General features: G+C 45.4%; 1 protein-coding gene across 1 annotated transcript; it reads left to right on the top strand.

Annotated features, from left to right (window-relative positions):
• Nucleotides 1-21,663: 21,663 nt before the first annotated feature.
• On the top strand, nucleotides 21,664-47,506 carry LOC311122834 (dynein axonemal assembly factor 5-like; the record flags this gene model as incomplete). Its single annotated transcript, XM_084197149.1, has 9 exons — nucleotides 21,664-22,207; nucleotides 22,638-22,822; nucleotides 25,332-25,456; nucleotides 25,992-26,110; nucleotides 30,553-30,785; nucleotides 31,758-31,976; nucleotides 38,009-38,152; nucleotides 39,854-40,022; nucleotides 47,359-47,506. Coding segments are annotated over exons 1-9 (1,883 nt in total), but the record flags the coding sequence as incomplete, so codon positions are not given.
• Nucleotides 47,507-53,058: the final 5,552 nt, after the last annotated feature.

Raw genomic sequence — 53,058 nt, 5'->3', positions numbered from 1 at the left:
TCCTAGGGTCAGCTAGTACTGTATTGTGTCTGCTAACTATTATACACCATTACAGACTGCCATGCCGTGACGTACAGCCCTAAAAGTGTGTGAGGGAACCAAAGCAGTCTTTGGCCCTAAACACAGCCAGCGATGCATGGCCCAACCAAGAGACAGCCGGCTCAACTCTGCTCATCACTTACACACCATTACAGAGCCACAATGGACGCCTAGTGTCAGCTAACACTGTGTTGTGTCTGGTAACTATTAAACACACTTACAGAGCCACAATGGACACCTAGTGTCAGCTAGCACTGTGTTGTGTCTGGTAACTATTACACACCATTAGAGAGCCACAATGGACGCCTATTGTCAGCTAGCACTGTGTTGTGTTAGTGTCTGTCTGGTAACTGCCTGTCCAGTGGGCTCTGATGTGGGGGGCTGGGGAGTGTGTTAGGGTTGGCGAGGGGTGTGGGTGTTGATAGGACCTGTCATTGGGGTGATGTTCAAAGAGTAGGTGCTCAACTGCAGCCACACCCTGAAACACAGAATCACACACGCTAGGGAGGGCGCACGCATGCACTGGCATTTACACACACACCTCTCCTCATCCCTGACCTTGCCACTCCCTTTCCTTAGCATGAGATGGGAGACACACACACAGGCACAACATGATTGCTGATTTCAGGGACTGAGAGTTTTGGTGTTAGCACTTGCCCAAGTCACTCGCACACACACACACATACACACACACACACACACACACACACACACACACACACACACACACACACACACACACACACCTGTTTGCTTCTCTGTAAAGCAAACAAGTGCAGTAAATCATACTTAGCCAATGTGGCTATGCCGTTGGTCGATGAGAGAGAGACAGATAACACAATAGCTGTCACACCAGCCACAGAGAGCCAGCATGCTTAAAGAGCACCCACAGAGAGCTAGCATGCTTACAGAGCACCCACAGAGAGCTAGCATGCTTACAGAGCACCCACAGAGAGCTAGCATGCTAACAGAGCACCCACAGAGAGCTAGCATGCTAACAGAGCACCCACAGAGAGCTAGCATGCTTAAAGAGCACCCACAGAGAGCCAGCATGCTTAAAGAGCACCCACAGAGAGCTAGCATGCTTACAGAGCACCCACAGAGAGCTAGCATGCTAACAGAGCACCCACAGAGAGCTAGCATGCTTAAAGAGCACCCACAGAGAGCTAGCATGCTTAAAGAGCACCCACAGAGAGCCAGCATGCTTAAAGAGCACCCACAGAGAGCTAGCATGCTTAAAGAGCACCCACAGAGAGCTAGCATGCTTACAGAGCACCCACAGAGAGCTAGCATGCTAACAGAGCACCCACAGAGAGCTAGCATGCTAACAGAGCACCCACAGAGAGCTAGCATGTTAACAGAGCACCCACAGAGAGCTAGCATGCTAACAGAGCACCCACAGAGAGCTAGCATGCTTACAGAGCACCCACAGAGAGCTAGCATGCTTACAGAGCACCCACAGAGAGCTAGCATGCTTAAAGAGCACCAACAGAGAGCTAGAATGCTTACAGAGAACCCACAGAGAGCTAGCATGCTTACAGAGCACCCACAGAGAGCTAGCATGCTAACAGAGCACCCACAGAGAGCTAGCATGCTTAAAGAGCACCCACAGAGAGCTAGCATGCTTACAGAGCACCCACAGAGAGCTAGCATGCTTACAGAGAACCCACAGAGAGCAGGCATGCTAACAGAGCACCACAGAGAGCTAGCATGCTAACAGAGCACCCACAGAGAGCTAGCATGCTAACCACGCAAAACACACTTCTATAGCTGTTGTTTAAAGCTGTGGGGCAGCCCAGTCCAGCCCAGTCCAGCCCAGGACAGGACATGAGGGGATAAAGGAGAGAGAAATGAGAGTAGACAAAGAGGACCCACTATGGTGACAGACAGCCAGGGGGAACCAGGGGGGTTCGCTCTCTCTCTCCTGTCAGAGGGGGGTGAGGCCGGGGGGCGAGGGCTTTCCTGGAGGGACTACAAGGGCTGTCCCCGCCTGACCCCTACCCTCTAAAGGGCTGTCCCTGCCTGACCCCTACCCTCTAAAGGACTGTCCCCACCTGACCCCTACCCTCTAAAGGACTGTCCCCACCTGACCCCTACCCTCTAAAGGGCTGTCCCCACCTGACCCCTACCCTCTAAAGGACTGTCCCCACCTGACCCCTACCCTCTAAAGGACTGTCCCCACCTGACCCCTACCCTCTAAAGGGCTGTCCCCACCTGACCCCTACCCTCTAAAGGACTGTCCCCACCTGACCACTACCCTCTAAAGGGCTGTCCCCACCTGACCCCTACCCTATAAAGGGCTGTCCCCACCTGACCCCTACCCTATAAAGGGCTGTCCCCACCTGACCCCTACCCTATAAAGGGCTGTCCCCACCTGACCCCTACCCTATAAAGGACTGTCCCCACCTGACCCCTACCCTCTAAAGGGCTGTCCCCACCTGACCCCTACCCTATAAAGGGCTGTCCCCACCTGACCCCTACCCTATAAAGGGCTGTCCCCACCTGACCCCTACCCTATAAAGGGCTGTCCCTACCTGACCCCTACCCTATAAAGGGCTGTCCCCACCTGACCCCTACCCTATAAAGGGCTGTCCCGGCCTGTCCCCTACCCTCTAAAAAGGATGGTCATGGCGATCAGGTAAGACAATGACCATGACACATCACAAGGATTGTTCCCTCACTCTCCTCTCCCAGACATATGCCTGAAGTGTGTGTGTGTCTGCTGCAAATACTATACAGATGTAAGATCTTAATTTGAGCCAGTTTGCTAGAGCAGAAAAAATATCCTGCAGCAACAGGAAATGTGGATTATAATTAAAGGTCATTTTTTTAGGGATTGATAACATTTTTCGTTTGGGTAAATCAAGTATGACATTTTAAAAGTGGAAATTACTAGAAGCCTTTTTCGGGTCGAGAGGGTAATCCTGTTTTATGGCACATTCCCCTCTAAACCCTCTCAATGGACTGGTCCGCTTTACCAGAGACCCAACTGACAAACTGTCAATCCAGAGTGTTTGAAGGCCCTCCACCTCCCTGCCTTGTGATGTTGTTATGATAAGAGTTAGTGAAGAGAGACAGCTTCAGAACAGTGAAAAGAGTCTAATATTTCAGAGGAGTGAGAGAGAGACGGAGGAATGCTAAGATATTGCAGTCTGATGGGAGTGATTTTAGGAGTTCAAAAGGGGGAGTGGTGTTTAGGACAGAATTGATGACTCACACAATCATACCCCTACATAAACCACACAGGCCCTGTGTGAATGATTTAAAAGCGCATCCATCCTCCTTCCTCGAAATATTCACTGATTAGAAATGCAGTCATTGGAACAGAGCCATAGGCTTCAATATCTCCATCTGAACTTTCCCTTCGTCCACTCAAAGCCCAGGCACAGCTAATAGAGACAGTATGGCCTCCCTCGTTGTCTCTTGTGACCCGTTGAGGATGATGCCACCTATTGGAATACAGTTCTCTTGCTCTCTCTTTATCCCTCCCGCTCCCACCGCACAGAGCCTGGGACCTCCACAAAAGTCGAACACACACAGACCGTCCGCCCTCCTTCCTAACTACTAATTACTGACCGTGGATGATTCAACCGAGAGTCAACAACAACTGCCCCACCAGCCCCAGAGGGAACCCATATGCAGCTGCTTCAAAGGCCAGCAGGCTGGCCCAGCAGCCTCAGCCTGTTTCATCTCTCTGGGTAGAAATCAGAAAGCCACCAGGAATTCTTGTGGGCAGAGAAAGACTTAGACTGTGACTGTGTCTAGTACAGCTTCAAACATTTAAACAGAGGAATGGGAAGTCTGGCAGAAGTGGTATGTGTGTGAGAGAGAGAGAGAGAGAGAGAGAGAGAGAGAGAGAGAGAGAGAGAGAGAGAGAGAGAGAGAGAGAGAGAGAGAGAGAGAGAGAGAGGAGAGAGAAAATAGGTTTGAGTGAAAAGATGGAAAATAAAAGAGGGCAGAAGAAACCATCACACCATCTAAGGAAGGAATGGTGGAGGGATGAATGCATGGAGAAAGAGAGGGAGGGAAGGATGGATAAGAGGAAGGAGAGAGAAAGAGATGGAGGGAGGTAATGGAGAGAAGGAGGGAGGAAGAGAGAGGGAGCGTGAGAGAGAGAGAGAGAGAAAGAACGTGAGAGAGAGAGAGAGAGAGAGAGAGAGAGAGAGAGAGAGAGAGAGAGAGAGAGAGAGAGAGAGAGAGAGAGAGAGAGAGAGAGAGAGAGAGAGAGAGAGAGAGAGAGAGAAGTGAGGTGATAAGTGCATTAGGAGACATTATCCCAGTGAAGGCTGCAGGTGGTTGTGACCAGGCAGGAGGAGAGCATGAGACCAGGACTCATGACAACAGCACATAGAACCCAGTGAACACTTCACAAATCAATCTCTTATTGGCTGCCTAAAATCTCCATAATGAGTGGGTGTGCACTGCCTGTGTGTGTCTCGCATGTGTGTGTGTGTGTGTGTGCGTGTGTGTGTATGCGTGTGTGTGTGCCAGAATGAGTATGTGTTTGTGTGTGTTAGGGTTCGTTTTTTGTTTAGTTTTTTACAGCATTGAAAATCATACTATCGGTATTTCGAAATACCAGCCCACAGCCTCTTATCACAAGGGACAGAACCACTGACTGACTGTCCTCCAATTCCTCTCCTCTCCTACTGCTCTTCCCAAGGTTGATTTAACCCAACAACTCATACACACAGTGGAGGCGGAGGTGGTGAATGGAAGAGTAGTGGGGTCGTTCCACGAAATGAGTCCCTTTTGCATCCCTTTGATATTTTAAGTAGAAATTCTGCACCAATATTGAATTTGAAAAGCCTGTTATATTAAATTAAGTGCCCTTTAATATAGACCACATGGACAATTCAATAACTCACTCTAAAGTGCCAAAATTCAGCATTTTGACATGTCCCTCTGTGCACCTTCCGTGACTTCTTGGAAGATTTTAACTCACTTTTTCACCATCATTGTAAAGCCCTAGTCATTTCTGAAGATTTTCTGAAGAACTCTCATTTTACTGTTGATGAAACTATTCCTTAAAAAACAAAAAATCTAAAGAAACATTGAACATCTAATAGTCAAATCAAAGTGTAAAACCAAGTGAGCTGCTTCTACTCTTTTCGGCCATTTTCTGGTGGAAAACTGAGCAGGTCGTGCATAAAACGTCAATCCTGTTACCGATAGATACACAGGCTAGAAATGTTCAAACAATTTTTTTAAATGTTGCATTCAATTGCTCCTCACTGTTGCACACAACACACTTCCATTCCCCCCGTCATAAGGGGATTTACGGCAGATTTAAGAAATCGTCAACCCTGTTACGTTCGTTCAAGCCTGTTACGGTCAACCCTGTTACGGTCAACCCTGTTACGGTCAACCCCGTTACATTATTTGGCACTTAATAGGCACTCACTATAGTCAAGTTTTTATTTAACCTCTTGAGACGGGAAACATGTTTTTTATTAAGTTGAACATGTGCTCTTTATGACAGAATATTAAAATTAGGTGAAATCAAATGTGTTTTTTTTACCTAGTTACACTACCCAAAAGGGACTCATTTCGTGGTACGACCCAGTACCACATTGTTAATATAATCACCCACCTTTACCTGCTTGCCTCTGATCCTCCTGGTGCTTCATTGCCCTTACGACTGCTACAATGTCCCTTCCTTACTGCCTTTATGTTAGAATAGTATGCCAGAGGTTCACAGAGCTATTAGCCCTGTACTGTTGATGTGAACAACGTGCTCCAGGACTCATGATGGGCCAGGTGATCATCTGATTCTCCCCTGCAGGGCCAGCCTGATCCAATCACTGGGTCTCTCCAGAACATAAGGAGGGACAAGGGGAGAGATAGAGAGAGAGTCGAGAAAGAGAGAGTCGAGAGAGAAACAGAGAGAGAAACAGAGAGAGAGAGAGAAACAGAGAGAGCGCGCGCGAGAGAGAGAGAGAGAGAGAGAGACAGAGAGAGCAGCTGCTCTCAAGGAGGCTCACACTCTCTGACGCACATTAGGGACCTGAGGCCGGAAGGCAGGCCTGATGTGTGTGTGTGGTTAGATGTTTCAGCAGATACACACGGCACCCTCAGAGGTCTGCAGCATTCCCTGCATGGTGTTCTGAGCAAACACAGAGAGGGTAAAGGCCTCAACCTTATCCACTCTACAATCAATGGATCAGCCTCCACTCTACAATCAATGGATCAGCCTCCACTCTACAATCAATGGATCAGCCTCCACACTGCAATCAATGGATCAGCCTCTACTCTACAATCAATGGATCAGCCTCCACTCTATTTGACTGGAGTGTTCCAAAATGGCTGACCCGCTGTTAGCTGCCACTGAACCAGAACTGTCTCTGGGCCTGCCGCTACAAGACAACACTCCACTCACTCAGAGGAGAGCAGAGGAGATGGAGCCATAGAGAGCCTGAGAGGTGCCACACGCAGATACAGGGAAATTGATTCACATTACACAAACATGCAGGGAGGGAAACATACACGTGCAGGAAAGCACGCATGCACGCACGCACACACACACACACAAACACACGCATGCACTAGCTCAAACCAAGCCCACACCAGCCCAACACAGGCTAGCCTACACCAAGCCCAGCTACATCATAATGTAGAGGCAGGTCTCATTAGAATATTTGCAGGCGTGGTTTGAAAATACCCCAATTCATGTTGTTAAGTTAAAAAGAATACAAGATAAAAATAACTGACAACATTAAAACCAATGAGGGTTCAGAAATGTAAAGCCAATTATCTTGGAATCATCTTTTTTTTCTCAGATAGAACCTTATAGCTCTGAATTTATTGTGAAACCGTTACTGAGAGCGTCATTCCAATTTAATTGTTGTGTACTGTGAACTCAACAGAAAATGTATATTGTACACTGCCAATGATATGATAGTAATAACGTTATTGTCTTTCTGATACAATGTAACGGGCAGCTGATCCAAAAGGGTGGGCTTATTTCAGGTGAAGTGAGGGCTGCCCTTGGGGCCAATGTGGAGCCGATGAGCAAATGTGCAACGGCCCAATGTGGGCAGAATACATGGGTCCAATGTTTTAACCCGCATTGGGCCGACATCATGCCAATGTGGATATGTTTGCTGGGAAAAGATGGGCTTATTTTAAGCAAAGTGAGGGCTGCCCTCACCAGATATGGGCTGCCTACACTTTGCCACACTGGACCAATGCCTTGGGGGCCAATGTGGGGCCGATGAGCAACCGTGCATCGGCCCACTGTGGGAAGCCTACGTGAGGCAAATACTTTAGCCCGCATTGGGCCAATATGAAAATGTTTGCTGGGTGACATCCAGCCAAACCTAGACGGTCAGAGCCACACCCTCTGGTCAAGAGTAATGCACTATATAGGGAATAGGATGCCATTTGGGACGGGCTCCTTGACTTCCTCTCAATGGAGTTATCTATAGCTTAGTTATCTAAATCCATAGCCTTCGCTCTCTCTCTGTAAAAACAAGACTGTTAAAAACTGTGTTTTTCCTAGTTATAAGCAATAAATGGTCAGCATCTCAAATGGCAGCCTATTCACCATATAGTTCATTGCTTTTGTATTTGTATTTGTATTTATTAGGGATCCCCATTAGTTCCTGCCAAGGCAGCAGCTACTCTTCCTGGGGTCCAAACACATTAAGGCACTTACATTACATATAAAACAAAAGATAAAACAGTACATCATATAACATTATTACACCACTACATATCTACAATACAAAATGTATAACACCACCATACAACAATATTACAATGTACGTGTGTGTAGAGTGCGTGTGCTAGCGCTTGTGTGCGTATGCATGTGTCTGTACCTTCGTGTGTGTCTCCCATATTCAAAAGTAGTCCAAATTTGTGCACTATATAGGGAATAGTGTGCCATTTGGGACGCAGTCCTGGCCCTACACATGGGTCATTAATAATATTGGGGATGCTTCTTGGCTAGGGCTAGGGCTAGGGCTGGAACTGGGGCTGCTGCACAGACCATCAAAGAACATCATTAAAAAGCATGAATGGATGAAAGGGAATGAATGGCCCTAAACTGTTATTTTACACAAAGCCTTCCTACTGTAACTTCTGCCAGGAAGCAGACACACAGACATCACATTAGCCCAGGGGTTCCCAAACATTTTTGGTCCACGACAGCATTTTGATATCCATATGTAATCAACGGCCGATGTTAACTTTTTTAATTGGAGCTATGACAGTCTGGCAGTACTATTGACAGTATTTCAATCTGAAAGAAGGATGGTTTGAAGTGACTGAAATGCATCAGAAAGGTATTGGGAAGTTCCGAAGATCATCAGCCAATCATTTAGTATATTCTTTGTAGAAAAGAACATCATCATTGATGATGGTCTTTTTCCCCCAGTCTGATTTAGTGCCTGGTCTTGTCCACTCTGTTCTAATGAGTCCTGTGCGGCTTGTGGGTATTGTAGAGGGGAACAGAGGACACCCTGCGTGGCTTGTGGGCATTGTAGAGGGGAACAGAGGACACCCTGCGTGGCTTGTGGGCATTGTAGAGGGGAACAGAGGACACCCTGCGTGGCTTGTGGGCATTGTAGAGGGGAACAGAGGACACCCTGCGTGGCTTGTGGGCATTGTAGAGGGAAACAGAGGACACCCTGCGTGGCTTGTGGGCATTGTAGAGGGAAACAGAGGACACCCTGCGTGGCTTGTGGGCATTGTAGAGGGAAACAGAGGACACCCTGCGTGGCTTGTGGGCATTGTAGAGGGGAACAGAGGACACCCTGCGTGGCTTGTGGGCATTGTAGAGGGAAACAGAGGACACCCTGCGTGGCTTGTGGGCATTGTAGAGGGAAACAGAGGACACCCTGCGTGGCTTGTGGGCATTGTAGAGGGAAACAGAGGACACCCTGCGTGGCTTGTGGGCATTGTAGAGGGAAACAGAGGACATATACAGTGAAAGTATTCTCACCCCTTGACTTTTTCCACATGTTGTTGTGTTACAGCCTGAATTTAAAATGGATTACATTTAGATTGTGTGTCACTGATGTACACACAATACCCCATCATGTCAAAGTGGAATTATGTTTATAGAAATGTTTACAACTTAAGAAAAAATTAAAAAGCTGAAATGTCTTGAGTCAATAAGTATTCAATCCTTTTGTTATGGCAAGCCTCAATAAGTTCAGGAGTAAAAATGTGCTTAACAAGTCGCATAATAAGTTGCATGGACTAACTAGTAATAATGTAATAGTGTTTAAGATTATTTTTAAATGACTACCTCATCTCTGTACCCCACACATACAATTATCTGTAATTTCCCTCAGTCGAACAGTGAATTTCAAACACAGATTCAACCACAAAAACAAGGGAGGTTTTCCCATGCCTAGCAAAGAAGGGCACCTATTGAATATCCCTTTGAGCATGATGGAGTTATTAATTACACTTTGGATGGTGTATCAATACACTCACATACAGTGAGGGAAAAAAGTATTTGATCCCCTGCTGACTTTGTACGTTTGCCCACTGACAAAGAAATGATCAGTCTATAATTTTAATGGTAGGTTTATTTGAACAGTGAGAGACAGAATAACAACCAAAAAATCCTGAAAAACGCATGTCAAAAATGTTATAAATTGATTTGCATTTTAATGAGGGAAATAAGTATTTCTCAATCAGAAAGATTTCTAGCTCCCAGGTGTCTTTTATACAGGTAACGAGCTGAGATTAGGAGCACACTCTTAAAGGGAGTGCTCCTAATCTCAGTTTGTTACCTGTATAAAAGACACCTGTCCACAGAAGCAATCAATCAGATTCCAAACTCTCCACCATGGCCAAGACCAGAGAGCTCTCCAAGGATGTCAGGGACAAGATTGTAGACCTACACAAGGCTGGAATGGGCTACAATACCATCGCCAAGCAGCTTGGTGAGAAGGTGACAACAGTTGGTGCGATTATTTGCAAATGGAAGAAACACAAAATAACTGTCAATCTCCCTCGGCCTGGGGCTCCATGCAAGTTCTCACCTCGTGGAGTTGCAATGATCATGAGAACGGTTAGGAATCAGCCCAGAACTACACGAGAGGATCTTGTCAATGATCTCAAGGCAGCTGGGACCATAGTCACCAAGAAAACAATTGGTAACACACTACGTCGTGAAGGACTGAAATCCTGCAGCGCCCGCAAGGTCCCCCTGCTCAAGAAAGCACATATACATGCCCGTCTGAAGTTTGCCTATGAACATCTGAATGATTCAGAGGAGAACTGGGTGAAAGTGTTGTGGTCAGATGAGACCAAAATGGAGCTCTTTGGCATCAACTCAACTCGCCGTGTTTGGAGGAGGAGGAATGCTGCCTATAACCCCAAGAACACCATCCCCACCGTCAAACATGGAGGTGGAAACATTATGCTTTGGGGGTATTTTTATGCTAAGGGAACAGGACAACTTCATCGCATCAAAGGGACGATGGACGGGGCCATGTACCGTCAAATCTTGGGTGAGAACCTCCTTCCCTCAGCCAGGGCATTGAAAATGGTCGTGGATGGGTATTCCAGCATGACAATGACCCAAAACACACGGCCAAGGCAACAAAGGAGTGGCTCAAGAAGAAGCACATTAAGGTCCTGGAGTGGCCTAGCCAGTCTCCAGACCTTAATCCCATAGAAAATCTGTGGAGGGAGCTGAAGGTTTGAGTTGCCAAACGTCAGCCTCGAAACCTTAATGACTTGGAGAAGATCTGCAAAGAGGAGTGGGACAAAATCCCTCCTGAGATGTGTGCAAACCTGGTGGCCAACTACAAGAAATGTCTGACCTCTGTGATTACCAACAAGGGTTTTGCCACCAAGTACTAAGTCATGTTTTGCAGAGAGGTCAAATACTTAATTCCCTCATTAAAATGCAAATCAATTTATAACATTTTTGACATGCGTTTTTCTGGAATTTTTGTTGTTATTCTGTCTCTCACTGTTCAAAAAAACCTACCATTAAAATTATAGACTGATCATTTCTTTGTCAGTAGGCAAACGTACAAAATCAGCAGGGGATCAAATACTTTTTTCCCTCACTGTACAGGTGCCCTTCCTAACTTAGTTGCCGGAAAGGAAAAAAAACGCTCAGGGATTTCACCATGAGGCCAATGGGGATTTTAAAACAGTTACAGAGTTGAATGGCTGTGATAGGAGAAAACGGAGGCTGAATCAACAACAATGTAATTACTCCACAATACTAACATAAATGACAGAGTGAAAAGAAGAAAGCCTGTACAAAATAAAAAATATTCCAAAACATGCATCCTGTTTGAAATAAACTTTTTGTCCTGAATACAAAGTGTTATGTTTGGGGAAAAATCCAACACAACACATCACTGAGTACCACTCTTCATATTTTCAAGCATGGTGGTGCTTCATCATGTTATGGGTATGCTTGTCATCAGCAAGGACTAGGGAGTTTTTTGGTGTAACAATAAATGGAATAGAGCTAAGCACAGGCAAAATCCTAGAGGAAAACTTGGTTCTATCTGCTTTCCAACAGACATTGGAAGACAAATTGACCTTTCAGCAGGACAATTACCTAAAACACAAGGCCAAATATACACTGGAGTTGCTTACCAAGATGACATTGAATGTTTCTGAGTGGCCTAGTTACAGTTTTGACTTAAATCGGCATGAACATCTATGGCATGAGTTGAAAATGGCTGTTTATCAATGCTTGAAGATTTTTTTGAAAGAATAATGGGCAAATATTGTACAATCCAGGTGTGCATAGCTTTTAGAGACTTACCCAGAAAGACACACAGCTGTAATCCCTGCCAAGGCGATTCTAACATGGGGTTGAATACTTATCTAATCAAGATCTATTAGTGTTTTATTTTCCTTCTTTTCTTTTCACTTTGACATTACAGAGTATTTTGTGTAGAACGTTGACAAAAAAAATGACACTTACATCCATTTTAATCCCACTTTGTAACACAACACAATGTGGAAAAAGTCAAGGGGGGTGAAAACTTTCTGAAGGCGCTGTACTTGTTCCTGAGAGTCTTCAGTGATGGGGTCATCATATTTTGTAGCTTAAACCGTTCAAAAGATAGAGCTACATTTGTAGGAAAACCTCTCTGTTTATTACAACCACATCTAGCGGAGGTTACTGACGGAGGTCAAATCAGGAGACACCACATGGGGTCGCGACCTTTAGTTTGGGAAACGCTGCATTAGCCTGAAAAACAGTGTTAAAAAGTCACACAGATCTGATGAGTCCCCCTAGGAGTGTGGGGTGTGTGTCTCGCGAGAGAGGTGTGAAAGATACTGTATGAGGGATGAATCATGCATGAAATTATCCCAAGGTATATTTGAAAGGTTAGGCAGCCTATACCTATTTAGTGCACTACTTTTGACCAGGGCCCATATAGGGAATAGGGTGCCATTTGGGACTAGCTTTAGAGTCTGTGGGCAGAGGGAGAATACTTAAAGGAAAAGTATCTATTTGGGTCAGAAGTGCATAAGGGGAGAAAAGTTTAGAAGAAAGGCTCTTCTATTAAATACAGAGCTGGAGGCTATCTGTTCTCTGGTTGCCTAGGTTACCACCCTCAGATGGGTGACAGGGGAGAAAGTTGAATAACACCCGTACAGAATAGAACAGAACCCACGGCATCAACTACTGATGAAGGAGAGCCTGACAAAGCGAGAAAAAGAGGCAGGAGATAGAGATAAATAGAAGAGAAGTGAGAGAGAGAGAGAAGAGAGAGAGGAAAGAGAAAAGAGAGAGGAGAGAGAGGAAAGAGAAGAGAGAAGAGAGAGAGAGAGAGAGAGAGAATGGATTGAGAGAAAGAGAGAGAGAGAGGGAGAAGAAAGAGAAGAGAAAACGAGAGAGAGAGAGAGAGGAGAGAGAGAGGAGAGAGAGGAGAGAGAGAGGAGAGAGAGAGAGAGAGGAGAGAGAGAGAGAGAGGAGAGAGAGAGAGAGAGACGGATGGTGATGAAAATGATTTAAAAGCCTATTTTCAACCCACTCCCTAGATCATCTGTCAACAGCTCCTCTGTAGGGCACATAACATTCTCTCCCAAACGAGGAGAGAGAGTGAGTAACTGAATGAGGGACTGAGTGTCTGTGTGTGTGTTTGAGAGAAAGAGAGTGTGAGAGAGAGCGAGAGTGAGAGAGAAGGGAATCACATAGTTCTGAGAGATTAGTGCTTTTTGAGGTCAGTTCGGTTTCGGTTTGATTATTACAAAATAATCACGGTTTTCTATTTCTATTTCGATTAGTTGGGTTGAATGCTGTAACAACACAGAATTAAACAATTAAGTCCCATGATGGTAGTGACTGCTTATTTCTGCTTATCACTTAGAAACCATCAGTTATTCACATTACTTGACTTTAATAAAATATTTCAGTTGTTGTGTATATTACATTTGTTTTATTTGATGACTTTATTATTTCATTCCAAGTCATCATCTCATCTCCATAGAGCTGCTGCCTATGCTGTCTGACAAAATCACTATTTTGTAGTTCTTCAAAGTAAATAAGGCATGCTTTTATGACTGCTGAATACCAACTATCAATCGCTTAGATCATGTATTTTCAGGTAGAGATACCTCGCGAAGCAACAGCTGCTCTCTATATCACCTCATGACCGTGCATTCTTCTGTCTCTTCCATAGCAGGCGTAAAAGAAACACAGACTGGACAAGTAGATGCGCAATGGATTACGGTCATTGTAATTAATTACCACGTTTTATGCACTAAACTATGTAGAATATTGGCCTGTTGGAAACTACAACTCCCTGTGTCTTTAGTGTCAGTTTTTAATTGTGTTCTGATTAAATTCAGCAGTCTAACCAATATTGCACTGAAATATTGGTAAGGCTGCTTAATTTCACACACACACACACACACACACACACACACACACACACACACTTCACAACATGGTTGGAGACATTTGTTCAATCAGAAGCGTTAGTCCCAGTCCCAGTCTCAGTGGCTCTACTGTCTGTGTGTAAACAGCGTGACTGATCATGGTCTGCTGTCTCCAAGCTGCAGCAGGGAGTCCCTCTCCTACTCTCCAGGCTCCAGACTGCAGTAGGCAGACACAGTCAATCATCCTCTCTCCTACTCTCCAGGCTCCAGACTACAGTAGGCAGACACAGTCAATCATCCTCTCTCCTACTCTCCAGGCTCCAGACTACAGTAGGCAGACACAGTCAGTCTATGCTCCTCTGTCCTCCTCCTCCCCACTGAGAATAGAGACCCCATGGGGAGCCTGCCCGGCTCTATGGGGAAGTCAACCCTCAGACACTGCACAATATACTGTCAAAACAAAGAGACTAGGAGGACTAGCTAGCTAAGTAGTATGATACAACACTGTTCTAGTGGGGTTGATTATTAGGTCTGTGGTGTTTGAAATGAAGTGAGCTTCAGCAACAACATGACATATTGAGGATTCATATTGAATGCTACACATTCTTAAAGGATTTGGACAGCATTTTGAACAACTTAATTCAACAAAGACAAAGATCCTTCATAATCATAAACCGTCTCATAAAGAAGCATCTAAGCCAGATAATATCATATAGGCTAATGTCAGATTATCTGTAAGGATCATGTAAACATGATTGATTGCATTAGAAAATGGACAGGCATTCGATATCATTTGACAGCATCTCCAATATACATGTCATGGTAAAGCCTAAGTGATCCGATTAGCATTTTAACTTTACACTCTCTCTGCAGCATTTTGTCTCCCTCTATATTCAGCCCTACTAGACTAGCAACACTCTCTTTCACACTATGCTCCACGGTCTCCTTGACAACAGAGACCTGCTGGGGCTAGCACCGCAGCTAGGACAGGGGCACCATCACACACACACTCATACGGAGACACATACACACGTGCACACACTCACACTCATACAGAGACACCTACACACGCATCAAAACCCAGCACAAAGTACTGTGGGTAGGCCAACCATAATAATCTGGAAAAAACGGGATTATAATCCCTGTGACCCATGCTGTGTGCTGCACGCTCCCTGGCCTGGGTAATCCTCTATAATATCATAACACAGGGGGGATGGAGGATACACAGGATTAGTTACAGCTACTGCACATGTAGAGCAAAAACCTATGTTGATTTCTGGACCGGAATGAGGCCTTCTTTTAAAGCCATTGCGTAATTGAACTCTGAGTTCCATTGACCATTCTATTCCAACATAGTGACTGTAACTAACTAACACTTATGAATGGCTTCCCGGACACAGATTAAGCCTAAAAAACACCTCCAATGGAGATTCTCCATTGAACATGCTTTTTAGGCCAGGACTAGGTTTAATGCAGCGTTTCCCAAACTCGGTCCTCGGGATCCCAAGGCGTGCACGTTTTGGTTTTTGCCCTAACACTACACAGCGGATTCAAATGATCAAAGCTGGATGATCAGTTGATTATTTAAATCAGCTGTGTAGTGCCAGGGCAGACACCAAAACATTGCATTGAAGAAGCGTTTACTTACTGTGCTTGAGTCATGTAGTGGTTGTTCCATGTACTTCAATGTGTTTATTGTAAACTGCTGCAGAAGACTGGTCTCAGCTAAACGACTAGAAGGGAAATATGAAGGCTACTGAGCATTTTTAATAGTCTGAAAGGTTTAGACCCTCCTGAGGAACTCAACGCTGCATCGCTTCCCTGAGATTAACAATGTAACTGGGTCAGAGGAATCATCAGTTACACACAGCAAAGTATCATCAGATGACTCCCATAAATTCACACTGGGATAATCATCCCTTACGGATGCGAATGTGCGCACACACACACACACACACACACACACACACACACACACACACACACACACACACACACACACACACACACACACACACACACACACACACACACACACACACACACACAGTCACGCTGCATTGAGAGTACACTGCAAAACCAACCCTAGGCTCACTTCTCAGTCCTCACGTACCTCATCCCCTTTCTGTATCTGATCCTGTCACACAATCACTCCTTCTGTTGTAGACCTGGAGTCACCATGGGCTATTGGGTTTACCCCAGTTCAGTGTACCAGACACCTCTGTGGTCTATTTATCTCTATGAGAGCCCATTGTTTTCAAACACATCATATGACACCTCAGGACTCTCTGTGGACAGTTCCTTAATAGGCGAAAGCTTAGTGTACCAACAGTTGAAAAACATTCATAAAGCAAACACCTGATTGATATTCATAGGGTATTCTAACAAAATCCAATACCACTTAGGCCTACACATCTATTACAAAGAAAGTCATGGGAATAAAATCAATCCCACTTTCGACACCAATGTAGTGAACGGTGACAGTTCAACACCCAAACCAAAGTTCCCTCTAGGAAAAATAATGGTACTCTATTCTATTTATTTTTTTTAAGCTCCCTTAAAGGGAAATGTAAAAAGAAATGTCAACTTCATATTCATCATCTTGAGCACCACCTCAACATCAACATACTGTATGTGAAAATGGATAGTTTCTATGTTTCTATGAAAAACAGATAGAGGGAGATGAGTGTTTACTAAATGTCTACTAATTGGTTTATATTCCTCTGTCTTTTTTACTACAAAACATAGAAAAGCATCATTTTCACATATGTTGATGTTGAGGTAGTGCTGGAGATGAAGACTAAGAAGTTGAATTTTTTGTACATTTCCCTTTAACATAGCTTATAATTCAGCCATTGCTGAATCCTCAACATGGCGTGTGTGAAATAAATAAATACCTATCCTAACTTTCAAGGGCTGAGGGCTCCAGAGGTTGAATATATGCACCAGCTGGGCTCATCTAAAATGCTTCTCGCTACGGAGGTGACAGCCAGAGCTAATACATTCAGGGAGAGAGGGAGAGGGAGAGGGAGAGGGAGAGGGAGAGGGAGAGGGAGAGGGAGAGGGAGAGGGAGAGAGAGCGAGAGAGAGAGAACCTCTGAGAAATTCACCCTTCTGTAGTTCTATTCTGTAGTCTGTAGGTCCAGGCACCAGACAGTAACAGGTCGTTCTCTGTCTGTCTCATAGACACTTGTGGATAGACAACGTCAATACAACACTCTGAGCCTGTCTATCTGTGGATGGGCACAGACTGTCCCTGTCTCTGTGCCCCTAATGCTCCCAGGCCCTCAACTAATATACTCCACCATTGTGTGGAGAGTTGAAAGCCCTATTAGACAAAAGTAGTATTATCATGAAACCGACTGCTAGGCTATTTATTTACAAATATACTAAAAAACATACGATATGACAAGAAAACATGGGCATAACAGAGTCTCCTTTCTCATGTATTCTGATGTATCAGACTATCCGCTAATGAAAGTACATCCAAGTCAGTGAAATGAAATAATAATAATTGCTTCTACTCAGCTCAATTCCAATACCTGCTGGTTAATTAGTGTATTACATGTCAATACGTTGATAGAAAATCCTTGCTTTTCAGCAGAGTGCAATTCAACAGAAATGATTCATACATTTGCAAAACAAAACATTACTCACAACGTCCCTATAGATGAAAAAACTAAAGAGATAGTCATAAACAAAATAAATATTATTGTTGGTAAAAATGTATCTTGCAAAGAATGAAGATGCAGTAAAAATGTAAAGGGAGCTTTAGTTCGCAAATAAGGGGAGCTTTAAGGTGATTCACAAACCTTCTCCAGCTTTTCAAAGTGCTCCCGCAGGAATTTCATAGGACGCTCAGGCTTGGCGATGCACAGGTTGACAATGCACTCTTTGAGGATCTGCTGGATGTTGTGCTTCTGCACAAATACTTCACAGCCCTTCAGACTCTCGTCTTCATCCACATTAGGGGAGGAGGAGGTGGCCATGTTATTTATCTGGTTTATCTGCAGAGAGGGGGAGAGGAGGGGAAGTTGAGGAGAGAGGAGATGAAGGGAGAAGAGAAGGAGAGAAGAGGAGGGGAAAGAAGAGGGGAGGAGGAGAGAGGGGGTGAGGAGAGGTGGAAAGAGGAGAGGAGGAGGGGAAGGAAGAGCAGGGGAGGTTGAGGAGAGAGCAGACACAGGAGAGAAGAGGAGAGAAGAGGAGGGGAGAAGGGGGCGGGGAGGAGGAGGAGGGAGGGGGAGATGAGGGGTGGAAAGAGGAGAGGAGGAGGGGAGATGAGAAGAGAAGAGAGGAGAGGAGAAGAGGAGAGAAGGAGAAAAGATGTGGGGAGAGGACAGAGGAGATGAGAGGAGGAGTGGAGGGGAGAGACGATGAAGAGGAGAGGAGAAGAGGAGGGGGGAGAGAAAGAGAGAGCGCGTGAGTGAGTGAGTGAGTAAAGAAGAGGAGGGAGGAGAAGAGGAAAGGTTGTCAGAATGAGGAGAAATATCAGCCCCTGGTTGTTTGTGTGTTTGTCTCTGTCAGTTTGCATTTTCTTTAAATGTGATAGGGGCTGGATCTCCAAACTGCAATAGACAGAAGCCTATTAATATGGCTTGTTGATGACCACGGACACTTACAGTATCAGTCAAAAGTTTGGACACACCTACTCATTTAAGGATTTTTCTTTATTTTTACTATTTTTTACATAGCAGAATAATAGTGAAGACATCAAAACTATTAAATAAAACATATGGAATCATGTAGTAACCAAAAAAGTGTTAAACAAATCCAAATATATTTTATATTTGAGATTCTTCAAATAGCCACCCTTTGCCTTGATGACAGCTTTGCACACTCTTGGCATTCTCTCAATCAGCTTCACCTGGAATGCTTTTCCAACAGTCTTGAAGGAGTTCCCACATATGCTGAGCACTTGTTGGCTGCTTTTCCTTCACTCTGCCGTCCGACTCATCCCAAACCATCTCAATTGGGTTGAGGTCGGGGGATTGTGGAGGCCAGGTCATCTGATGCAGCACTCCATCACTCTCCTTCTTGGTAAAATAGCCCTTACACAGCCTGGAGATGTGTTGGGTCATTGTCCTGTTGAAAAACAAATGATAGTCCAACTAAGTCCAAACCAGATGGAATGGCGTATCGCTGCAGAATGCTGTGGTAGCCATGCTGGTTAAGTGCATTGACAGTGTCACCAGCAAAGCACCCCCACACCATAACACCTCCTCCTCCATGCTTTACGGTGGGAATTACACATGCTGAGATCATCCGTTCACCCACACAGCGTCTCACAAAGACATGGCGGTTGGAACCAAAAATCTCAAATTTGGACTCTTGACCAAAGGACACATTTCCACCAGTCTAATGTCCATTGCTCATGTTTCTTGGCCCAAGCAGGTCTCTTCTTCTTATTGGTGTCCTTTAGTAGTGGTTTCTTTGCAGCAATTTGACCATGAAGGCCTGATTCACACAGTCCCCACTGAACAGTTGATGTTGAGATGTGTCTGTTACTTGAACTCTGTGAAGCATTTATTTGGGCTGCAATTTCTGAGGCTGGTAACTCTAATGAACGTATCCTCTGCAGCAGAGGTAACTCTGGGTCTTCCATTCCTGTGGAAGTCCTCATGAGAGCCAGTTTCATCATAGCGCTTGATGGTTTTTGTGACTGCACTTGAAGAAACTTTCAAATTTCTTGAAATGTTCCGTATTGACTGACCTTCATGTCTTAAAGTAATGATGGACTGTCGTTTCTCTTTGCTTATTTGAGCTGTTCTTGCCATAATATGGACTTGGTCTTTTACCAAATAGGGCTATCTTCTGTATACCACCCCTACCTTGTCACAACACAACTGATTGGCTCAAACGCATTAAGAAGGAAAGCAATTCCACAAATTAACTTTTAACAAGGCACACCTGTTAATTGAAATGCATTCCAGGTGACTACCTCATGAAGCTGGGTGAGAGAATGCCAAGAGTGTGCAAAGCTGTCATCAAGGCAAAGGGTGGCTATTTGAAGAATCTCAAATATAACATATATTTTGATTTGTTTAACACTTATTTGGTTACTACATGATTCTGTATGTGTTATTTCATAGTTTTGATGTCTTCACTATTATTCTACACCGTAAAAAATTGTAAAAATAAATAAAAACCCTTGAATAAGTAGGGGTCTCCAAACGTTGGACTGGTAGTGTGTGTAGCCTACTAGTTTATCAAAGCAATGCCTTGACATGATCAAATCATAATCAGTACCTGTGGCAGGTGTACAGTCACACTATCTAGAGAACCATATTGTTTAGTGTCACCTCAATCTACATATAGCCTAGCCCACATCAGGAATACAGCCTCACTGTCAAATAAAGGATGCATTCTGAAATAATGTGGTTTTTAAACAATGTAATAGCTTCTGACAACAAGGTAGCCTGTCATGGAATAAATAGGCAAAGACAGTCAGATCTAGGACAGAGATAGCTAAGCAAAGCCTCCGCAAATTCACTTCCGCTATTTCAATTTGAAGGAAACATCACGGTTGATTTGTTAGCTTGCCTCTGAAGCTAGCTACTACATAGCTAGCTAACAAGCTTAAAACTAAAACTAGGTAGGCTAACGTTAGCTAGCTATCATAAACCCATAACCTCCATCATTGGCCTCAATGTCTAACATTTAAAATTGGCAAGATAGTTATGATATAATTTGCTGTGAAAATCAAATGTATCCTAACTAGCATTACTAGAGCACCTGTTTACGTGTTCCGGGCACGACCCTATCTTTCATTTCTCTCTCACACAAGATGACAACCAAATCATAACCATAGCAAAACAAAAAGCAATATTCAAGCCTGGTTTCATTTGCTGATAAATACGTCAACACGTTGAGGTTTTGCCAGATAAGATATTCGTCGTGCCATTCAATTTCTTACCGTTATTTTCCGGGGATGCTCAGAGGTCCCTGGCTATGGATGTTGTTTGCAAGGTAGGCTACTCTGTAGCTAGGGAAGATGCTCTGCTGCTGCAACTGCCGCTGCTCGGGTTGCTGCTTTCGCTGGGGCTCGCTCTGCGTCGGTCCCAATGACGTCAATTTGTCACTTTTTATTCAGCCGCAAAGCAACTCACGAGGCCAGGAACAAGCTTTCAATCCCTTTACTCATTTGAAATGTTTGAATAATTATGTGCCTTGGCATTCCTTATGTGGATGTCCACATCATCGTGTCATTTTCAATGCACCAGTTTCATAAGAAGAGAGCAGGTGTTTATTTGTTTTTCTCAGCAGTGTCAGACTGAGAAATGGTTCTCTGACAGATGACACTGACAGACCTGATCTGCTCCTTACCTGGTCATGCAGAGAAAGCACCAAATTGCCATTTTCTGTCCATTAGTTATGAGGTTTAGTTATGAGGCTGTGATACAAAGTCCATCATTGGGATCCCCCAAATTGTGTTACTGACATACTTAATAAAAATATCTTAATCCTAACCTAAAGAAGAATATGATATTAAATCCGCATATTCCAACTTTGTTATACTACAGTTATTATATTGTTACGGTGTAAGTGATACTATTTATATTATAAGATATATCTATTTCATCATGCTATTCAACATACACATCAATGACTTTCTGTAACAAAAATACAGTATGTCAAATCTTTATTCCATAGATTTAGATTAATTTCCACTGCATTTCACAAAGGTGCAATAGTTGTCAATAAAGTTGTCAAGGTTTGAATTAGAGTTATCGTAAAGCAAGTATGTTTGTCGCAACGCTGCTTGTTGCCATATCAACAGTGAAAATGGCAACAAAGGTAACAGTGAAAATGGCAACAACGATGGCGGCGGGAGAAGAACGTGCTGCTTCTGAAGTTTTGAGAGCGCTAGCTCGACATCTAAACTGTCTCAACGAAGACAGCAAAACCACAAGAAAAAGAGCGCTTGAAGCAATCAAAAGAGAAACTATTGATAAAGGGCTTTCGAGCGGCGTGTTGCAGGATGTTTTCACGTGTCTGCTAAAGTCGCTGCTGAAATGCCTGTCAGATCCTATGGAAAGATGCAGAGAGACTGCCATACACATGCTTGGAGATTTTATTCGGTGTGTTCCTCAACCGGAGGATTCGTTGCCTTATCTCATGCCCGCTTTGACGCAGCGGCTCGGCGGGAAAGAGATCCTGGAGCCCGCGGAGGAACTTCGGCTGTCCATGGTGGAGGTGCTGACTCTCACAGTGGAGGTGTGTGGTAGGCACCTAGCTCCCTACCTCGACGATATGATGAAGATATTGCAGAGAACTATTGTCGACCCTTTCCCAGACGTCAAAAGGGAGAGCTGCAAATGCACTGTTCATTTTGCAAAAAGTGTACCAGGTAAGCTGGTTGAGAATGTACTGGGTGTAGTCTTGTTAGCCCACAAGTTAGGCTAACTAGTTAGCTAGCTAGCTGTGTTAGCTAAAGTTTATTGCATGGACACCTGACCAAGCTGTGTCAGAGAATGGTTATTTTTGTGGCTCTAAGTTATTTTGTACAGTCCAAAGCTCTACCAGGCTGTCATGGAATATACATATTAATTATTAATTAAGTTAATGGAAATATAGACAATAGGACAATAACAAAATAATTTGTTTCTCTGTGATTTGCATGCTCTACAGAGCTAGCTATGTATGGTCTCTCTGAATACATGTATAACAATTGAATGTATTGAGGATAAGGTTTAGGAAATCGTACCCTAACTTATACTGTGGCATGAAGTGACAGTCACCTTACATTAATCTTGTTTGAAATGCTTCTCTATCCCCAGAACATTTCCACATGCAGGCAGAGAGCCTGGTCAAGCCCCTGATGCAGACCATCTCCCATCAGCATTCCCGTGTGCGTGTGTCCACCATCGAGGCCACTGGAGCGGTCATCCAGTACGGCACGGGGAAGAACGTGGATGATGTGCTCTCTCACCTGGCACAGAGGCTGTTTGACGACTCACCACAGGTTGGTTCTGTCAAATCTGGCAGATAAAGATCAAATACTCCTAGTGACAGTGTTAATGATTAGATTATTAGACAAATTATGTCAAATCTGGCAGATGGAAGCTCAACTACTCCTAGTGACAGTGTTAATTATTAGATTATTAGACTAATTCTGTCAAATCTGGCAGATACAGCACAAATACTCAGTGACCGTTAGTGTTAATGATTAGATTATTAGACTAATTCTGTTATTACTGTGTTCATCTAGATTATTATTTTCCTTGTTGGATAAATGTCTTTTGAAAAAAAAAAAAAAAAAAAACTGGTCAATCAATCTAATCAATCAATCCAACATATTAATAAAGGCTGCTTTTCTTTTACACCAACAGTTACTACAGTGGTTCCCAAACTGTCGGGGGAAAAGTCAAAAGTTTGGACACACCTACTCATTCAAGGGTTTTTCTTTATTTTTACTATTTTTTACATAGCAGAATAATAGTGAAGACATCAAAACTATGAAATAAAACAAATGGAATCATGTAGTAACCAAAAAAGTGTTAAACAAATCCAAATAGATTCTTCAAATAGCCACCCTTTGCCTTGATGACAGCTTTGCACACTCTTGTCATTCTCTCAACCAGCTTCACCTGGAATGCTTTTCCAACAGTCTTGAAGGAGTTCCCACATATGCTGAGCACTTGTTGGCTGCTTTTCCTTCACTCTGCCGTCCGACTCATCCCAAACCATCTCAATTGGGTTGAGGTCGGGGGATTGTGGAGGCCAGGTCATCTGATGCAGCACTCCATCACTCTCCTTCTTGGTAAAATAGCCCTTACACAGCCTGGAGATGTGTTGGGTCATTGTCCTGTTGAAAAACAAATGATAGTCCAACTAAGTCCAAACCAGATGGAATGGCGTATCGCTGCAGAATGCTGTGGTAGCCATGCTGGTTAAGTGCATTGACAGTGTCACCAGCAAAGCACCCCCACACCATAACACCTCCTCCTCCATGCTTTACGGTGGGAATTACACATGCTGAGATCATCCGTTCACCCACACAGCGTCTCACAAAGACATGGCGGTTGGAACCAAAAATCTCAAATTTGGACTCTTGACCAAAGGACACATTTCCACCAGTCTAATGTCCATTGCTCATGTTTCTTGGCCCAAGCAGGTCTCTTCTTCTTATTGGTGTCCTTTAGTAGTGGTTTCTTTGCAGCAATTTGACCATGAAGGCCTGATTCACACAGTCCCCACTGAACAGTTGATGTTGAGATGTGTCTGTTACTTGAACTCTGTGAAGCATTTATTTGGGCTGCAATTTCTGAGGCTGGTAACTCTAATGAACGTATCCTCTGCAGCAGAGGTAACTCTGGGTCTTCCATTCCTGTGGAAGTCCTCATGAGAGCCAGTTTCATCATAGCGCTTGATGGTTTTTGTGACTGCACTTGAAGAAACTTTCAAATTTCTTGAAATGTTCCGTATTGACTGACCTTCATGTCTTAAAGTAATGATGGACTGTCGTTTCTCTTTGCTTATTTGAGCTGTTCTTGCCATAATATGGACTTGGTCTTTTACCAAATAGGGCTATCTTCTGTATACCACCCCTACCTTGTCACAACACAACTGATTGGCTCAAACGTGTTAAGAAGGAAAGAAATTCCACAAATTAACTTTTAACAAGGCACACCTGTTAATTGAAATGCATTCCAGTTGACTACCTCATGAAGCTGGTTGAGAGAATGCCAAGAGTGTGCAAAGCTGTCATCAAGGCAAAGGGTGGCTATTTGAAGAATCTCAAATATAAAATATATTTTGATTTGTTTAACACTTTTTTGGTTACTACATGATTCCGTATGTTTTATTTAATAGTTTTGATGTCTTCACTATTATTCTAAAAAGTAGAAAAATAGTCCAAATATAGAAAACCCTTGAATGAGTAGGTGTGTCCAAACTTTTGACTGGTACTGTATATATTTCATTTTATTTTTTTATTTTTAAAGGAGCTTAGTCCGGCTTTAAACTGACTCTTGAAAGTTGTTATAGTAGAATGCAGAAGGTGCCATTTCGAAATTGGATAGTGCATCATCAGTTCCTCTTGTTAGTCATTGCATACCTTAGAGAGCTATTTATAACTTGTCAGAAATGTCCAGATCAACTAGCCCATGTCAGCTAATGTTTTTTATTTAGGTTTTTTAGCCCATAGATATTGTTGTTACTTTTTAGTCACTCAAATATCACATGAATAAACATTAGACATGACAAAATGTATAGAATTGTAGGAAATAAGCTTTAAACCTGCAATATTCTCTCCACCAACGAATGTTGTGAACAGTTTGTGTCATGAACAGCACATAGAAATAGACGTGGCATGTGCGCACGCGCAGGGGGGCGCGGGATGTTCCCCAATGCTGGAACGGTGGCACCGAGTGAAAAACTTTGAGAACCCCTTAGTTACTACAGTACCATACAAGGTGTTTTCCTCACTTAAAAAACTATGTTTTGTCTCACCCCACTTCTCTCTCCTCCAGGTGAGAAAAGCTGTGACTGTGGTTGTTGGTGACTGGCTGCTCCACCTGCGAGACAGATACTCCTACTTCCACAAGCTCATCCCCCTCCTACTGAGCAGCCTCAGCGATGACATCCCAGAGATTAGGTACTTATTGTACAGGGCTGGGCTCAATTCCAATTGAAGGCAGTCAATTCAGGAAGTGATTTTAATTTAAAATTAGTTTTAAACTTTTGAAATAAATAGCTTCTACTCCTTGAAAATAGATGCAGTTTTTTCCAATTTTGAATTGTTATTTGAGTTTACTTCCTGGATTGACTGCCTTCAATTCAAATGACCCCAGCCCTGCTATTGTATGACTGACCCAGTCCTTAACCACTCTGCCTTTGATACCACCCACCCATTCACTCACTCTGTCAGACCTAGGAAATATGCAGCCTAAGATACACACGTATGTATCAGGTTTGCTTGTGCAGATTACTGTAGATACCTACTTATACAGTAGGTTTGGTGTGAAAGAGGGAATAGCAGGAGCCCACAAGGCTCATCACTGACTGTGTTGGCTAGCTTGGGCTTTTGTGTTGTTTGTACATTGCGTCGTTGTGGCGTGGGTTCGAATCCTGGGTCTGCCGTCGCAGGGATGGACGTGCATTATCATTATATTTGTCTCTCTCCCCTCCAGTCAACTAGCTGCTGACCTGTGGAGACAGACAGGCACTCGATGGGAGCAGGAGAATGAGGATGACCTGAAGGACAAGATGGACTTCCTCCTGACCCCACCTGACCTCTACCCTGCTGGAGGTGAGTGAACTCCATCACTACTACTTCTACTGCAGAGAGATTAAACAATGTTCCATTGCGCCACTCAACTGACTTACAAAGTGTATACAGGATCTTTTGGTGGTGCAAAAAAAAGTATTTACAGGGTTAGGTTTCTCACACAAAGAAGGCTAGACAAGAAAAAAGATTTTAAAAAATCACTAAAGAAATGTATTGGGTTTTGTCTCCTGCAGAGAGATACAAGGCCTTCAGTGAATGTAGCCCATTGAGAAAAGGTTAGTTAGTTACCGTCCCATGCAGTGTGTTGTCTTGATTATAATAATGAAGAAGAAAGTTCATCAGTGCATTGATACAGACTGAAGAACATTACATTTACATTTTACATTTTAGTCATTTAGCAGACGCTCTTATCCAGAGCGACTTACAGTTAGTGAATACATCTTTTTTTATACTGGCCCCCCGTGGGAATCGAACCCGCAACCCTGGCGTTGCAAACGCCATGCTCTATCAACTGAGCTACATCCCTGCCGGCCATTCCCTCCCCTACCCTGGACGACGCTGGGCCAATTGTGTGCCGCCCATGAGTCTCCTGGTCGCGGCCGGCTGCGACAGAGCCTGGATTCGAACCAGGATCTCTAGTGGCACAGTTAGCACTGCGATGCAGTGCCTTAGACCACTGCGCCACTCAGGAGAACATCAGCCAATGTAAACCGTGTGATTTGTTGTTGTGGCCTTCTCTGTAAAGCCACCACCCTTTCTCCTCCACCGATCTAGTTATGTCCTCCTTCCTCTGAAAGTAGGTCAGACGCAGCGTGGGGTCAGCTGCCTTTATTAATAATAAAATAACTGTCTACTGAGGGCATGATGTATCTATCGATGATTGACGTCAGAGCAGTCTGGGCACGGAGAGGGAGAGAGGGCTGTAGGGGCTGGGGAGGGATGCTGTGCTGTCACTGATCCATCTAGCCTATCTATCTATCCATCTCCAATATGCTTCATTACTTCAGTTCTACTTCTGCTTGCTGTAGTATAGCAGGGTTCTCACATTCCTCTCTCTGTGTGCTGGTTGGAATAGCCTGGAATACTAACTGATACCATGGTGAAACGGAGCATGTCAGTTTGAATTCCAAGCATTAGTAACTCATCATCGGCAGCTCTGTGCGTGGGATAATTTGCTCTTGTCTTGCATTATTTAATTGTTATATATATATTTTTATACATGACTCGTTAAATATTCAGTTATTCACATCATGCGGTCTTAATTATATTTTAATCAAGGGAAAGAAGGGAACAGGATTTTTAATGAGCTTTGTTGGGAACTAGGTTTAAAGGGATTTTTTACTCTATATAACATTAGATTTCTGTGATAAGAAGTACTGCCTTCTTATGTCTGTCTTTGAGCAGACAACTTTTATACAAGTTCTTGAATTATTCCTTTAGATTTGGCCCCAAAAAATAAAATAAAATAAAAACACTGATGAGCTCCAGCCATAAACCAACTATGCTAGCCCTATTCCCCAAGAGTGCTCAGTCATGGTGGAGTTCCAAGCCTCCATATATTACTCATCTCTATTGGCCTGCGGGTTATGTATTCTACAGGTTATGTATTCTACAGGTTATGTATTCTACAGGTTATGTATTATGTCATTCGATCCGCTCCGTCAATCATACAAGGCACAGTGCTTGACTAACAGCCAATTATTGTCGACACTCTGCCCCCTAACACCCTCATTACTAAGACTAATGTGTGGATGTGGTTGTGGTGTGCAGGCTGGGTGGAGACTAGAGGGGTTTCCTGCAGGGCTGGTGCCCACCTCCCCCTACTCCCCTTTTACACACACACGCACTAATGCACACACACACACACTCTCACACACACTCTCTCACTCTCTTTCTCGCACACACACACTCACGACTACCCCACTGACTCACCACCCCACCCCTGTGTGAGAAGCTGGAAGGGGAGGCCATTGGAGGGACGACACCCAGCCTGTGTTGCCTCCCCAAGCACTTATTACCACCTATTAATAACGTCTGTCAGCACTGTAGTGAAGAATGAGGAAGCCCTTCATCTTTTCATATCGCCGCTGGGTTCAGGAAGGAGAGGTGAAGTCCTGTCTGTCTGTCCTGTCTGTGACTTTCCATCCCACTCAGCAGGTGAAGACAGACAGCAGGCCTTTTTCTAGAGCAGCAACCCTGCCGTTTTCCTCCTGGCCTGATTTCTGTTTATTTTACATAGGCTACACTGGGAAGGCAGTTTGTTTCTATGACGGTCACACGCACCCACCACATTAGCCTGGTCCCAGATCAGTTTATGTTAAGATGTGACAATGAGTATGTTTACATGAACACGAATAATTCGATATTAAACTGATTATGGCAGTAGGCCGAGTATGGCATTAGTGATGTAAATTGTAAACACCTTACTCTACTTATCTTAATCGGCGCAAGGTCAACATCGAAGTAAGCTTACGCCGATTAAAACACCTGGTTTTCTGAGCAATCTTTAGAATTATGAGGACATGTAAATGCCTTAATCAGAGTTACAGTGGTGTATTAGATTTGCACATGTGCTAGTACGAGCAGCGCAAGCTTCTATCTTTTGCGCCTAGTGAAGTGAGTTCGGAAAAACGGAAAATATGCATCTTAGAAATAGTTTTCCCATACAAACGTTATATGTCCGAATTCGACAATCAAATAGGCATCACAAAAATAACATGTGGTAGAACGTTTATTTTGATTGGCGATTTTCTGCATTTATCAAAGTCCCATCAGGTAGCCTGATTTCAGATGTGTCCGTGTAAACAGGATTATTAGGGAAATCGTTCTTCTTGCAAGTCATGTAAACGTTTAAATCGAGCTGTTTATATTAATCTGACTATTCACAATAATCATGTTTTTGTATGCATGTAAACATACTCAATGACCATAGGAGTTGGCAAGATGACACAAACAGATCTGGGACCAGGCAACAACCTGTGGGTGAAGTGTGTGCACTGCATATTAAATCAGGTCTCTCGCCTCTTAAAAGATGTTTGAATTTCAATGGGATCGCCTGTATGCATGAAGGATAAATGATTCCAATGCCCAAATCTCACCTTGTTAATGTTTTACTATCCCTATATGTCTGTCCATTGATTTAATCCATAGGAGTTGGGTGATTGGTACTAAGTTAATGATACAAATTCAATTAAGGGTGGTGATTACAATGATGAAGGGTTTATTAAAAGGGAAGTTCTAGTATGCAGGTGCAGTGGCTTTAATCCAGTGTTGGACAGGCAGCAGTAATAATGACCGTGTAGCTGGCTCAGATATAGGAAGGTGCTGCTGCGATGGCGGGGGTAGATAACCCAGGCCCGGGGCTGAGGATGAGTTTGAATGTGAACATGTGGTCACCCTGGTTGCTACCCATAGGTAGGCTAAGTGGAGAGTACCAGGATGTGTCCTGGGTGGTGTTCATTAGGGCATACAACATTAAACGTTTTGCAACTGATAATGGTAAATTACTGTTTCTTATTGGACAAGTCCAAATAGTCCCTTTCTGTTTTAGTCAGTTTTCATCCGTTTGGTGCCTAATGAACATGACCGTCTGGTTGTGTAGTGCAGATCTGGGTCAGTCTCCAGCTCCACACGGTGATAATGCTAATGGATACTGGCTCTAGGACAGGAAAAGAGATGAGTCTCTCTCTCTCCCTGCCAGTCATAAATCCAACATGGCCCCACTCCTGTCTGAAAAGGTCAGTGTCAGACAACTGGGAGACAACCAGAAACAGCTTGTTTTGTCTTGTCCTGTGTGTTTCTGTAGGATTGAAGCATCCTACAGAAGGGAGGGAGGGAGGGAGGGAGGGAGGGAGGGATGAAGCATGTGGAGGGCTATTCATTTAAAAATGTGTTCCACTTGCTCTGACAAGTCCCCCGGAGAGGAAATCTCAATCGTAAAACCAAAAAGTACATGTCTGGAAAATGGGACTTAGACTGTAGATGCAGTCCATTAGGACAGCAGAAAACACCCAACAAATTATGTTCCCTTCTTGCCTAATGTGAAGTGTTTTGTTGAAAATAAATCTTCTAAAATGCTCCATCAGCATAACTGGGCCGGAGGGCTATAGAACAGTTGTTCTATCGCTATCTCCATTACACAGTTAGAAATAGGATAACACAGTTACAACACAGTTAGCTTATTAGCACTTGTAGATATATACAGTAGATGTAGATGTATAGGCTGCGTTTACACAGGCAGGCCAATTCTGCTCTTTTGCAAAATTATTGGTCTTTTGACCAATCATGCAGATCAGATCTTTTGGCAAAAGATCAGAATTGGGCTGCCTGTGCAAACGCAGCCTTAGATGTATATCTTAATTGATCCATTTGTGTGATTTGTGTGCTTTTTAGTAGGTTAATGCATGTAGGCATTTTCATGCACATTCTAACCTTAAATTCCCCCACCTCCCCCTCCCTCCCAGTGGAGCGTCCGGGCCTGGGCTGCAGGGAGCTGGTGGTGAGGAACCTGTCCAACCTGCTGCCGGCGCTGGCCCGCGACGTGGTCGACTGGGTGGTGGGCACGCGGGTCAAGACGGTCCAGCTCCTGTATGCCCTGCTGCTGCATGCTGAGGACCACTGCACCCAGCACCTGCAGTTGCTGCTCTCCACGCTGTACCGCGCCTGCACCGACCCTGAGAGGGACGTGGTCACCAACGTGAGTGGTCGAGACATAGAGACACATGCTATCACGATGTGTTCTATGTAATCCAATGGGACGTCCCTACCACATTGAAAATGAAATGTAAAATGTTTAGGGTAGGGACGTCCCAAGGATTCTGGATAGCACTAACCTTTATTTCATCCTAGGGGGGGGTGGTCAGGTCAGGAAGTGGAAGTCCTAATGGTTGGATGATAGTGGTAGGTCTAATGGTTGGATGGTAGTGGTAGGTCTAATGGTTGGATGGTAGTGACTAACCTGGATGAATAAAGGTTAAATCACCATTAAATAAATAAGATAATCGTAGAAATCTGCTCTACAGTTCCAAATACAGTACCTGTATGTTGGCTACTTCAGTTCATCACTCCACAGATCTTTGCAAAGCAAGCCGTAGACCGATGCACCATCATTTGGGCGCCATTTTAACAAACTGCTCAATGGCCTTCCTTCCTTGAAGTTATTTCCGTTATTGTCATGCCCATGTGCTATTTCCATTGACATTCTTTCCACCCAGAAACAGATGTTTCAGAGCTGCTGTGGTGAATGACTTGATCTTGATGGTCATGTCATGAGAGGAGAGGACACACCTGCTGGCCTTAGAATAGACAGCAGTGAATAGCAGTAGTGATGTATGTGTCTTATAGCCCTGAGATAGTTGGGTTGGGCCCAAGGACTTGGGATGCACCTGCCCCAAGAGGAAGCCTTTGATGGTTCCTCTGATCCACTGGCTGATAAGGGATTATGAATTATGTACTCTTCTGTGGTCTTCTGTTATCTTGAATTCTTTATTTCGTCCTTTCTTTCATTCTATCTTTCTATCTCATTCTCTCTTTCTCTCTACAATCGTTCTCTGCTCTATGGCTAATCTTTGCTCTCTCTATCAATTCAAGGTACTTTATTGGCATGAAATACACTCTAATATTGCCAAATCATTCTATAAACTATAGTATTCTCTATCTCTCTCTGCAGTGTCTGAGGTCTGCCAAGCTGCTGGGGACCTTTGTCAGCCCCGAGGTCTTCCTCAAGCTGCTCCTGGTCCACTTGGAGACCCCCTCCTCCTCCCCCCATACCCCCCTCATGGTTCTGGCTGCAGTACTGGGGGGCTGCTCCGGGGACCTCCTGAAACCACACCTCCAGAAGATCGCTGATACACTGGTCCAACCAGACGTCTGCCAGGAGTACCAGCAGGTGAGTCTATGGCCCTTGACCTATGGGTATGACCTATGGGTTGGGAATTGGGGGAAAAGGTAAATGCCATAACTACTGGTCCAGTATCAGATGTCATTATCCACACTAATTGTTAATGATGGGGGTAATGGTAGGGTGAACTGATCATAGATCTGCGGTTAGGGGTAACTTATGATAGTTCACATCTGGTTGAGATGTTTCCTCTATGTTATCTTATATTTGAGTCTCCAGCCAGGTCTGGTGAAGTATATAGACCGACAGATGAAACACTACCCTTTCTGAGGCACTTAGTTTTGACCCTAAAACTGTTTACAGTGAAATGTTCCATAAAGTGAAAGAATATTAAGATAAGATGCATTTCTTCTATCAGGACCGTTGTAAAAGCTTTTATAGGGATTACTGTGCTGTGAGTTCAGGAGGTTCACCAGTGAGAGTGAGAGACAGAGACACACACACACAGAGAGAGAGAGAGAGAGAGAGAGAGAGAGAGAGAGAGAGAGAGAACCCCCCAGTGGGGCCCCAAATAATTTCCTCTAGAGGGGATGATAATAAAATGCTAATTATTCCTGACCCCTGCGTGTCTGACTTTTTTATAGCCACTTTTCAACACTCACTGTGTGCGGAACAGTGCAAAGTAAAGCCCTGAGATTACAACATTTCAAAGAGGGTCAGTGTTATGGTCCTGGTGACAGACATACAGGAGGGGAAACGGCCACCTCTAGCTGGGGTCAAGCCAGAGCGCGATGGACACAGATGGAGACAGACCTTCTGGTCCCTGGTCTGTCTGTCTCAATAAAGATCATTAGAAGTCAGTCTCAGTGGGTACTAAGGGGAAGCAGTACAGTACAGTGCTGTCTGGCTGGCTGGGTAGTTAAAGATCAGGGTTAGCAGTACAGTGCTGGCTTGGTAGTTAAAGATCAGGGTTAGCAGTACAGTGCTGGCTTGGTAGTTAAAGAGCAGGGTTAGCAGTACAGTACAGTGCTGGCTTGGTAGTTAAAGATCAGGGTTAGCAGTATACAGTGCTGGCTTGGTAGTTAAAGAGCAGGGTTAGTGGTACAGTGCTGGCTGGGTAGTTAAAGGGACATTTCAAAAATTTTCGACTTCAAATTCGTCATCTCCAGCACCACCCCAACATTAGCATATGTGGCGCGTTTCTATTTTTTGTAGTAAAAAAGATTGGTAGACAATTAGTGGCAATGCTTCCTCACAATTGGTTAAAATCACAAGACGCACACCAATGATGTCATTTGTTATGTTCCTCTATCATTTTTACTACAAAGCATAGAAACATGCCATTTTCACATATGTTGATGTTGGGGTGGTGCTGGAGATGATGAATATTAAGTTGGACAATTTTGAAATTCCCCTTTAAAGAGTAGGGTTAGCAGTACAGACCGACACACCTGCAGCATTCTTTGAAAACAACCAGGCCAGACACACAGAGCAGGGCCAAACCAGAGAGGTCCAGGGCCAGGCAGGCCACCGTTGGGCTGTAAATAACACAGGAGAGGAGGGAGAGAGGTGGGAGAGGAGCATCTGTGTTCCTGTAGACACACACACACACACACACACAGGCAGACATACAGACCCAGTTACACACCCACACACCAAGCACACACACAAACAGAACAGAGCAGACACACAGACAGAAAGACAGACAGACAGACACACCGAGCAGAACAGACAGACAGAAAGAAAGACAGGTAGGCAGACATACACACAAACACACACCAAGCATGCAGGTGCACACAGACAGACCGACACAAAGACGGACAGACAGAAAGACAGGTGTACACACACACACACACACTCCCTTCCCAGTCATCACACAGACAGTCCCACATACACTGACATGAACTTCAGAGAGACACAGTCATCACACAGATTGTTTGAAGGTTAGCCAGTAGCCACAGTGATCCTGCTTGTTGGACTAACTGGTTGTTTTTGATATGGTTTTAGACAAGCAAGGGAAAAATGTCATATGGGCACATTGGGCAGCTGTGGTGCTAAGATAAAGTAAAAAAGAAGACCTAAATTGCAGACTCAGATGCTATGCTTTTCAAAGTAAACTTCAGAAGATAAAAACAACTTTAGAGAGTTTTGTGCAAGAGAGCGAGAGGTTTGACTTGGACAAAAATAATATTATAAATAATCTTCAAAGTCACAGCGAAAACCACGCTGGTCGGCAGAGAGCGAGAGAGTGGTGGAGCCCGTTGAAGATGTGGACACTGATATAGTGCTTGGGACCGCTTAACTTATTTTACTCGCTCAAAGGCCTGTTTTAGTGTTTTTACCCCAAACAATGAACTATATAACAAAACTCCCCCTCTTATCAATTCATACAATGACATCACTGTGGCAGAGAGGAGTTGAAAGGAGTGTTGGTTAGTTAAGCTTCCGTGTTGTACAAGTTGCACTTGTAGTTATAGGACATACCATAAAACACACACACACAGACATTAAGATATTAATACATAATAGAAACATCCTGACACCGTGTAGACACACGATCTCACTCTACAGCTGAGGGCTGTTGTGCTGTTGCCGTGGCTACGGAGCTATTCTCACATCTGCAGAGCTAAAGCAAACAGGCAGATGAGAGCGAGCGAGAGAGAAAGGCCCGTAGGTGAAGGGAAGGAAGGAATATTTACAACCACGTAGTTAACAGACAGAGAACATTACACAGCAAGGCACTGTAAAAGTGCTGACCCACAGTAGCGGAGGAGAGATGAGGCTCTGTTTTCTTTCATCTTGTCTTGTGTGCAAATGCTGCCGAGAGACTTGGGAGTGTCTGTCTTTTGCGTGAAGTGGTGACGCCATGTCGGCCAATTTTCTGTCGCTCTGAAAACACAAACACACTCTGACATGTTTCCTCTGTCCGATGTCATGGCCGCTGACAGCTGTGGCCTGTTCATCTCGCTCTTGAAAGGGAGACGAAAGAAAGGTGAGAACGGAGGAGTGTGGTGATGGGTTGGGCTTACCGTACGCGTGGCTGCCGCCTCACCTGTGGACTGACACAACCGGGTCAGAGCTCCAGGGGTGTATCAGTTTCCCCGTTGCTATGACAACGGTAGAAGTTGTGGGGGGGGTAATGAATCTCCAACTACCTCAGTATGTCAGTGTGTATTTGCGGCAGACACACACACACACACACACACAGTGTTACGAGGCCCCGTGGCGTGTGCAGTGCCACAGCACCAGGTCGAGCACCAGCCAGGCTCCAGGTGTGTCTAACATGATTATATCCAAGCACTACGCCACTTTTACCACTTTTTCTTTCCTCTCCTCTCCTTTCCCAGACCTACTAATGGCTGTTTTGGTGTCAGTGTGAGCCTGTGTGTTACAATGTTAAACGTCTGGTGGTGTCTCCATACAGCATCCTTGGGCTGCCTACCTAGGGGTGTTGTGGCAGACCAGAACAGAACAGACCACAACAAACCAGACCAGACCAGAGAACAGACCAGACCAGAGTGAAAACCCCACAGTGTCGCTGCTTTATTCCCATGATTGTGAGCTGCTGAGCTGTAAAGAGGGGGTTCCCCACAGAAATACAATGACTAGAGATTCTATGGGGATCCCCACCACCCACTGTGAGCACGTCCACACTCCACAGGGGGGAGTGAAGTGAGTAATACACAGCAGGGGAGGGGATAACTGAGTCACAAGGCCAGAGAGGTGAGGGGGAAGCCCCCAGGGAAGCCCAGAGCTGTGAGGGGGAAGCCCCCAGGGAAGCCCAGAGCTGTGAGGGGGAGGCCCCAGGGACACCCAGAGCGGTGAGGGGGAGGCCCCAGGGAAGCCCAGAGCGGTGAGGGGGAGGCCCCAGGGAAGCCCAGAGCGGTGAGGGGGAGGCCCCAGGGAAGCCCAGAGAGGTGAGGGGGAGGCCCCAGGGAAGCCCAGAGAGGTGAGGGGGAGGCCCAAGGGAAGCCCAGAGAGGTGAGGGGGTGGCCCCAGTGAAACCCAGAGATGTGAGGGGGAGGCCCAAGGGAAGCCCAGAGAGGTGAGGGGGAGGCCCCAGGGAAACCCAGAGAGGTGAGGGGGAGGCTCCAGTGAAACCCAGAGATGTGAGGGGGAGGCCCCAGAGAAGCCCAGAGAGGTGAGGGGGAGGCCCCGAGAGGTGAGGATGAGGCCCCAGGGTAGCCCAGAGAGGTGAGGGGGAACCCCCAGGGATGCCCAGGCCAGACAGGGGGACAAAGGATGCAGAGGTTTACCTCAGTGCTAACTTTCTTTTAAAATATCAAACCTGACTCACTGTTAGGCTGCCTCGCAGGACAAACAAACAGGTCGGGTCCAGACACACATAACAAGCCTTTTCCAAACCCCCCTGAGTCAAAAGTGTGTGTGCGTGCATAATGTGCGTGTGCGCGTCCCATCCATAGTATGTGTGTTTAACCCCCTAGCTCACTGATGTAAAATAAACACATTATTCTCACAGCCCTGGAAGTCCTGACCCTCTAGTCTCTCCTCTCTAGCCGTGTCATAGATTCACTGCTCTCCATCTTATTTATTTAGCTTTGCTCTCTTTTCCTTCCCACTGAAGTGGCATGCTGCTCTATGGCTGCTTGGGGAAGACAGTGGCACAGCGGTCTAAGGCACTGCATCTCAGTGCTTGAGGCGTCACTACAGACCCCCTGGTTCGATTCCTGGCTGTATCACAACCGGCCGTGATTGGGAGTCCCATAGGGCGGTGCACAATTGGCCCAGCGTCGTCCGGGTTTGGCCGGTGTAGGCCGTCATTGTAAATAAGAATTTGTTCTTAACTGACTTGCCTAGTTAAATAAAGGTAAAATAAAATAAATTTAAAAAACAGTGTTGTGCTCCTTCTAGTGCCTGCTTTGAGCACTGGACAGACGTTTTGTCATTCTGGAGAATGGGAGGGATGAGGTGTGTGCGTGTGCATGCACACAGACTCTTGGCCGTCTCTTTACGTTCCCTAATACACCCCCTCTCTCCCTAAGCAAACACCTGGAGGCTGCCTCCCCTCTCCATCCCTCCCTCCCTCCTCTCTAATGACAGGCCACAGCAAAACAGGAAACAAGGCCGTGCTCCCGGTGATGGCATGGAAATTGGTCCGAGTGGAGGGCCTTTGTCTAAACATGAACTCACCCAACAGAGAGAGAGAGAGAGAGAGACACACACACACACACACAGCGAGAGAGAGAGACACATACACACACAGAGAGAGAGAGACACACACACACACACACACACACACACAGAGAGAGAGACACACACACACAGAGAGAGAGAGAGAGAGACACACACACAGAGAGAGACACACACACAGAGAGAGAGAGAGAGACACAGAGCGAGTGAGACACACAGAGAGAGTGAGACACAGAGACAGGGAGAGGGGGAAGAGAGACAGAGGGAAAAGGACAGGAATGGAGGAGTGACCCAGATCAAATGAAGAGATGGAAAGAATATCTCATGGCATTTATTTGATTGATTTGAAAACAATAGGAGATCCTTCACAGGGCTGGTCCGCTGTGGTTTGGTGATGTGGAGTAGATAATACAGAAGGAGTGTATGAGAACTGAGGGAGGATGGCGTGTCGTGAGAGAGGGAGCAGATGGCGTGTCGTGAGCGAGGGAGACAGAAGGAGGGATAGAGAAGAGGGGAGAGGGTGGATAGAGTTCAGAGAAAAGAAATCTAGCTTCTAGGCTGGTGGTGAAAGGAGGGGTCACATCATTGACTTTTCCCTCATATAACAGTATGACAGTATGAGGAACAGAGGTCAGGGGCTTCTCATGCACCGTCAGACTGTAGCACCGCACAGTCTCTCTCTTTCTCCCTCTCTCTGTACCTACCTCTCTCTTTCTATCTCTCTCTCTCACCCCTCTCTCTCTCTCTACCTCAATCTGCACATTCCCCCTATCTCTCTCCCTCTGTCTCCCTCTTTCTGTCTCAGTGTCTCTCCTTTTGCAGGTGTAAATATGTGAGGGCGGATATGTTTTTTAAAATGTGTTTGTATAATGTATGATATTTACCCAATAAAGGGAAGAATTATAATAGTCTCTCCTTCCCTCTCCCAGTCGGTGTATCTGGACCAGTTGCTGTCCTGTGTGGATGTTCTGTTGTCTCTGTGTGAGAAGGACTGTTGCTCCATCAGTCTACAGCTGTTACAGGTGCTGGTTACTGTCCAGAGCCTCTCCACTGAGCCACAGCTCACTGACAAGGTAAGATGCGCTCGCGTACACACACATACATGGACGCACACGCCCAAACACACAAACCAGCATGCGTGCATGGACACACACACACACACACATATGTCTACACACACATACATCAAACCCTAGCTCACTGCCCAGGTAAGACCCACACAAACACATAATCACACACACTGACCCACATACACACAGCCTCACCCAGTGGCTCTAACGAGCAATCCCAGGCAGGCCTCCCCCTCCCCTGTGGGCTCGACGTTTATAACCCACAATCCACCTCACCTGTGTAACTACTCTTCTCCTTCTCTGCTCTGACATGTGGTTTTACCCTTTTTCCCTGCCCTCTTTCTTTTATATTAGAACTGTAAGCATGTTTTCTATATCGGGCCAGAGAAGCTATTCGAAGAATGTAAGCGTTAGACCTGGTTCAAAGTGGGCACAGTGGAACTCAACAGTCTACTGTAATTACCCATTTAGTCAGAAATTGCACCTTTGGAGTGGAACTAGTTTAAACCGTTGCCGAGGGTGAAAGGAGGCGGTTTTGGAGAAGAGAGAGAGAGAGAGCGAGAGGGAGAGAGGGGGTGGGGGGAGGGGGGGGGGGGGGGGGGGGGTGCGAGTCAGCAGGTGTGTCATCAGCCCCAGCACCGTCCTTCCTCACGCATACTGCCATTACATGCCACGCGAGCACCATCCTGCCGCGAAGGACACTCATTGTGTGGTTAACTTAACCCAGAATAAAACTTAACAACAAAGAGAAGGGGAGGAGGAAACAGAACAGATTGTAAAAGCCCTGTGTTACATCTTATGTCTGTCTGTTTGGAGTGTATGCTAATAACAGGTCTAAGAGCAGAGGAGCGGGAAGTGGAGTTGCACTCTGGCCAACGGATGAATGACTGACCACTGTGGCCTTCGATGTCTGACTGTCTGTGTCTGTCTGCAGAAACTGTGTCCTGTCTGGAACTGGGAGGAAGAATAGGGACAGGGACATGCAGAGAGGGAGAGAAGGGGGGAAGAATAGGGACAGGGACATGCAGAGAGGGAGAGAATGGGGGGAAGAAGAGAGGGGGGTGAGCATGGCCTTGGGCATTCCCCGATGCTGTTCCACCTCCCAGGGGGAATGGCAATGTTAGTTTTCCTAGAAAAGGAGCTTTGCTTGCTTCCAGTCAGGGTTGGGGGGGAGAGTTAGATGGTTAACACTATTGACTCAAGAGGACAGTCAGTCAGACAGTTAGTGTCCATTCGTCTGTGTGTCCATCCCCCCCTCCCCTCAAGGGGGCCATAAGGGGGACCATTACTCGCCCCTCGAGGTCACTTCCTCTGTCCTGAAGAGACAACACTATGTTTACTCTCCTTTCTCTCTCACTCGGCTCATTACCCCTCCGTTGATGTTTATTGTGACTATAGGATGTGTGTGAATGCTTCCGGTTTGCTTTTCTGTATGGGTATATGTGTTAGTGTTTGCATCGGAGTGGTTTGATATTTAAGACTAAGAGCATGTGAAGTACATTGTTTACAGTGTGTGAGTCTTTGGGAAAATGTTCTTTCCATGGTAACCTTACTGTTCATGCTTTTGTTTCCGGATGTAATCTGAACTTTCAATACAGCCATAAACATTTTTATGGAATGTGTTGGGATCACTTTCTCTCACCTTCCCTTCCTTCCTCTCTCTCTCTCTCTCTCTCTCTCTCTCTCCATCTCTCCATCTCTCAGGCAGAGCAGAGTGTAGTGTCTTTGTGTAAGGTCCAGGGTCTGGCTACAGTAGCTGACCTCTACAGGCAGCACATGGATCAGCTGCTCCAGTGGCTCTTAGCCTCTCAGAAGACCTGGACCAGCTACTCCCCCCAGAGACTGCAGCTCCAGGTCATCGCCACCCAATCAGGTGAGACTATAGGTCAGGCTTCTCCAACCCTGTTCCTGGAGAGCTACTCTCCTGTAGGTTTTCAATCCAACTCCAGTTGTAACTAACCTGAGTCAGCTTATCAACTAGCTAATTATTAGAATCAGGTGTGCTAGATTAGGGTTGGAGAGAACCTACAGGAACAGGGTTGGAGAGCTCTGCTATAGGTCATCTCTGGCCAATCAGGTGAGCGTATAGCCACATTGCTGGCCTATCAGGTGAGCGTATAGGCACATCGCATTCTTATTGGCAGACTAAATAGCCTTGGTTTCTCAAATGACTGCCTCGCCTGGTTCACCAACTACTTCTCAGATAGAGTTCAATGTGTCAAATCGGAGGGCCTGTTGTCTGGACCTATGGCAGTCTCTATGGGGGTGCCACAGGGTTCAATTCTTGGGCCGACTCTTTTCTCCGTGTATATCAATGATGTCGCTCTTGCTGCTGGTGACTCTCAGATCCACCTCTATGCAGACGACACCATTTTGTATACATCTGGCCCTTCATTGGACACTGTGTTAACAAACCTCCAAACAAGCTTCAATGCCATACAACACTCCTTCAGTAGCCTCCAACTGCTCTTAAACACTAGTAAAACTAAATGCATGCTCTTCAATCGAACGCTGCTGGCACCCGCCCACCCGACTAGAATCACTACTCTCGACGGGTCTGACCTAGAGTATGTGGACAACTACAAATACCTAGGTGTCTGGTTAGACTGTAAACTCTCCTTCCAGACTCACATTAAGAATCTCCAATCCAAAGTTAAATCTAGAATCGGCTTCCTATTTCGCAACAAAGCCTCCTTCTCTCATGCTGCCAAACATGCCCTCGTAAAACTAACTATCCTTCCGATCCTTGACTTCGGGGATGTCATTTACAAAATAGCCTCCAACACTCTACTCAGCAAATTGGATGTAGTCTATCACAGTGCCATCCGTTTTGTCTCCAAAGCCCCATACACTACCCACCACTGTGACCTGTACGCTCTTGTTGGCTGGTCCTCACTACATGTTCGTCGTCAAACCCACTGGCTCCTGGCCATCTATAAATCACTGCTAGGCAAATCCCCGCCTTATTTTAGCTCATTGGTCACCATAGCAGCACCCACCCGTAGTCTGCGCCCCAGCAGGTATATCTCACTGGTCATCCCCAAAGCCAACACCTCCTTTGGCTGCCATTCCTTCCAGTTCTCTGCTGCCAATGACTGGAACGAATTGCAAAAATCTCTGAAGCAGGAGACTCTTATCTCCCTCACTAACTTTAAGCATCAGTTGTCAGAGCACCTTACCGATCACTGCACCTGTACACAGCCCATCTGAAATTAGCCCACCCAACTACCTCATCCCTATATTGTTATTTATTTTTGCTCATTTGCACCCCAGTATCTCTATTTGCACATAATCTCTTGCACATCTATCATTCCAGTGTTAATACTAATTGTAATTATTTTGGACTAAAGCCTATTTATTGCCTTACCTCCATAACTTGCTACATTTGCACACACTGTATATATATTTTCTGTTGTATTTTTTGACTTTGTTTTGTTTTACCCCAAATGTAACTCTGTTGTTGTTTTTATCGCACTGCTTTGCTTTATCTTGGCCAGGTCGCAGTTGTAAATGAGAACTTGTTCTCAACTGGCTTACCTGGTTAAATAAAGGTTAAATAAAAAATATATATAAAAAAATTGCTGGCCAATCAGGTGAGACTACAGGTCATCTCTGTCCAATCAGGAGACCAATCTGTAACCAAGACATTACTGTCCTATCAGTCATATCTGGCCAGTCAGAGACTAAAGCCACATTATTGTCTAATCATGTGAGACTACAGGCAGAGAGGAAGAGGCGAAGCGAGAGGTTTTACTCCGCCCAAAATATGTCCATGAAAATAAGCCTACGAGGGAGGGATTTTTGTATGGAGGTCAATGAGAGAGTGTCAAATTTGGTCAACAAAAAATTGATAGTTTGCTAAGTGATGCTTATTTGATCAAATAGAAGTTTCGTAATGGGTAGGTTGTTACGAATTTCACATTTACATTTACATAATTTAGCAGACGCTCTTATCCAGAGCGACTTACAAATTGGATTCACTGATATAAGTGGACACGTGGCATTTACGCAACTTTGACAAAAACAACTTTATATTGGAGTTGGATATAACCCGTTTTAGTGTGGATATTGCCATTTAGGGCATCTACCATTTTAAAGTAGTCAATTGGGTGGGGATTCCTATGATTTGGGAGCAATCAGCCAAACGGCCACCATCATAGATTGATTACTTAGATTTACTGAACAAAAATATAAACGCAACATGCAATAATTTCAAAGATTTTACTGAGTTACAGTTCATATAAGGAAATCAGTACATTTAAATGAATTAGGCCCTAATCTATGGATTTCACATGACTGAGAATACAGTTATGCATCTGTTAGTCACAGATACCTTAAAAAAAAAAAGTAGGGGCATGGATCAGAAAAACAGTCAGTATCTGGTATGACCACCATTTGCCTCATGCAGCGCGACACATCTCCTTCGCATAGAGTTGATCAGGCTGTTGATTGTGGCCTGTGGAATGTTGTCCCACTCCTCTTCAATGGCTGTGCGAAGTTGCTGGATATTGGCGGGATCTGGAACACGCTGTCGTACACGTTGATCCAGAGCATCCCAAACATGCTCAATGGGTGACATGTCTGGTGAGTATGCAGGCCATGGAAGAACTGGGACATTTTCAGCTTCCAGGAATTGTGTACAGATCCTTGCGACATACTTGAGCCGTGCATTATCATGCTGAAACATGAGGTGATGGTGGCAGATGAATGTCACGACAATGGGCCTCAAGATCTCGTCACGGTATCACTGTGCATATAAATTGCCATCGATAAAATGCTATTGTGTTCGTTTTCCGTAGCTAATGCCTGCCCATACCTAACCCCACCACGACCATGGGCACTCTGTTCACAACGTTGACATCAGCAAACCGCTCACCCACACGACGCCGTACACTCTGTCTGCCATCTGCCAAGTACAGTTGAAACCAGGATTCATCCTTGAAGAGCACACTTTTCCAGCGTGCCAGCGGCCATCGAAGGTGAGCATTTGCGCACTGAAGTCGGTTACGACGCAGAACTGCAGTCAGATCAAGACCCTGGTGAGGACGACGAGCACGCATATGAGCTTCCCTGAGACGGTTTCTGACACTTTGTGCAGAAATTCTTTGGTTGTGCAAACCCACAGTTTCATCAGCTGTCCGGGTGGCTGGTCTCAGACAATCCTGCAGGTGAAGATGCCGGATGTGGAGGTCCTGGGCTGGCATGGTTACACATGGTCTACGGTTGTGAGGCCGGTTGGACGTACTGCCAAATTCTCTAAAATGACGTTGTAGGCAGATTATGGTAGAGAAATGAACATTCAATTCTCTGGCAAAAGCTCTGGTGGACATTCCTGTAGACCTCATGCCAATTGCCCACTCCCTAAAAACTTGAGACATCTGTGGCATTGTGTTGTGTAACAAAACGGCACATTTTAGTGGCCTTTTATTGTACCCAGCACAAGGTGCACCTGTGTAATGATCATGCTGTTTAATCAGCTTCTTGATATGCTACACCTGTCAGGACGCTGGCTTATCTTGGCAAAGGAGAAATGCTCACTAACAGGAATGTAAACAAATTTTATATTTGAGAGAAATAAGATTTTTGTGCGTATGGAACATTTCTGGGATATTTTATTTCTGCTCATGAAACATGGGACCAACACTTTACATGTTGCGTTTATATTTTTGTTCAGTGTAGTATCTTGTTGAACTAAAAGGGCCATGTTTGAATGTTGGTATGTCCGTTCTATGCACTTTATTTCTACGCTGTCATCTACCCTTAAGAACTGTATGACTTTGAGACGAATCAAAGACCTTTGACTCAAGGCCCCTTTAGAAACACTTACACAGACAGAAAGCAACTTGGCTGGCTACCCAAACTCCTTGCGCCGGCCAAATGCTACGCCACGCCCATGGATGTTCGATTCTTCTTCCCAATGAGTCTGGATCTGAGTACCTCCCAGATGATTTCTACAATGGAAATCCATTCTAGACCGTCTGATTGGTCCCAGAAACCAATGGGTTGGGCCAGAGCCAGAACAAAAGTGTGGAAAGCGGCACTTTAACAATTCGTGATTGGCTTTGATACTCTGATTGGTTAGAGATGATCCAATCGCTGATTACTTTGTTTTGTACACACCCCGCACTTTGACGTCACCACAAAGGTCTTCAATGATGGCAGTCTCAGACTGAAGTATGTAGCGAACGATAGCAGTGGAATAATTCAGTTTGAGTCTTCTGGCAAGACAGCAACAGAACCTGCCATTATCCAGCTACACACAGAAAGTTTGTCATTAGAGCCCAGTTAGCTTAGTGACTAGGGTAAATCCCCCCCACTCCCAGTCTGTCTCAGTCCAGTTTAGGGAGGGTTACAGGGCTCTGAACCTCACTTTACGCATTACTTTACCCCTATCCCCCCATAATCCGCCTGAAATTAGCACCTCCGACACACTTTCTTTCATCCCGGATTGCTCTCTCTCTCTCTCTCTCTCTCTCTCTCTCTCTCTCTCTCTCTCTCTCTCTCTCTCTCTCTCTCTCTCTCTCTCTCTCTCTCTCTCTCTCTCTCTCTCTCTCTCTCTCTCTCTGTCTGTCTGTCTGTCTGTCGGTCTGTCGGTCTGTCGGTCTGTCGGTCTGTCGGTCTGTCTGTCTGGGTCTGACTCTCTCTGTCTGGGTCTGACTCTCTCTGTCTGGGTCTGACTCTCTCTGTCTGGGTCTGACTCGGTCTCGGTCTGACTCTCTCTGTCTCTGTCTCGGTCTGACTCGGTCTCGGTCTGACTCTCTCTGTCTCTGTCTCGGTCTGACTCGGTCTCGGTCTGACTCTCTCTGTCTCTGTCTCGGTCTGTCTCGGTCTGACTCGGTCTCGGTCTGACTCTCTCTGTCTCGGTCTGTCTCGGTCTGACTCGGTCTCGGTCTGACTCGGTCTCGGTCTGACTCTCTCTGTCTCGGTCTGACTCGGTCTCGGTCTGACTCTCTCTGTCTCGGTCTGACTCGGTCTGACTCGGTCTCGGTCTGACTCGGTCTGACTCGGTCTCGGTCTGACTCTCTCTGTCTCGGTCTGACTCGGTCTCGGTCTGACTCGGTCTGACTCGGTCTCGGTCTGACTCTCTCTGTCTCGGTCTGACTCGGTCTCGGTCTGACTCTCTCTGTCTCGGTCTGACTCGGTCTGACTCGGTCTCGGTCTGACTCTCTCTGTCTCTGTCTCGGTCTGACTCGGTCTGACTCGGTCTCGGTCTGACTCGGTCTGTCTCGGTCTGACTCTCTCTGTCTCTGTCTCGGTCTGACTCGGTCTGTCTCGGTCTGACTCGGTCTCGGTCTGACTCTCTCTGTCTCGGTCTGACTCGGTCTGACTCGGTCTCGGTCTGACTCTCTCTGTCTCTGTCTCGGTCTGACTCGGTCTGACTCGGTCTCGGTCTGACTCTCTCTGTCTCTGACTCGGTCTGACTCGGTCTCGGTCTGACTGTCTCTGTCTCGGTCTGACTCGGTCTGACTCGGTCTCGGTCTGACTCTCTCTGTCTCTGTCTCGGTCTGACTCGGTCTGACTCGGTCTCGGTCTGACTCTCTCTGTCTCTGTCTCGGTCTGACTCTGTCTCGGTCTGACTCTCTCTGTCTCGGTCTCGGTCTGACTCTCTCTGACTCTCTCTGTCTCTGTCTCGGTCTGACTCTCTCTGTCTCTGTCTCGGTCTGTTTGTCTCTGTCTCTGTCTCGGTCTGACTCTCTCTCTCTCTCACACCACACACTCGCACTTCAAACCTATACACTCTTAGAAAAAAGGGTTCCAAAAGGGTTCTTCGGCTGTCCCCATGTAGAACCATTTTGGGTTCCATGTAGAACCCTCTATGGAAACTGAAAAAGTATTTGAGATACTATTTTTATTGGACCATAAGCTTTTTTAGGTTTTTGCTGTGATTGTATGGGAACAGCAATAAGTAGCTGAAGTATGTCCTCTAGTCAAGCCCCCAGTCATAACTGACCAGTCCATTCTAAGCCTACGGTCAGCCCCCACCCAGGTCACAACATCAAACGACAACCGCAAAGACCAAAGCGGACCCTCGTCTTGACCCTGATCCCCCCCCCCCCCCCCCTTGCATCAAGGCCACTTTGAACCTCAGAGTCTTTGTGTGTGTGGTGCTTTTTAAAATACTCCCTACAAAGCCCCTCGCCGTTCCGGGGTTAACCTTTCACCTTTCTGGCCACTATGCCAAAGCATTCTGGAAATATGGGCCTGAGAGCCAATGGAAATACATGCTATAATCTCATCTATTTGTCATTGTTTGAGATCTGAGAATTTCCCATCTCTTAGTCATAGTCTGTTCTCACCTTCTGACTGCTGTTTGTCAGACATAAACTTTGTCCCCCCTTTTCTTCTTCACACTGGCATTGCTCCTCTTTTCTGTGTGTGTGTTTGTCCGTGAATGTCCCTGCGTGTGTGTGCACTGTGCATACGTGTGTGTTCCTTCACTGTCTCTGGTCTGGCACCCTCTGCCCCTGTAAAAAAAAATCTCCTCTGTGTCTGTGTGCCAACATCACGCCACGCAATGCCAGGTGAGAGGAGCAGGACAGGACACTGTGGTCAACTGGCTGTGTACTATGGGTCATTTGAGTGGAATCCAGCCTAGCTGACCCTCTCATATCCGCAGTGTGTTTGTGTGAAGAGGCCTTGAGATGTCTGGTCTGGTCTGGTCTGACACCTTCACCATGTTTGTGGCACCGTTTTGATTCACACATTCTTGCTGCATGACATCTTTCCATTTGTCTCTCTCTCTCTCTTCTTACCCTCCATTGCCTTGTTCTCCCTTTCTCTCCCTCTCTTTATCTGCTTCTTGGAGGCAGTCAGTTCTACTGGCCGGCCGCTGCCCTCCGCATCACAGGATATCCTGTCTCGTCTCTACAGCGTGTCACACACACATAGACAGACACTTGGTTAGTGTGTGTATGTGAGCTGGGAATACTTTCACTGTGAATTTCCCATCCAGTGAGTGACCCTGTCTGGTAACACAACTTACGGCAACACACACAGACAGACAGACGGACAGAGACACACACACACACACACACACTCAAGCAATTCACACACAAAAGCTCCTTTTACTCATGTCAATTTCCTTGTTGCTGTGTGTCACAGTCTGCTCATTCCTTGGAACTTTCCCTGTCTGACACGAGTACTGGTCAGTAGTACTAATAATAGGACTTCTATTCTTCTGTGTTTGTATGTGTTGTGTGTGTGTTCAGGCCAAGTCATTGGAGAGTTCCTGCCCTTGCTAATGCCCCTTCTGCAGAACTGTCTGAACCCAGAGAGAGACCCTGAGATGAGACTGCACATCTTCACCATGCTGTCCAAACTGCTGCTGGATGCTACGCACACTCTGGACTCCCAGAGGTGAGTTCTGAATGGACACACACACACACACACACACAATCAGCTGGTCCTATTTGAATCCCTACCCCTCCCCCTTGGCCCTAACCCTTCAAAGTTTGCAGATCTGTACGGTGGAAGCAATATTGGGAAGCTTTACCACTACACTGCTTAAATACCTATCCAGGCATGCTAACATGGAGGGGTCCGAAGGTGAGGGACAGGGACCGGCTGATACAAACAGCCTCCCACACACACACACACTGACTCATGCACAGACTGACTCACACACAAACTGACGCAAGGACACGCACATGCTCAGACACGCAAATTCACATACATGCATACACACGCACATGCGTGCACATACACACACAAACCTGTGACCACCACACACAGACACAAAACATGCATTATATACACCAAGCTCCTACACCCGCAGCTAAGTCACAGAGTGCAAACAGAAAGTACCTCTGGTGCCCCAACATACCACAAGGTGGGTAAAGGAGAGGTGAAAAGTTTAGTAATGGTCTTAGACACACACGTTCAGACACACACACACGTTCAGACACACACACACATACAGACACACACACTCCAAGCCAGGCGGGACGGGGTATAGCCCAGGTTGACTTTCCACAGGCTCGTTAGCGCATGCTGACCTAAACCTCTCACGTTTGTTTTCATTTCTCCAAACTGCACTGAACGCTATGTGTTTCTCCCCAGACATTATTAGCAGATTTAGCACAGCTCATGTTTTTCCAACTTCCCCTCATTAACTGCAGAATTAGCAGCCCAGCGACATGGGACCCTCATCAGCAGAAGTAGTCGTCAATGATGTGTTATATACAGCATGTCTATGGTAGCTGTCCCATCTCAGGCTCTGCAGACTGCAGTGGGTCTGTTTATTCTCTATTGGCTTGGGCTATATAGAGTCTATGGCTGCTATAGGAGATTGGTCTTGGTAGGAACAACCATGAGCGTAATTTCCTCTAGTAACGGATGTGACATGCCCCCCCCCCACTACTTTTGACTGTTGTTATTACTAATTAAAAGGCTACATTTAGAATTCATAGAAGCCATAGCCCAAATGTGTTGAAAATGTGTTGGCCTAATGTTGTCCCTCCCAGAGGAGATGGTTGGTGAACAGACTCATGGGGGGTGTCAGTTACCCCCTCGTCTCACTAATCTGGATGGAATCTACCACCACAGGCATCTTGTTACGTCTGGGACCTACTAACATGAAACATACATAGCAATATGCCTCTGATGAGGGGAGGGGATCGATTTCGGGTTGATCTATCTGTCCTCAGTGAGTTAGTAACGCTGTGCCTGATCCCCACCCCAGAGTGATCTTTCAACACTCTTTTAGGGGGATGGAGCATTGAGACTAATTGATTGATTCATTGGATTGATTGAACGGATGAATGAATGACAGAATTAAACCTGTATTGCCCTGAAGAGGATTTGATTTGCACATCATGAGCCACATTGTAAACAGACACATGCAACCAAATCACCTGTGTGGAGGATACCTGTCTCCCACACATTCCACATTACATTCATTCAAATCCAGACCAGGATATTAGCAGACAATAACATGAAAGACTCATCATTGGGGCCCTGAATATCTCTGTTGTTATCTCCCCCCTCTCCAAGCCATTTCCCCATAGTCTGTCCCTCTTCCCCTCCAGTGCCTCACCTGTTTCCCCCCCCCCCCCCCAGCTGTGCGTCTCCTCCCTGTCCCTGGCCTGGCCCTGATCTCTAATCTAGGGGAATGTGTTAAATTAAGCCGGGGCCGTGTGCTCTGTGGTCTCTGCTGTGGCTCCTGCGGTCGGAGCAACAGTTGTCCCCGTCACTCAGTGGGGTAGCTCGTCAGTGTGGTCCCCAAGGGTCGACCGTGACTGCCCTGGGTGCAGCGCGTGTCACCATGGATGTGTACATAATGGCTAGGTATATTGAGGTCAATCTGGGTAGTTTGTGTGGATAGTTTGTATGGGTAGTTGTTATGGGTAGTTTGTATGGTGTGGAACCCTTGTAGCCAAACTGGCCAAAGGAGTTGGTAGAAGCAGACTGACACCCAGGCTAGATCTCAGACGTTAAAAGATTAGAATTCTGAACTCGAAGCTCCAAGATGTGACTGCTAGGCCTACATCCAGTTGATAAAGGTATGAAGTGAACAGCCAACAAGCATTGCCTCTGTCCTTCCCCAACTCTCTCTTCCTCTCCCAGGCCACCTATGCTGTTTAGTGTTGACTTGTGCTTTTAACCCAGGGCACCTCGGTAGTTAAATCATCATAGGAAGATTAGTAGTGAGTGATTCTACAGTATAATACCTTTCATCTAAGGGCACCAAGTCTTATTGCTTTGGATGTTGGGAGAAGGGGAAGTTTATACTATGAGGAATTCATATTGACTTAAAGGGTAGGAAGCATGAGTTTTTACTCACCAATGTGTGGTCAAAGACTTAGTCACTTAGTTGTAGTCACGATCTGGATACCTATAAGTACAAACATAGTTATGTTTTTGGGTTATTACATATTTATTAACTCAATTCCAGATATCTTCTAAACTACCCACAATGCACTATTTCTCAACATCATATGGAGGATCTACTCTGTGCTACAGAGTTCGTATGCTAGGTCGGTAGCAAGCTCAAGCTGGCTAACGTTAGCCACTAGCCATGTTACCATGTAATTATATTCCAGACCAAGTGTTGGTGGTGGTGAGTTACAATCCACCAATCACGAGGAAGTGTGATGTAAACAAGGAGTAGATGGGGCACATGCAGCATGCTCTTCACTGACTTTGTGGCAGTGTTATCTATTGGGAACCCATTAGCATGGCAGGCTTCTTGCCGTGGGCTCATAACGAAAGGTCTCCTTTTTGTTTTGTCAACTTTTCAGCATGTTATCTTTGAAGTAGGCTACAGGAGTTTTGTAACTTTTTCCACCTTGGCTTAGTGCTACTGTGCTAGCTGACAGACATCTGGAATCAATGTATTTTGGATTTCTCTGACTCTCCCTTCGGCCCAGCGACTTGTCCGCGTCCCCCTCGCTTTCGTAGCTAACTCAGCCTGCACTTTTTACAAAGTTTTACCATCGGATGAGCTCCAGCCATCAATCTGGAAGTCTTCTCTCTTTGCTTTTAATCTGCAGTTATGTTTTGGTTGTGTTGTGTTCTAGCAGGTCTCCAATAGTTAGGCTCTAGCTTGCCGTCCATAACCGTGGTGGTTGGCTAGGCTAATAGCTAGTTGGCTAAATAGCTAACGTTAGCTGGCTGGCTAGCTTGCTGGCTAAGAGAACTGCATATAGCTAACATTCTTTAATAACTTGTTAGATGGCGTTATGTATTTCCAAAACTTTAGTTTACTTTCATGAAGCTGTAAGCTAGGTGTTGATCGCAACTGGCTGACTCATTCAGTGATAACGTAACGTTAGCAGTTTGGTAGGGCTAACGTTAGCAGGCTAGTAGGGCTAACATTAGCAGGCTAGTTGGCTAGCAACCTTGCAAGTTGATTTGTAACAATAAATTCAAACCAGTAGTTGGTTTAATTTGAAGTTATACATTTTAAGTTATTTTTGTTGGAGTTTACATTATAGGGAATAGGCTGGCTTGCTGGGTCCTCCATATTACATCACACCCCGGGAAAAACATTTTCCGACATGACTTCGGCGTTCTTTGGAATTCTGATCGGTTTAATGTAATAACTCGAAAAATAGAAACGTGAGGTGTAACTTTGCATTTAGACTTTTTATGCGTATACTAATGCAAATCCATTTGTTACATGTGGTTACGTTTATGCTACCTACCCTTTTAAGTAATACCTTCCCGCACACCGTCTCTCCCATGTAGAATGTTTGTAGTTTGTAGTGCAGCACACACAAACACAAACTCCATCTCATCAAGGCGACAATGATAATGATACACAGTATCTCTCTATAATACACTCTTTGTTCCTGTACCAAAATGACATAATAACATGTCGGCAGCAGAACAAAGAGAAAGGAAAAGGGAAGAGAGAGAAGAGTGTATCCTCAAACATGTGCCTTAGTTCCACTGACACATAACGGCTTTGTTTCATGTGGATCTGTGGGCTGCTATTAAAGGTGAAGGTGGAATAGAAGTAGAGAGGTGGGCTGCTATTGAAGGTTAAGATGAAATACAAGTAGAAAGGAATGTGTTATGGGAGAAAGAATACACCCCACACACTGTGAAAATGGCAGATAAAATCAAAGTAATTCTTCAAAAGAAAGAGGTGTGTGTTGTTGGCAAGGAAGGTCTGTAATTGCTGTCTGAGATTTACAGCATAGAGCTAGGCAATGTAGAGACCCAACAGGCTAGCATCCAGTGTGTGTGTAGCAAATGGGGATGTGTGAAACTTACTCCTCAGCCTGAAGTGTCCCAACTTGCGCTGCCGAATAGCTAGCTTTTCACGTGGCGCGATTGGTAAGACGCTTCAGGAGGGTGGTCATGTGTGCTTGCAAAGAAACAGAGGTCCTGGGTTCGGGCCTCGGTATGAGCCGAATCAGGAGGAAGCGGTACTCTCTAAGCAAGCAGCGTGACGTCCTTTACATGTGCACATGTGTTACTGTCTGGGAGGAACACTTGTCTTGAGTCAGACTGTAAATGTGTGATGGGTACCAAATTGATGATCATATCTTATTGTGTGCATGCCTGCGAGTGCCATGCACGCTATTGATGGGATTGGTTAATGCGATGTGGAAAGAGGACTTTCCATGTCCTACCATCACTCTTCATGGCATCCTTTCCATCTACTTCCATATGGGCAGAGAGAGAGCAGGGAGAATAGAACACATGAAGGCCACTGACTGACTGCTGGCTGCATTAGTGGGAGATAGGCTCCCCCTACTGGTGAAGAGATGGTACAGGCCACTCCAACATGTAGTATTACAGGGTCACTCAGAACAGAAACATAATGGGGGTGTATATAGGGATTATAGAGACTGCTGCCAGATTTTACACTTACAAATACCACATGTCAGTGTCGGGGAGAAATGGGGTGTCGTACTCATAAATGAACGAGGTGTGTGTGAGTGAAGGGGGAGTGAGTGACTGTCAGTATGATTGAATTGGCAGGAAAGTAGAGTGAGTTAGAGAAGAGGAGAAACGAAGGACATCCAGATGGTCCTTTCCTCCTCTTCTTGTCCTCCCCTCTGTTCCCTCTCTTTCTCTACCTCTAGTGTTACTTTGTGTGGACAGGCTGGCTGGCTATGGGAAACATGGCCGTAGTTCCAGCTGTGTGTCAGTGGTTTGCCACTGTGTAGCACTCACAGTAATCTCCAGTAGCTGCCTGGTAACTCTATATTACTGTATTCTCACCAAGTGCTTTCACATCACATCACGTCATAGGACTAGTAGGCTACTTCCCAGTCTGCTCATCCTGACTCTTATGACGTTGCCTATTTGTACACTGACTGCGTCATTTATCACCATATCGTTAGATTATATTAGGTATTCTTAGACTTTTCTGTGAAGTTCTTAGGAATTTCATAGTGAATTATTCGATAATTTCTTTGGAGTGTGGGGACTGGGGAGTAGAGACAGCATCAAAA

This window comes from Coregonus lavaretus, assembly GCF_964263955.1.
Source record: "Coregonus lavaretus genome assembly, contig: HAP1_SCAFFOLD_4185, whole genome shotgun sequence".
Lineage (NCBI taxonomy): Eukaryota > Metazoa > Chordata > Actinopteri > Salmoniformes > Salmonidae > Coregonus > Coregonus lavaretus.
The sequence above is the reverse complement of the archived record's forward strand: the minus strand, read 5'-3'. Positions and strand labels throughout refer to the sequence as shown.